Genomic DNA, 72,089 nt, shown 5'->3' with positions numbered 1-72,089 from the left:
CTTTTCTTTACTGTTTTTGATTACTTTTATTAAAACCAATGATGATGTCGACCTCAGCCATGTATGAGTAGATCCCGAGTTGGGCTTAGGGTTCCCGAAAGGGGCTCTCATAATCGATTAAGACATCTAGGTTTATAGATCTGGGATTTCAACTATGTTCTCTGTTTATTCTCGTTCTTATTGCATGTATGCTTGATTGATCACATAGTATCTGATCTAGATAGTTAGTGTTACGAAAGTTTTCATTAAGTATCAGCCCTAGAATGAAATAGGCGATTTTTCCGTAGGAGTGGAAACCTACCTGCAGCGAGATCGTGAGTATTGACGATTCCTGTGCAGCTCTTGCGTTCTCTCCCTTCCAGGGTCAGAGTGGAAACCTACTGGTCAGGGTTGCGAGAAACAGTTGGTTATGATCACGACAATGACGTAGTCATACCGCCGTACTCTAGCTCTAGAACCCTATATATCGATATCCGTCAATCCCAATCTATCTACCCTAGTGTCAAAACCGATTATGATCCCTGTAGAGTTCCCGAAAGCTCAGCGTTTTTAGCCATAGTTTACAAACCAATCGATTTTCACTTGCTTATTTAAATCTGCATTTAAATTGCTTTAGTTCGATATTTTTCTTGCTTTACTTGCTTCCCATTCGATTTTTCTACTTGTTTTCTAGGGTAGATTTATTTGCTTTCTTTTGTTTTAGTTTAATCCATGAAAAACAACCAACCTCTAAAACCAATCTAGTCTAGACATAAAGTTAGAAACCGTAGAAGAATACCAGGCACACAAATCTCTGTGGATTCGATACCTAAATACAACAACTGATTAGCTGTGCACTTGCGGCTTTCATTTGTTTTTGTTAAGGGTAAAACTTGTTCCCTCACGCAGTTGACTTGCATCAAGTTTTTGGCGCCGTTGCCGGGGATTTGTTTCGCTGCCTTTTGTTATTTTTCTTGTTTTAACTTCTGTTCTAGACACCTGATCTCTAGTTCTCTCTTATAGTTTTGCTGAATTATCTTTCCCTTCTTTTGTTTTTCTCTGAATTGCAGGAATACCAGGCGCAGACCTATAGAAAACATTCCGATTCTAGACGAGATAGATAGCCACGAAAGAGAACTTCGAAGACTTAGACGAACGCAAGGAATGGCCAACGACGACCAGCCTGGGGATCCTATTAACCGAGCTTTAAATATGGACCAAGACGGGTCCGAACATAGAGAAAATGAAGAGAATGATCACAGAGGAGGTGATCATGCTCGACAAGATGGAGAGGAGGATGAGGTTCCTCCAAGAAACCACCAGAACCGCGAGAGATAAGAACGTGAAGACCTTGATGCACCCATCAATGCAGCCGATGGTGACCACCAAGGAATGCAGCCGAATGGGCGTGCTAACGCCCTGTGCAGCCAGCAAATCAACACCGAAGACAAGCTAGGAACCATCGCATAGCTGATTTTGATGCACCTACTCAAAATTTTCAGAACCGATCTGCAATTCAAGTTCCATTTCCGAACCAGAATGAGTTTGAAGTCAAGCCTCAAATCATCTCATTGGTGAAACAAAACCAATTCCATGGAGTTCCTTCTGAACACCCAATGGACCATATCGAGCTCTTTGAAGAAATCTGCAGCATGATGAGAACAAACCAAGTTCCAGTAGACTATTTAAAGTGTAAGTTGTTCCCTTTTTCATTAGCAGACAAAGCTCACCGTTGGTTGAAATCTTTGCCTGCAGGATCGATTACTAATTGGGAAGAGTGTAAAACTGCTTTCCTGAATCACTTCTATACTAAGTCAATGTCGAACTTGTTGAGAACAAAGATCTCAAGCTTTCAGCAAGGACTGACTGGTTCGTCATAACTTGAAGCTTTATCTTCGCACGTCAAAAAGCTAGACGTGCAAGTTGCCCAAACAGCCGACTCTATGAAGAGGCAAAGTGGAGTTCTTCCAGGAAGAGTTGAAGATAACCCTAAGAGGTTTTGCAACGCCATAACCACATTGCCCGAAGAAGAGGCCAGAACCGATGGAAAGAAAGAAGAAACCCCAATCTTTGTACCACTTTACAAGGATGTCGATGCCAAACAGCCACCATTTAAGGTACCTCAACGATCACCGTTTCAAAGGCTTACAAAAGCCGACGATCCGGGACGTTTTGTTTTCCAATGTTTCATTTCAGGAATCAAGTTCACAGACTGCCTGTGCGATTCCGGAGCCAATGTCAACATCATGTCAAAGACATTTGCCGAAAAATTGGGCATAAAAACCTTAAGGACATCGACGGTTAAGGTTATCTTTCGAGATTCATCTCAAAAAGATACTGAAGGGGCGATTCATGATCTACAAGTTCTAGTGGGAGACAAGATTTTTCCAGCAGATTCCAAGTCCTGGAGATGGATAAAGACAAGGAGAGGCCACTCATTTTTGGGAGACCATTCCTAGCTACCGTAGGAGCAGTAATCGATCACGCAAACCGGCATACTGTTTTCCTCAATGTAGATCGCAGAAGGTTTTATCCGACTATCCTAGATGATTTTCCAAGCAAAGGAAACAGGCCAAAAGAGAAATAAAAGGAGAAGCCGAAAGCTTTTGCAAAGATCAAGATCATCATTCCACCGGATGCAACAGAAACTAGTGAGGACCAAATCCAGGAGCTGATCGAAAACACAAAAAGGGTTTTAAACAATGTTAAAGTTCGAAAAAAGAGTAAAGGAAAGAAGACGGCTCCTCAAGGAGAAGAAGTAAAACCTCCAGCAACCGGAAGTGATAAGGGCACATCAAATGGAGTGTCATTCAAATCAGCCTGATTCTTCATGCCTACATCGAGCTAAACGACTTAAAACAAAAGCGCTTAATGGGAGGCAACCCATGTACTCTTTCTTTTAGTTTTCTTTTCCCTTTTACAATTTATGTTTTCTTTTTCTTTTAAGTTTCAAATATTTTATAAAACAAAAACAAAAAAAAATCAGAAAATTAGAAAAACCAAGAAGAAAAGGGTAAGTTTTTAGCTGCTCGGCCCGGCGAAGACCTGAAAGTTGGACGAAGGCCGCAGGAGAAAAGGCCGCGGTTGCGACCAACCGACCCGCGGCCAAGGGAGCATCGACCGCGGCACCGTGAATCTGACCGCAGCCGAGCCCATAATCGCTGCGGTCGCACGTCTCCTGACCGCGGCCGTTGGTCATTGAGATGAGAATGCGGATTTTCGCCGCTTTTCAAAGTTCTCGGTGATTTCCGGAGCATTCCCGTTAAAGCACGTTAAGATTTTCCGTAAGTTTTAAACCTCTGTTGCGTGTAAGACAAGAAAGGTAAGTTCTCGTAAACTTATGAATTCCCAGAAATTTCCCGTTTTTGCTACAAAAACGCCTTTTAAAGAAAGGAAATGCACTTTTTGGATCAAAACTCCTTTTTCTCTTCTCTTTCAAAAGACTTGGAGATTTAGGAGATATAACACCTTTTTCAATTCTTAAGCTTTTTAAGAGATTCTTGGCCCAAACCTCACTCTTTTTCAAAGCTGATTTCAATTCTGTCATCAAATCATCTTTCCAGCAAGGTATGAAGCTCAAACTCGCCATTTTTAATTGATATTAGAACTTAGGTTTTTCTTAAAAGGCCCAAATCTCGGTTTATTGATGGTGGAAATAGCCTAAGAACAATAGATTATCCTTCTAGGTTATCTAAAAATCGATTTTAACACCTAGCTTAAGAGGAATTGAGATTTTTGAAATTTAGATTTCAAATGCTTTATAAAAATGAAATTTGGAACAGCAAAATTGATGAATTTTATTAAGTCTTGTGTGATTAGTGATTAGTATTACGTAACCTATAGATTTGACATGGAAATTGCTCATTAAAACCGATTTTTAGAAGATTTCTATGTTGAGAACATCAAAAATCCGAATCTAGTCATGAATTACTCGATTTCTTCAATTCAATGTCAATTATGTTTGCTTAGTGTTAAATTTAGCATCCATATTCACTCTTTTTCCAAGAATCATCTCGTCTTGCAGAAAAATGGAACAAACCAGATCCCGAAGAAGCCGTCGCACTGGTGTCAGCTCTGAGGACATTCCCGATGATGTTACTCTTAGAGAGTACATGCTGAACCAAGCCAGACCGGGAAGAAGAAACCATGTGATGAGACTGTTCCAGCACTCAAGAGAAACACGAGCAACTCCTGAGCCACCACAGATCTGATACATTGGCAAGGAGATAAACCTGAGAATGGACTATGCAAGACGTTTCAAGAAGCTGAACATCAAACCCACGCCTTGCATTGATTATCATACACTTGAGATGCTTGGAATCAGAGAAGATGTAATCTGGTACATCGATGCACTTAAGCTGAGACCCTACATGGAGCTGAACCTTCCAACTTATCCTGAGCTAGTCCGCGAGTTCTTAGCAACTATTACACTCAACCACACGAAGAGGAGGAACCCCAGAGCATCAGATGGCATCTTGTCATTCTCTATCCGCGGACAGCCTTACTCGCTCACCATTTCTGCACTTTGTGAAGCTCTTAAGCTTCGATACACCGATGGCATTTACCTTGAAGATGAACCCGATTTTAACTTGTGGAGAGAGATGGGTCATGGAGTCTATGATAGCGTGAGATCCAAGTCAGCCCTTTTTACTCGTCCTGCAGTGAGAGTTGTGCACAAACTCTTAGCACACACGATTTTCTCTAGAGCCAACATGGGATGTGTTTTGAAGACCGAGCTCATTACACTTCAGATGCCATTTATGGACGACCCACGACTTGCCTGCTTTGCCTGGATCATAGCACAGAACATGGTAAAGGTGAAACATGATTTACATGGTTGCGAGGACGCTACTCCAGCTTACGGGAGTGCTATTACAGCGATACTACAGGCTGTAGGATTTGATTTCTCATCTGATGATCCACTTCCTGATGTCTGGTATGACCTACTTTATCTCTCTCGCGATCACACTATCTCTCATGCCGCTTTCGATCCAGACAGGTTTGGTTACAAGTATTGCACTGGCACCGAGGGGCACCGAGTCTGCTTGCCTTCAGCATCAGTCCTGAGATTGTGTAACGGAGGACATCCGCGATGGAATCCGGAACCCGATGAGTTTCTGCCATCTGTACCTCGTCTACCATTCACCATTGGCCAATACATAGTGGCCAAGGCAAAGCGTGATGCAGCTGTGGCCCGTGCTCATTTTCAGCCATCTATTTCGACTGGCCACACCTCATCATCGACATCATCGCGCACACATTCTGATCTGGAGCGCAGAGTTGAGAGACAGGGACGACGCTTTGGGCGCGTTGTCACTTTCCTACAGGAGCAGCACCAGTTCGAAGCAGACACATCGGAGGATGAGTGATTGATCAGCACTTCACTGCCATCACGGTTCTATCATCATTTTTTTTTCTTTTATCTTATGTTATTTCGCTTTTATTCACCATTTTCTCACCAACTTTTTCACACTGGGAACAGTGTGATTTAAGTCTGGGGAGGATGTCTATCCGTACTAATCATTTTCTTGCTTTTGCTTTCAAATTTCAAGCACTTTTTAAATTTTAATATGTAACCTATTTGACATTAAGTATTTTTCAAGATTGTTTGACACAAAACTATGATGATTTAGACCTGCACGCTTCTAGACTATGCATGATAGCTCATTTGTGGTTAGCACTAGACTAGGCGGTAGCTAGAGTATTTGCACTACGAACTCCCACCAGAGGACTTCTATTCATGGAGATTATTTCTGACATGATATACTAGCTCATTTTATTTTACCTTAATATTGATATCTAATTTTCTCATCATCGATTTTAGGCAGGCATCGACATACACATCTAGGACGTCTTTTACCACTCTTTGTCGTCCTAGATGACCAGTTTATCTTTATCTGGTACCATACCCTAAACCCAAAACCCTTGTTTTCAATCTTCATGCATTCTCTCTTTAGTTTATATCAGCAGATATGTGCAAAAACGCCAGAGAGAAGAGGAGCGACGCAGTTTTCAGTCACTCACAAAGGAGACTGAATGGAATTGAGAAGGAAGAGTATCAGAAACCTCATAAAGATTTACAAGACAGATCTTAACTGGTAATTTCGTGCTCTCTATGACTCTATATCTAAAGGTGTTCCCTCTCTTTCAAAAAAAAAAAAAAAAAAAAACAAACGAATGAAAAGAGAGAGGGAAACAAAAAGCCTAATGAGTCCTCGATTGTCGAAATTGTGGAGCAAGAAGCAACTACTAAGCCTTTATAGAGCTATGTTTTTGAAGGATTTACAAAAATCTAAGTCTGGGGGAGTTAGGAGAGAACCTGAGGAAGAAGACCAGGAATCTATGGCAAGAAGAAAGTGACTGAAAACTGTGGATACCAACAGCTTCACTCTCTCTTGCGGTTTTACACAATATCTTGCATCCTCCAGATATTCAGATAACCCGTAAACACTTTAAGCCTTACCCCTAGAATAACCCTTTTTGACACCTAACCTAGATCGCCTTGCCTAGACTTTCTTTGATGAGAACCACCGAGATTTTTAATGAATGTTAAGAGCTAGTTGACTGGAAGTTAGATCTTAGTGCATAGATTTCCGCATGACGGATTACGGACTAGTTATGCCTGTATTGCTAGTGAGAATTTTCTAGGCTATTCCCGATTGATGCATACTGATTGATATTGGTCTAGAAGTTTGGTCTCTGAGATTTTGTTATAGTTCCTGCTTTTTCAAACCTCTCGCCGAGATTTAGCCTTTATTTTGTTTGAGGGCAAACAAAAGACTAAGTCTAGGGGAGTTGATAACACCGGATTTTGACCATTTTTATGGATCACTTTAATGTATTTTACAGGTGTTTTTACTCCATTTTCAAAGGTTTTCAAAGGGTTTCTATGTTTTCGGATTTTAAAAGACTTTTCAGGTAATTTGGGATAAAGAGGCACAAATTGGAACAAAAAGACTCTTTTGGATAAATGCAGACCGTCAGAACTCTCATGGAGAGACTAAAACCTTCTCACCGTCTGATCACCCTCAAAATTGGATAACTTATAGAAGAATCAACCAGCTTTTAAATGCACTTGGTTTGGAGACATTCCAACGGTTAGATCTTAAGATATTCCATTAGCCCCGGAGCCACTCGAAGACGACCAGCAAGTCACGCGACCGCAGCCACCAGCCCATTCCCCGCGGTCACAAGCCTCCCAACCGCGGCCAGCCACCTATTTCTCGCGGTCACGTCATTCTCGACTGCAGCCGGCCAACTCCGAACTAAAGCCCATATTTCTGAAGCCCAAAGTCATTCTCAGCCTCAATTCCGGAACCCTAGAGACCATGGAGTATTGAAGACTATATATACTTGTCATTTTGGTCGTTTTTAGACACCACCCTTCATACTTTACAGAAACCCTTTTCCTTTAGCCGTTTTTATGCGATTTTTGTAGAAGATTGTTCAAGTTCGAGTTCTTCAATAGAGAAGCTTTCTTTCATCTCTTTTCTTTACTGTTTTTGATTACTTTTATTAAAACCAATGATGATGTCGACCTCAGCCATGTCTGAGTAGATCCTGAGTTGGGCTTAGGGTTCCCGAAAGGGGCTCTCATAATCGATTAAGACATCTAGGTTTATAGATCTGGGATTTCAAATTTGTTCTCTGTTTATTCTCGTTCTTATTGCATGTATGCTTGATTGATCACCTAGTATATGATCTAGATAGTTAGTGTTGCGAAAGTTTTCATTAAGTTAACAGGCAATTTTTCCGTAGGAGTGGAAACCTACCTGCGGCGAGATCGTGAGTATTGACGAGTCTTGTGCAGTTCTTGCGTTCTCTCCCTTCCAGGGCCAGAGTGGAAACCTACTGGTCAGGGTTGCGAGAAACAGTTGGTTATGATCACGACAGTGACGTAGTCATACCGCTGTACCCTAGCTCTAGAACCCTATATATCGATATCCGTCAATCCCAATCTATCTACCCTAGTGTCAAAATCGATTATGATCCCTGTAGAGTTCCCGAAAGCTCAGCGTTTTTAGCCATAGTTTACAAACCAATCGATTTTCACTTGCTTATTTAGATCTGCATTTAATTGCTTTAGTTTGATATTTTGCTTGCTTTACTTGCTTCTCATTCGATTTTTCTACTTATTTTCTAGGGTAGATTTGCTTTCTTTTGTTTTAGTTTAATCCGTGAAAAAAAACCAACCTCTAAAACCAATCTATTCTAGACATAAAGTTAGAAACCGTAGAAGAATACCAGACACACAACTCTATGTGGATTCGATCCCTAAATACTACAACTGATTAGCTGTGCACTTGCGGCTTTTATTTGTTTTTGTTAAAGGTAAAACTTGTTTCCTCATGCAGTTGACTCGCATCACATCCACTGAAAGATTGCAAACACCAGCCCCAATTACAAAACAAACTAAAAAATTATGGGTGTACAAGTACATGATTAACTAACTAACCGTGGTTGTTGTTGTCTTCCACATCGCCTAATTACCCCTTCAATTTCAACATCTTCTAGATTTGAGAAATTAGGGTTTCCGATTTGAATTATTTGTTTCTTATTTTCTGTAAATTTATCTCCATTATCTCTAATTAACATTTTTTCGCGCCAAAATAGAGGAACTATTGGGTTGGGTAGTTTTGGTAGTATTCACTTGGGTACTTTATGGGTCTCTGCAAATACCATTGTTCTTAGGTAGTTTTAACGAAAATTCAGACCCATATTGCTCATTCGGCCCACATTATTTCACAATCCAAGTGTGTGTGATTTACTGTTTTCTGGTGTAACACACGCGTAGCGGCATTTTTTCTGGATCCTACATTATAATCTGTGTCTATATCTCTCTAAGAGATATATCTTTATCTCTGTCTCTTTCAAATACACGAGAATAAGTTTGGGGTTATGAAAGAATGGTCCCACACAAACTACTCTTCCACAAATAAAAACTTAAAATTACAAATTCCTCATATTAAAAACTTAGAACTACATTATTCTCAAACAAACCCAATCTTGAATAATCTAAACCAAACAGAAGAAAATTTTCATACCTAAAAATTATGCAATATGAAAAAATGTATAAATTACACGATGAGAAGATCAATATTGTTTTAAGTTTATTTTATATATAATAAAATTAAAATCATGAGTGGAACGGAGAGTTCACTGAGTCAGTACAAAACCATGCTCCCTTTATAATTTTTATGATCGGTTGACTATAAAAGCTTAGAGGGGGTTTTTCACTCAATTAATGAAGCATTACTTTACGGGGTCAATAACTACACATAACTACATAATTTTAAATCATGGTTTTAGTTTAAATCATCACACCTTATTCATTTATAGATTCTTCTTTTTAACGTTTGTTTTGATATTAAAACGAATATCAAAGGTAAAAAAAAATTAATTAGTAATATACCATTTTAAGTATTAAAATTATTATACTACGTATATTCCTTATGCATATAAATTTCAAATCCAAAAATTATAAAATTTATTCATCATCAGTATTTAGGATAACGTTATTCAATACTTTAAATTACTTAAAATAAAAGTATAAACACCCGCATTGACGAGTTAACCAGTAAGTATAAGTGTAACTTACCAAATTTTAAACTTTTCATATTTCAATTAATCCATTAAATTATGACATTTTCATTAAACTAATAATAGATAAATATTTTAAACCAATACATTAAATTAGGTAATCCGAAATTAGCTTTTCAAATTTTTGTGTTAGATTTGTCATCTAGAATGAATTTCTCATACACAGTTTTCCTTATGCATCATGATAGTCCTTGTTGCAACATGATAGTTTTTCCTGAGAAAAATGGCATGTTCTTCTATACACTTTACAAATCTTGATTATTCATATATGAAGTTTTTATCGATATAAAAACTATACGAACTACATAATAATTTGAATTTCCTACATAAAATATTGGAATACAGCATATTCCACCAAAACCGTAAAAAGTGTAAACTTTTCGTCAACAAGTAATATCGTGGCTGAAACGTGGCACATCGATTATGTACAGTATTGATTTGTGGAATTAGTTTTTAAGTCAACAGTCCAAAACAACGTTATTTTGATGGTATTATTAAAAAAAACTAATCTATCTAGAATTCAAACCCACAACACTCTACCAACTAGCATAGGTTAAAACTTCATGTATGAATAACAAGGAACCATAAAGTTTGTAGGAGAATAAGCATTTTCCCTATTTCTCCGTCAATATATTTCGATATGTTCTACTGTTTTCATTATTTCAACTTTCAAAAGAAACGTGGTATAAATAATGTATTGGTTCCATCTAATATAATGCAACAGTAGTTATATCTTCAAGTAGGTGCCTAATTAATAGAGAGAGAAAGGATAGATATCTCAAGTACTGCTTTATAAAAACTGTTACGACAAATCAAAATTAAAGAACGTTGTGTTGATTGTAATGAAGCAGAGAAAGTGGGAACTACTGTTAATGCATATTGTCGTTGCTACCAAGTATGTTGACTTTTAAGGCTTTCATGATTCTAGTCATTCCAACACGTGCATTATTTGTTTTCGAAAACATAATCATTATTTACATATTTTGCATTTTCCACTAGGATTTTTTCTCTTTTTTAAAAAACAAACGAATTTGCAAAAGACATACTGTATTTTGTTGATTACTTGTGTAACATCCCTATCCCAGGCTCTTAAGAGAGCGGGGAACCGGGTATGTTAGATCGGCCATCGAACCGCGTCCGGTAGGATATCCGATTTGGTGAGCACACAGGATCGCCAGGAAAACGCCCAGGTAACAATCAACAACACAGACTTAAACTGATCTCTCTACTAAACCTGAAAGACAAGGGGAGAGGAGGGGTGAGTAATTGGGATTACTCAGTGGGGGTGGACCTTAAGGAGGCCCACAACATCATCAAACTAGCATAAATTGGTTTTAAGAGATCTAATCCTAAAGCAAGCCCAAACAACACATATATAGATATATTGACTTATATATATAAACAATTCATTCCTAGCAATCAATCACACAGCATTCAAGGGTAACCCTACAAACAACTACACAAGCAACGGGTCCCTGGACGCGGCAGTAGTGGGCTGCCACATGGGCCCCCATGCCTCACCCGGAAAGGCAACCAGAATAATCCCATCCAATGGCTGGCGTATTACCATACCCATTAGTCAGGTTCACTCTGCCAGTCACACAGACTGATCCACAGCAATCACCAAGACAGGCTATGACACTAACGGTCACTTAGACGGCTGCTCATAGCGGTCTCACCAGAAAGCTGTACCCAGCGATCCCTTTGGACGGCTCAATAAACAGTGGATCGCTAATCCACTCCAGCGATGGCTCTAGCCGTGCCTCACACGACAGCGATAGCCAACAAACAACACTGACTCCTGCCTCCAGGAGCCAGGGGTCCTATCAGAGATCTATATGCACAATCATCCATTTCAAAGAATCATCCATTTCTTAAAGGTCCTTCCATTATTAAGATGCACTTTCGGTGATACCATTTGTAACAAAAAGGAACAATAATCAGGTTAACATCACACAATCAATATTTTAAAGTCCAATAAATTTAGATCCAAGTTCAGGTTAATTATCTCATTCCACCAGCAACCAGCAATCATCAACAAACAGGCAACACAGATCCAGGTCCTAACAATTCTAACAACCCTAACAAGCAGATCTAAGCCTGATCTAAGAAAAGACCACTTAAAAGACAACCATGCATATGTAAGAGAGGATGAAGCCACAAAGCCCTCACCTTGGCTTAGAAGGCTGAGAGACTGGAGGAGGAGGCAAAGGAGAAGGAGATCTAAGAGGAGATCCATAGATGAATAATGGTATCCTTCGTTCCAAATAATTTCGACAAACTAAGACTCATTAGGTTTTTGTTTCCTTTCCTTTCATTTTTTTTTTATTTTTATTTTATTTTTTGAAAGAGGAAACACCTTTACATATAGAGTCATAGAGAGCACGAAGTTACCAAGAAGAATGAGTTATCTGAGGCAATATAAAGCTTTATAAAGTTTCTCATACTTTTCCTTCCTAATTCTATTCTGTCTTTCTAGTGACTGAAAACTGCGTTGTTCCTCTTCTCTCTGACGTTTTTGCACAAATCTACTGATACAAACTAAAGAGAGAATGCATGAGGTTCGAGAATAAATGTTTGGGTTTATGGTATGGTACCAGCTAAAGATGAACTAGCCATCTGGGACAACAAACAATGGTAAAAATGAGGAAAAGAATGTCCTAGATGTATATCTTGATCCTGTCAGAAAGAATCTCCATGAATAGATGTCCTCTGTGGGAGTTCGTAGTGCAAGTATTTTTAGATACCGCCTGGTCTAGTGCTAACCAAAAATGAGATGTCATGCGTAGTATAGAAGCGTCGAGGTCTAAATTATCATAGTTTTGTGTCAAACTTTCCTGAAAAATACTAAAAGTCGCATAGGTTACCTCTAAAGATTTAAAAAGTGCTTGAAAATGAAAAACGAAGCAGGAAAATGATTAGTATGGATAGACATCCTCCCCCAGACTTAAATCACACTGTCCTCAGTGTGAACAAAGTTGGTGAGAAGATGGTAAATAAAAGCAAGATAGTCTAAAAATAAAAGAAAAGAAAATGATGATAGAACCGTAGTGGTGGTGAAATGACGATGAAGTGCTGATTGATCAATCTTCCTCTTATGTGTCTGCCTCGAACTAGTGCTGCTCCTGCAGGAAGGTGACGACGCGCTCAAACCGTCGTCCCTGTCTCTCAATTCTGCGCTCCAGGTCAAGCTGTGTGTGTGATGATGTTGATAATGTAGTATGGTCGGTGGAAACTAATGGCTGATAGCGAGAACATGCTGCAGCTGATATATATTGCCTGATAGCGAGTGTCAAGCCAGGTACAGATGGTAGAAGCTCATTAGTTCCTGGAGTCCACTGTGGGCGTGCTCCATCACACAGTCTCGGGACTGATGCTGAAGGTAAACATCTCGGTGCTGCTCGGTGCCAGTGCAATACTTGTAACCGAACCTGTCTGGATCAAAAATGGCACGAGAGATAGTGTGATCGCGAGAGAGATAGAGTAGGTCATACCAGATGTGGGGAAGTGGAACGTCAGATGAGAAATCAAATCCTACAGCCTGTAGTATGGCTGTAATGGCACTCCCAAAAGCAGTAGATGCATCCACACATCCATGTAAATCATGCATCACCTTCAATATGTTCTGTGCGATGATCCAGACAAAGCAGGCAAGTCGAGGGTTGTCCATAAATGGTGTCTGAAGTGTAAGAAGCTTGGTCTTCAGGACACATCCCGTGTTGGCTCTAGAGAAAATCGTGTGTGCCAAGAGTTTGTGCACAACTCTCACTGCAGGATAAGTAAAAAGGACTGACTTGGATCTCCCGCTATCATAGACGCCCTGACACATCTCTCTTCATAAATCGAAATCAGGCTCTTCTTCGAGATTAATGCCATCAATGTATGGAAGCTTAAGAGCTTCAAAATGTGTAGAAATGGTGAGTGAGTAGGACTGTCCACGAATAAAAATGGATAGAATACCGTCAGATTCTCTAGGGCTCCTCCTCTTCATGTGATGAAGGGTGACGGTTTCTAAGAACTCGCGAATTAGCTCAGCATTAGTTGGAATATTCAGCTCCATGTATGATCTCAGTCCAAGTGCATCGATAACATCCTCTCTAATCCCAAGCATATCGAGTGTATGATAGTCGATGCAAGGTGTCCGTTTGATGTTCAGCTTCTTGAACCGCCTTGCATAATCGACTCTTGGGTTCATCTCCTTCCCAATGTATCTGATTTTTGGTGGCTTGGAATTGCATGGGCTTCTCGTGAGTGTTTGAGCAGCCTCATCACTCGACCTCTTGTTCACGGTCTAGCTCGGCTCAGCATGTACTCTCCAAGAGTACTATTCGGATACTGTCTTGGAGTTGTCGCCAATGCGACGGCAGCTTGAGACTCGATTCGTTCCATGTCTCTACAAGACAAGGTGATTCTCGGAAAAAAGTGAATAAGGATGCTGATTTTAACACATTAACGATCAGGGATACAAATCAGAGTATCAAGAGATTAGTTAAAATAACAAGCAAGCTTAATTAATATCAATTCGAAAAATCGAGTAGTTCATGACCAAATTCGGATTTGTGATGTTCTTGACATGGAATATTTCTAAAAATCGGTTTAATTGAGCAATTTCCATGTAAAATCTATAGGTTATCTAATGCTAATCACTGACCACACAAGATTTGATCAAATTTATCAACTTTACTAGTCCAAATTCGATTTTCACAAAGCATGTAGATTCTAAATTTCAAAACTTTCAAATTCTCTTGAATCAAGTGTTAAAATCGATTTCTAGACAACCTAGAAGGCTAATATATTATTGTTAAGCTATCACCACTGCTAATAAACCTAGATTTGAGCCTCTTAAGAAAACCCTAAATTCTAAAATCAATTAAAAATGGCGAGTTTGAGCTTCATACCTTGTTGGAAAAAGAGTGAGGTTTGGTCCAAGAATCTCTTAAAAAGCTCAAGAATTGGAAAAGATGTTCTATATCCTAAATCTCCAAGTTTCTTGGAAGAGAAAAAGGAGTTTTGATACAAAAAAGGTGTTTTTGTGGCAAAACGGAAACTTTTATGGAATCCAAAAGCTTACGGGGACTTACCTTACTTGTGTGCTACGTAACCGGGAATTTAAAAAAAAAAATACTTACGGGAAATCAGAATGAGCTGTCCCATGAATATTCCGGGAATAGCCTAGAATTACCGAGAATCTCTGAAAAGCACCGGGAATCGGAGGCCGATTTTCATGTGGCCTTCATTCAGGTTTCTGCCGGGCCGAGCAGCTAAAACCCTATACTTCTTTTTGGGTTTTTCTATGTTTCTGAATTTTTTTTTGTATTTTTGTTTTATAAGAGTTTCTGAAACTCAAAAGAAAAAAAAACATAAATTGCAAAAAGGAAAAGAAAACTAAACAAAAGTGTACCTAAATTGGTTACCTCACATTAAGCGCTTTTGTTTTAAGTCGTTTAGCTCGACTTAGGCTTAAAGGGATCAGGTGGGAGGACATGGCATTTCTCTTGATGTGCCTTTATCATTCCCGAGTGTCGGAGATTTGGCTTCTTCCCCTTGTAGTACCAACTTCTTTCCCTTACTCTTCTTGCAGACTTTAACGTTGCTTAGAACCTTTTTGGTGCTCTCAATAAGCTCTTGGATCTGCTCCTCATTAGACTCTGTTAAATCTGGTGGGACAACGATCTTGATTTTTGCAAAGGGCTTTAACTTCTCCTTGTCTTTCTCCTTTGGCCGCTTTCCTTTTTTGGGACTTCGTCCAGGACAGTAGGATAAAACTTCTTGCGGTCCACGTTCAGGAAGACAGCTAACGATTTGCATGATTGATTACTGCTCCTACTGTTGTTGTTGTTAGAAATGGTCGGCTGAAATAAGTGGTCTTTCTTTGTCTTGATCCATTTCCAGAACTTGGAAGTCAATCTTGTTCCCAACTAGAATCTGCATGTCTTGAATCGCCCCTTTGGTATCCGTTTGAAAAAAATCTCCAAAAATCACCTTAACTGTTAGTTTCTTTAATGCTTTTATCCCTAGTTTCTCGGCGAATGTCTTAGATATGATGTTGACATTGGCTCCGGAATCGCATAGCCATTCTGTGAACTTGATTCCTGAATGAAACATTGGAAAGAGAAACGTCCCGTATTATCGGCTTTGGTAAGCCTCTTAAACAGGGAACGTTGGAGTACCTTAAAGGGTGGTTGTTTTGCATCAACATTCTTGTAGAGAGATATAAAATCTGAGGTTTATTTGTCCTCTGCATCTGCTGCAGCTCCTTCTTGGGCAATGTAGTGATGGCAGTGCAAATCTCTTGGGGTTATCTTCAACTCTCCCGGAAAGAGCTCCATTATTTCTCTTCATAGAATCGGCTGTTAAGGCAACTTGGACGTCTAGCTTTTTGACGTGAGAAGATAAAGCTCAAACTTCCGGTTCAGGTCATTGTACATGCAATCAACCTCTACGTTCATGTCTTTAGATGCTTTCTCGTTTGTCATAACAAGCTGTTGAATAGACTGTTCAAGTCTTCCAATTTACAAAGCTAGCTGATTTGTTCTAACTCCCTGTTGTTGTCCATATTGATTATTGAATCCCGTACCTTGATAGTTATATGGTTGCCGCGACTGGAAAGCTCTGTTTCCTCCGAAATTCCCACCTTGGAACTTGTTTTGGAAAGGTCTTTGCAGCGGTGGGTAATGCTGGTCTTGAGGGTTCTCCACATTTGGATTTCGGTTAGAGAGATTGTTGTAGTTGGCATTCCGGTAGTTGTTGTTGAAACTATTATTGAAGCGGTTTAGATATGGTGCTTGTGCTCCTACATAGTTCACTTCTTCTTCTTGAAAGGTTGGATTATTGTGATCGGTGTCACAAGGTCCTTTATCTTCTGCGCCATTGTTGGTTTCACAGGCATGGATTGGGCAATTGTGGCTTTTCAGAAGTTGGCTCATCATGTTCTTCAGTTCGGTTATCTCTTTATTGTCTGTTCTAGTCGGTTTCGCAGATCGATCATATTCCGGAAAATCATTGGTATTGGCTTGGGCCAAATTTTTGATGAGGGCTCTTCCTTGTGCTATCGTCTTTTGTCCAAAATCTCTGTTGCTGGCTGTATCGAGTGAAAGTTTGTACTTTGGTTGTAAACCTCTGTAGAACTTGCTAAGCAGGCTTGATCCGGGAAATTTATGGTAGGGGCAGTCACGTTCATACTCTTTAAAACGCTCCCAAAGTTCATAGAAAGGTTCGGCCGATCCTTGCTGGAAACTTGAGATCTTGGTTCTCAGTAATTTCGACCTTGACTTAGTGTAGAGGTGGTTCAGGAAAGCGGTTTTACATTCTTCCCAATTAGTGATCGATCCTGCAGGCAAAGAATTCAACCAACAGTGAGCTTTATCTGCTAATGAAAAAGGGAACAACTTACACTTAAGATAATCTGCTGGAACTTGGTTTGTTCTCATCATGCTGAAGATTTCTTCAAAGATCTCAATGTGATCCATTGGGTGTTCGGAAGGAACTCCATGGAACTGGTTTTGTTTCACTAAAGAGATTATTTGAGGTTTCACTTCAAACTCGTTCTGGTTCAGGAATGGTACTTGAATTGCAGATCGATTTTGAAAATTCTGAGTGGGTGCATCAAAATCAGCTATGCGATGGTTCCTAGCTTGTCTTCGGTGTTGATTTGCTTGCTGAACAGGGCAGTTATTGCGTCCATTCGGCTGCATCTCCTGGTTGTTACCATCGGCTACATTGATAGGTGCATCAAGATCTTCGCGTTCTTCTCTCTCTCGGTTTTGAGGATTTCTTGGAGGGATCTCATTTTTCTCTCCATCTTTTCGAGGATCATCACCTTCTCTGTGATCATTTTCTGCATTTTCACCATGCTCGGGCCCATCTTGGTCCATGTTTAGGTTGCGGTTAACAGGATCTCTAGGCTGGTCGTCGTTGGCCATTCCTTGCGTTTGTCTAAGTCTTCGAAGTTCTCTTTCGTGTCTATCTATCTCATCTAGAATTGGAATGTTTTCTATAGGTCTGCGCTTGGTATTCATGCAATTCAGAGAAAAACAAAAGAAGAGAAAGATAATTCAGCAACTTAAGAAGGAAATAGAGATCAGATGTCTAGAACAGAAATTATAACAAGAAAAAAGGACAGCAAATTCCCGCCAACGGTGCCAAAAACTTGATACCTTCGAACTGGTCGAGCTTCGTCTCATAGTGCATCTTCATCTGGTTCTGCTCCCGCCGCAGAACCACTGGATCCTCCGCACTGATGTGCTGCGAGGTGAGAGAACAAGTTTTACCCTTAATAAAAACAAATGAAAGCCGCAAGTGCACAGCTAAATCAATTGTAATACTTAGGGATCGAATCCACAAGGATTTGTGTGCCTACTATTTTGCTACAGTTTCTAAGTTTATGTCTAGACTAAATCGATTTTTGAGGGGTTGGCGTTTATCACGAATTAAACTGAAACTAAAGAAAGCAAATGAATCTATCCTAAAAAGCAAGTAGAAAATAAAATGAAACAAGTAGGAAATCGAATTAAAGCAAGTAAAAATTAAGATCTATGAAAGCAAGTAAATATCGATTGGTTTGTAAACAGTGATAAAAAATGCTGGGCTTTCAGGAACTCTACAGGGATCATAATCGGTTTCAACACTAGGGATCTTAGATTGGGATTGATGGATATCGAAATATTAGTGTTCTAGAGCTAGAGTACGGTGGTATGACTAACTGTCTCTCGCAACCCTGACCAGTAGGTTTCCACTCTGGCCCTGGAAGGGAGAAGACGCAGGAACTTGTACAGGACTCGTCAGTACTCACGACTTCGCTGCAGGTAGGTTTCCACTTATACGGAAAAATCGCCTGTTTCATTTTAGGTCGGATACTTAATGAAAACTTTCACAACACTAACTATCTAGATCAGATACGAGGTAATCAATCAAGTATACATGCATTAAGAATAAGAATAAACAGAGAACATAGTTAAAATCCTGTATCAAAAAACCTAGATGTCTTATTCGATTATGAGAGCCCCTTTCGGGAACCCTATGCCCAACTAGGGGATCTACTCACCCATGGCTGAGGTTGACATCATCATTGGTTTTAATGAAAGCAATCAAAAAAGTAAAGAAAAGAGATGAAATAAAGCTTCTCTATTGATGAACTCAGAGTTGGAGAATCCTCTCTAAAAATCGCATAAAACGGCTGGAAAAAAGATTTCTGTAAAATATGAAAGGTGATATCTAAAAACGACATAAATGACAAGTATTTATAGTCTTCAATACTCCAAGGTCTCTAGGGTTCCGGAATTGAGGCTGGAAAATGACTTGGGCTTCAGAAATTGAGGCTGGCCGTGGTCGCGTGAAGCGTGACCATGGAGAATAAGGGCTTGGTCGTGGTCGCGTGGCTCTGGCCGTGGTGGATGGACTGTTGGCCGCAGTCACATGGCTTACCGGCCATCTTCAAATTTCTCCAGGGCAAATAGAATATCATGAGATCCAATCGTTGGAATGTTTCCAAACCAAGTGCATTTCAAAGCTGGTTGAGTCTTCTGTTAAGTGTCCAATTTTGAGGGTGATCTGGCGGTGAGAAGGTCTTTGTCTGTCCATGAGAGTTCTGTCGGCCTGAATTTATCCAAAAGAGTCATTTTGTTCCAATTTACACATATTTCTCCCAAATTACTTGAAAAGTCTTTTAAAATCCAAAAACATAGAAATCCTTTGAAAACCTTTGAAAATGGAGTAAAAACATCTGCAAAAGATATTAAAGCGATCCATAAAAATGGTCAAAATCCGATGTTATCACTCACATACATTAGAACTCGCAGAAGCGACATGGTTATCTCAGATGGATCCCATCCCTAAAACCCTGCCATTCTTCCAAGGGGCAACCTGTAAAAAAAAAAAAACATATTTATAGACACGAAATTGTATGAAAAAATTAAAGTATACAATTTTTTTAAAAACTTACCTCCTCGTAGATCTTTTCCATCTCGGCCACTGTCAGTGTCAGTGTGGACTGGACCGAACTACCTCCCGGAGACGACGGAGGCGCCTGCAGAGAGAGCTGCGTCTGCCGCTCCTCGATCCTTGCACAGACGGCGTTGTAGATCTCCTCCGCCCGAGGATCCGTGAATTCACCGTTCTTCTTCTTGTGTGTCTCGGCGAACACCTTCGTCATCGGAGGAAGTTCTCCCCCGTTTTCTTCGGCCTACCAAATCAATTTCGAAAATGTCAATAAGAAAAATTATTTAATTAAAAATAAATTGTAAAAAAAACTACCATCATAAGACGTCTTCCGGAAAAAGAGGCAAAAGGATTTTGACCGGAAGTGTGTGGGACGTTCTTTGGCTGCCTCTATTCATCTACAGCGTTCCTGAAACTGAAACAAAAATGGTAGTTATTTTAGTACAAATGTAATAACTTAATTATATATATTAACTAAAAATTAAAACGAAGTTGGAACCGGAACACTTGGCGATAATGGTCTGCGCATGTGGATCCAACCAATGCCGCACTATACCCTCATAGACCGTATCAGCCATTGGCCCCGACTTTGCCTTGTTCCCCTCAACCTCCCACTTCCTCTTCCACTCAGAAATGGTGTTGTTGAGGAGGTACTTGACCTTCTCTCTTAATCACATAATCGAATAAGATATTTAGGTTTTTAGATTTGGATTTTATTTTATGTTCTTCGTTTATTCTTGTTCTTAATGCTTAATTGATCACCTTGTGTCTGATCAACATAGTTATTGTTGCAAAAGTTTTTGTTAAGTATCTGTCCTAGAATGAAACTGGCAATTCTGCCATAAGAGTAAAAACCTACCTATGGGTGAGTCGTGAGTATTGACGAGTCCTATGCAAGTTCCTGCATTTTCTCCCTTCCAGGGCTAGAGTGGAAATCTACTGGTCATGGTTGCGAGAGACAGTTGGTTATGATCATGACAATGACGTAGTCATACTGCCGTATTCTAGCTCTAGAACCCTAAAATTCAATATCCAATCTATACCCCTAGTTGTTAAAACCGATTATGATCCTCGTAGAGTTCCAGAAAACCCAGAGTTTTTAGTTATTGTTCACAACCCCATCGATTATTTACCTCCTTACTTAGATCTTCATTTTGCTTGCTGTCATTCGACATTCTATTTGTTTTTTAGGATAGATTTTTTTTGCTTTCTTTTATTTTAGTTTATACTGTGACACACACCAACCTCTTAAAACCCGATTTAGTCTAGACATAAACTTTGAAACCGTAGAAAAGTACTTGACAAACAAATCCCTGTGGATTTGATTCCTAAGTACTACAATTGATTAGCTGTGCACTTGCGGCTTTCATTTGTTTCATTTTGTATAAAACTTGACACCTTTACCGCACTCACATCATTCTCATTATCCATGACGATCTCATAAAGGATTTCATGCCGACAGATTATAAATTTAAAAATAAATTTCTTTATGTCGGCATCGTGGATCTTGATGAGGGAGTCGGCCTCCATCCACTTTGTGAAATAGTCGGTCATGACCATGACCCAACACATGCATAAGTAAGGAGCGGTGGACGTAACGAGTCGCTTGGTGGGAAGGTGGATCATAGATGCATGGAGTTGACAGTTATCACACTCGCAGTCCTGAAGCATAGTGGGCAAGTAATATCTGGCATTCTTAATTTTGAAAGCAAGGAACTGACCTCCAGAAAGATTACCACCTGCTCCTTTATGGACTTTGCTCATGACATTCTCCATTCTCGCCCAGCTCTTACTGCGGTCCAACAAAAATAGTCTATCTTTGACTAGAATGTACTGAGCCACTCGGTTGCAAAGTCATCGGGTTGCCTTTCTATTGGCTTGCAGTTCGCCGTCAGCTATGTAAAATCTTTTCTATATCGTCCAATGCTCAGGCTCGGGCTCTTCTTCTGCTCAATATCAATGGGCATGTGCTGGCTCATGGTTTCTCCGTGATCGTCTTCCACACCATCAAAGGGTTCGGATTCAAACTCGGTGCTAGTGCAATACTTGTAACCGAACCTGTCTGGATCAAAAATGACATGAGAGATAGTGTGATCGAGAGAGAGATAGAGTAGGTCATACCAGACATTGGGAAGTTGATCATCATATGAGAAATTGAATCCTACAGCATGTAGTATGGCTGTAATAGCGCTCCCATATGCAGTAGTAGCATCCTCACATCCATGTAAATCAAGCTTCACCTTCACCATGTTCTGTGCTATGATCCAGGCAAAGCAGGCAAGTCGAGGGTTGTCCATAAATGGTGTCTGAAGTGTAATGAGCTCGGTCTTTATAACACATCCCGTGTTGGCTCTAGAAAAAATATTGTGTGCTAAGAGTTTGTGCACAACTCTCACTACGGGATGAGTAAGAAGGGCTGACTTAGATCTCCCGCTATCATAGACGCCATGACCCATCTCTCTCCATAAGTCAAAATCAGGTTGTTATTCAAGGTGAAGTGTATGGAAGCTTAAGAGGTTCACAAAGTTCAGAAATGGTGAGTAAGTAGGACTGTCCGCGGATAAAGAATGATAAAACACCGTCAGATGCTCTGGGGCTCCTCCTCTTCGTGTGGTGAAGGGTGACGGTTGCTAAGAACTCGCGTACTAGCTCAGCATAAGTTGGAAGATTCATCTCCATGTAGGGTATTAGCCTAAGTGCATCGATGTACCAGATGGCATCTTCTCTAATCCCAAGCATCTCGAGTGTATGATAATCAATGCAGAGCGTTGGTTTGATATTCAGCTTCTTGAAACGCCTTGCAAAATTGACTCCTGTGTTAATCTCCTTCCCGATGTATTTGATATTTGGTGGCTCGGGAATCGCATGGGCTTCTCGTGAGTGTTGGAGCAGCCTCATCACTCGACCTCTTATTCTCGGTCTAGCTTGGCTCAGCATGTATTCTCAAAGAGTACTATCATCGGGTATCGCCTCGGAGCTGTCACCAGTGCGACGGCTTCTTCGAGACTCAGTTCGTTCCATTTCCTACAAGACAAAGCAATTCTCGGAAAAGGAGTGAATATGGATGCTGAGTTTAACATATTAACGATCAGGGATACTAATCAGAGTATCAAGAGATTAGTTAAAACAACAAGCAAGCATAGTTGATATCAAATCGAAAAATCGAGTAGTTCACGACCAGATTCGGATTTGTGATGTTGTTGACATAGAAATTTTCTAAAACTCGGTTAAAATGAGAAATTTCCATGTCAAATCTATGGGTTACCTAATACTAATCACTAATCACAAAAGATTTGATCAAATTCATCAACTTTACTAGTCCAAATTTGATTTTCAAAAAGCATGTAGAATCCAAATTTCAAAATTCTCAATTCCTCTTAAACCAGGTGTTAAAATCGATTTCCTGACAACTTAAAAGGCTAATATATTGTTCTTAAGATATCTCTACCAATAATAAACTTAAATTCCAAAATCAATTAAAACTGGCGAGTTTGAGCTTCATACCTTGCTAGAAAGAGATATTTAATGATCGATTCAAAATCAGCTTTAAAAAACAGTGAGGTTTGGTCAAGAATTACTTAAAAAGCTTAAGAATTGAAAAAGATGTTTTATCTCCTAAATCTCCAAGTCTTTTGGAAGAGAAGAGAAAAAGAAGTTTTTATCCAAAAAGTGTGTTTCCTTTCTTTAAAAAGCGTTTTTGTGTTTCGGGAGTTCAAAAGCTTACGGAAACTTACCTTGCTTTTTTGTTACGTAAACGGGAATTAAAAACTTACGGAAACTCGGAATGAGCTGTCTAGGGTTCTGAGAATTGTCGGGAATCACCAGAAATCTCTGAAAAGTAACGGGAATTGGAGGTTTCGTCTCATCGACCAACGGCCGCGGTCAGGAGATGCGCGACCGCAGTGAACAAGGGTCTGGCCGCGGTCACATTCACGGTGCCGCGGTCGATCATGTGTTGGCTGCGGGTTGGTTGGGGTCGCGACCACGGCCCATTTTCCTGCGGCCTGCGTCCATCATTCAGGTTTTTGCCGAGCTGAGCAGCTAAAAACCTCTCCTTCTTTATGGGTTTTTCTATTTTTCTGATTTTTTGTGTTTTTGTTTTATAAGAGTACCTGAAGCTAAAAAAAAAGAAAAGAAAACATAAATTGTGAAAAAGAAAGAAAACTAAAAGAAAGTGTACCTAAATGGGTTGCCTCGCATTAAGCGTTTTTATTTTAAGTCGTTTAGCTCGACATAGGCTTAAAAGATCAGGCTGGATGAAGTGGCACTCCACTTGATGTGCCTTTATCATTTCCGGGTGCTGGAGATTTGGCTTCTTCTTCTTGTAGCACCATCTTCTTTCATTTACTCTTCTTTTGGACTTTAACGTTGTTTAAGACCCTTTTTGTTTTCTCAATCAGTTCTTGTATCTGTTCCTCACTAGACTCTGTTGAATCTGATGGAATGATGATCTTGATTTTCGCAAAAAAATCTTGGCTTCTCCTTGTCTTTCTCCTTTGGCCGCTTTCCTTTGTTTAGAGTATTCTCTGGGAAAGTGGGATAAAACTTCTTGCGGTCCACTTTCCGAAAGACAGCATGCCGGTTTGCATGATCGATTACTGCTCCTACTGTAGCTAGAAACGGTCACCCAAATATAAGTGGCCTCTCTTTGTCTTGATCCATTTACAGAACTTGGAAATATGCTGGAACAATCTTGTTCCCAACTAGAATTTGCAGGTCATGAATCACCCCTTTGGTATCTTATTGAGATGAATCTCCAAAAATCACCTTAACTGTCGATTGCCTGAAGGTCTTTATCCCCAATTTTTCGGCAAATGTCTTAGACATGATGTTGACATTTGCTCCGGAATCGCATAGACAGTTTGTGAACTTGATTCCTGAAATGAAACATTGGAAAACAAAAACGTCCTGGCTCATCGGCTTTTGTGAGCCATGAAGCGGGGAACGTTGAGATACCTTAAATGGTAGTTGCTTTGCATCGACATTCTTGTAGAGAGGTATAAAGAATGAGGTTTCTTTGTCCTCATTCGGTTTTGGCTCCTTCTTCAGGCAATGTAGTGATGGCATTGCAAAATCTCTTGGAGTTGTCTTCAACCCTCCCAGGAAAAGCTCCAATTTGTCTATTCATAGAATCAGCTGTTTGGGCAACTTGGACGTCTAGCATTTTGACGTGAGAAGATAAAGCTTCAAACTTCCTGTTCAGGTCATTGTACATGCAAGCTACTTTCACGTTCATGTCTTTAGCTGCCTTCTCATTTGTCATAACAAGCTGTTGGATGGACTGTTCAAGTTTTCCTATTGCAAAGCTAGCTGGTTTGTTGTAACTCCCTGCTGTTTTCCAAATTGATTATTGAGTCCCGTACCTTGATAGTTATATGGTTGTCGCGACTGAAAAACTCGAGTCCCTCCTAAATTTCCACCTTGGAAATTGTTTTGGAAGGGTTTCTGCTGCGGTGGGTAATGCTGGTCTTGAGGATTCTCCACATTTGGATTACGGTAAGAGAGATTGTTGTAGTTTTCATTCCGGAAGTTGCCGTTGAAACCATTGTTGAAGCAATATGGATATGGTGCGCTTGCTCCTACATAGTTTACTTCTTCTTCCTGAAAGGTTGGATTAGTGTGATCGGTATCACAAGGTCCTTCGTCTTCAATGCCATTGTTGGTCTCACAAGCATGGATCGGGAAATTGTGGCTTTTTAAAAGCTGGCTCATCATGTTCTTCAACTCGGTTATCTTTTTGTTATCCGTTCTAGTTGGCTTCATCGATCAATCATATTCCGGACAGTCATTGCTATTGGCTTGATCCAAATTTTCGATAAGGGATCTTCATTGTGCTAACATCTTTTGTCCAAAATATCCATTGCTGGCTGTATTAAGTGAAAGTTTTTTATTTTGGTTGCAAACCTCTGTAAAATGTGCTCAGCAGGCTTGATCCAGGAAATCCATGGTGAGGGCAGTCAGGTTTATACTCTTTAAAACGCTCTCAGGCTTCATAGAAAGGCTCAGCCGGTCCTTGCTGAAAACTTGAGATCTTGGTTCTCAGTAAGTTCGACCTTGACTTAGTATAGAAGTGGTTCAGAAAAGCGGTTTTACATTCTTCCCAATAGTGATCGATCCATGGTGAGCTTTATCTGCTAATGAAAATGGGAACAACTTACACTTTAGATAGTATGCTGGAACTTGGTTTATCCTTATCATGCTGCAGATTTGTTCAAAGACTTCAATGTGATCCATTGGATGTTCGGAAGGAACTCCATGGAACTGGTTTTGTTTCACCAAAGAGATGATTTGAGGTATGACTTCAAACTCATTCCGGTTCGGGAATGGTACTTGGATTGCAGATCGATTTTGAAAAATCTAAGTAGGTGCTTCAAAATAAGCTATGCGATGGTTCCTAGCTTGTTATTGCGCCCCATTCAACTGCATTTCCTTGTTGTTACCATCGGCTGCATTGATAGGTGCATCGAGGTCTTCACGTTCTTCTCTCTTTCAGTTTTGAGGATTTCTTGGAGGGATCTCATTCTCCTCTCCATCTTGTCGAGCATGATCACCTTCTCTGCGATCATCTTTTCCATTTTCACCATGTTCGGACCCATCTTGGTCCATGTTTAAATTTCGGTTAACAAGATCACCAGGCTGGTCATCGGCCGCTGTGTAAGCCAAAACTCGCACAACCAAAAATTTGTAAGGAAAAACTAAGGGATCCGAAATTTCTAGGGTAATCGCCAGAACAATAAGATCGAAAGAGGGTTTTTATTGCTGTGAAAGTGTTTTGTCTTTATTGCTTAGGGTTGCAAAAGTTACATAATGAATCGTGTAAATCTCCTATTTATACTAACTCCTTAAACCGCCTAGCCGAGAATCTCGGGAGAGATTTTAGGAATATTTCCTTATCACTTCATGCGGCCACTGCCTTCATATTTCGCCTAAGGTTTTTATGGGCTTCGTCTCTCAAGGCCTTGGCTTGGCCCAATTGTGGAAGGGAGTGGCTCGACCCGTTTGTAATATCGAGCACGGCTCGGCCCGTTAGCTCTTTTGCACAGCTCGGCCCATCGAACATCCTTCACGCGGCTCGGTTCACTTACTTCCTCCTTACGGCTCGGCCCGTTCACAGCTCGGCCCGTTCACAGCTCGACCCATTCCTCTCGTGCGCGGCTCGGTCCACTCGTCTTGGTGAGCATGGCTCGGCCCACTTGTTTTGTGGGACAGCTCGGCCCATGTTTGGTGGGCAGCTCGGCCAAATTGGTTTTCTTCCATACTTAGTCATTTTGAGATAGTTTTATCCGCTTGGGGTGAAACCGACCCCAACAGTTAGCCCCCCAGCTCGTCAGTTCTGGAGACGAGAGTGACGAGGTTCCTTGCTCCTGGACATGGGATAAACCGTCGAATTAGGCCATTGTGAAACGATCCCAGGTGAGGCGTTTTGGGAATAAAAGTGCTGAGCCGTTCTTCGACGAGGCATAATAACAAGTTGTTTTTTGGCGAGGCTGTTTGAGGGAAAATGTCGAGCTATGTTTATCGACGAGGCGTTTCAAGATATAGATAATGCCGAGCCGTTTTGTTAACGACGAGGCATTTCGAGATATAGATAACGCCGAGCCGTTTTGTTAACGACGAGGCGTTTCAAGATATAGATAACGCCGAGCCGTTTTGTTAACGACGAGGCGTTTCAAGATATAGATAATGCCGAGCCGGTTTGTTAACGACGAGGCGTTTTAAGATATAGATAATGCCGAGCCGTTTTGTTAACGACGAGGCGTTTACGTCAATAAAGTTGCCGAGCCGTTTCGTGTTAACGACGAGGCGTTCTTACGGAATTGTCGAGCCATATCGACAGAACATGGTTCGGTTCACACAGCTCGATGAGATATTCTTGGACAACTAGCTGCGGTCGTCCTATAAATGGATGAGCTCATTCGTCTCTTCTCATAATCTTCAGATCTCTCATTTTCACTAAAAGGTAGCTCTCCCTTCTCTCTTCTTTCTCTCTTTAGTTTATTTATTTTTCGGCTAGGGTTCCGAGGTCTCCGCCGTCTCAGATCTTTTTCCGGCGAACCTTGTTGTAAAGCGTTGTAAATTTGGTACGAGCCGTAAAATATGTCGAACCGTTCTGATGATTCGCTAGATTCGCTCTTTAATTACGAGCCGAGCCGTGCAGACGCCGAGGCGAGGGGTGTAACCGGATCCTCCGAGGCGTCTGTCTCGCCGAGCTCTTCCGAAAATTACGCCGAGGCATCTGCTTCGCCGAGCCCTTCAAAAAATCACGCCAAGGCTCGCGACGTGTTGGATTCTCTGAGCCCTCTGGGCACTTGTTCTGTTAATAACGAGGCTTCTGCTTCGAGGAGCTGTCACCGAGGTCCTGTTAACCAAGAAGAGGTTGATTACGCCGCGGTTAAGGCCGAGGAAGAGGCGTTTCCTTTCGATCCGGTTGAGGCGAGGCTCAAATTGGAGCGGCTTATGGCATCCCGAAGCGCCTCTTCTTCTGGGAAGGGGAAACCTAAACGGGTGAAAAGGCAAAAACCCGATCCTCCCGGTTCTACACTCTCGTCCCCTGAGTCTCTCGAGGCGTTACGCCATCGTTTTAGGATATCCGAAGCGGTTGAATTTGTCGTTCCAGAAAAGAGTGACCGAGCCGATAAGCCTCCCGAAAACCATTTCACCTTATACGAGGCGTTTTTTGAGCTCTGCTTCCTATGGTTCCCGATTCCTGGAGTTATCCTCGAATACTTGTGGGAACATGAGATTTCGATCGGGCAGATTATGCCGAGGGGTTTGCGACATATGATTGGCATCCTGGTCCGGAGCTTCGAATGCGGTGTCGACATCGAGCTCGGTCATCTGCTCAATCTGTTGGAAATCCGGAGAGCCCCGGTAGGAAGCAGATTTTATATTTCCAACAAGTCCAACCGTCGGATCATAGGTGGTTTCCCGAGCAAAGATCAGTTTTGGACTGAACGTTTCTTCTACGTTTTGGTGAACGAGGCGTCAGTGGGCGAGGATTTTGTAAATAAGACGAAGACCGTTTGGGGACCACTTGGTAGTCGATCCGAAGCCTTGTTTTGGCTCGGAGCTTGTTGTGGTGCGATTTTAATCTTCTAACTTAGTCGTTCTGATGTTGTTTTGCATTTCGGAGTTTTTTTCCCCCTGTTCCCGACGACCTTTTCTCTGTTTGAGATACTCTTGCGGCTCGGAAGGTTAACTAGAGAAATCATTTTTCTTTCGAGAGAGTAGAGAGAGCCCGAGCTATCTTCGCCGGGGTATCCATCAGTTCTTCTTCATCAAATTCATCAGGAGACACGCGAGAGAAGATGGTGATCATTACGCTCAGGGATAAGAAGCAACGTGAAGCCGAGGAGATTGCCAGGAGAGCTGAACGAGCAGCTCTTGCGAAGACCGAGGTGGTACCTTGTGATGATCCGCCAAGGCGTGAGGGGGACGAAGTCGCCCGAGCTACTGATGAGGTTGCTCCCGAGGCGACATCGCAGGAGGTGGCGCCCGAGGTGGAGCCGGGTGAGATTGTTCCCGACGCGTCTAGAGTAAATTTCGCGGCTCGGGACAAAACGCCGCCTTCCTCGGCGATTCCGGCTCTTCCAAAACAATCGAGGCCTCCGGCTTCGGATCTGCTGAAGCATGATTCCAGCAGGAAGAGATCGGCTGCGGAAAAGGGCAAGGGCGCGGCCGTCCAAAAGGACGAGCCATCCAAAAAGAAACATAAATCGGCGCCCGGCGAGCCCGCATCTCGTAAGCTGGTAGTTGACGACCCGGCTCCCTCCGCGGTAATGTTCGCCCGCGTCAACAATGCCAACACTCGTCTTCCGCCCCCCAAGCAGTTGAGGCGGTCGAAGTCCTACGCTGCCATGGCCCAGCGTGGTACCAAGGTACTTTTCTAATTTGCTTCTTCCTTGATATCATGTAATCTTTGAATCTAAGGAATCACCACTTTTGCAGTTTGTCGCGGCTATCAACGAGATGATGGCCGGTTATGAATCGGACTTGGTTAAGGACGAGCGCCGCTTGGAGGAGGCTCAGAAGGAAGCTGCGATGGCTAAGGGAAAGTTAAACGAGGCGAGGGCTAGAATTAAGAAGCTTAAGGAGGAGAAAATAATTTTCGAGCCAACGTTGACAAGGTTTCCTCCATGGTGACTCGCCTTGAAGAATCCAGGAGAGCCAAGAGTGCCGATGTGGCTTTATTGAAGAGGCGCATCGAAGCTAAAGATGCTTTATTCGACGCTAAAGTGAAGCGGGCCACGAAGGAGGTGAGGTGCGAGTTGACGGCTAAGTTTCAGGAGCGTCTCACCAAAGTGGAGGACGGTCTGGCCAAGCTGGAGAAAGCCAAGAGCGACGAAAACAAGCTTGGACAGATCAAAGGGAACCTTGCTATGATCGAGGAGCTTCGGAAGCCCGATGGATCTTTGGACTCTAAAGAGGCAAAGCTGAAGGCTTGGGAGACCGAGTACGTTGACGATGACGCGTACGACCGCATTGCGTCTGAGATCCGAGGTGGCTTGGTGTTCTCACCATTATCGCCGGATTCCGTCAATACCTTTTTAGGTAACAAGCCGATCGAGGAGACGGCGGCTAACCTCGGTGTCCAGGATCTGAACGGGTCTAACGCGGGTACTCCTATTCCTTCGAGCCTCCTTGCTGAACGAGAGACTCGTTCTGCTGCTTGACCTCTCTCTTCCTTCCTTTATCTTTTATATTCGCCCTTTTGTACTCAGCATCTGGATAGCTTTATCCTTCTTTCGAACTCGTATGTTACTGTGATTGGTGCCTGGACGGCTTTATCCATTTGACTGTTGATTTGGCTATAGTTGTATTCGTATTTTTCCTTAGTCATTTTTTGTTGGATTTGATGTGTTCGTCCTTGATGACATGAATTTTTGACTGAAAATGTTTGTTTGAAGCGAGCTGGATCGCGAATTATTTCGATTGCTTCCCAAGCCGAGTTTTTGAAAACGATAGAAATATGGGCAGTTTGAGTTCTAAATCCCGAGCTGGGAGTTGATTCGTGGAGCGTCTCCATTTTAGGCGACGCTGAGGTGTTTTAAGCGATAATGTTGAGGCAACTTTCATTGGAAACGCCGAGCCGTGTTTAACGACGAGGCATTTTCGTTATATGATGCCGACCCGCGTAAACGACGAGGCGTTTTGTTTTTATTAACCAAAGATGATTTCGGGACTCTTATTGGGGTTTATCCATTCTAGCACTGAGAGAGGTCCTCATTGAGGTGAGCTGTTTTAGATTGTTTTGAGAAAGAAATTTCCGACTAACGCGGAAGTATTTTTCGAGTAAGTTATGTGTTTTCTTGTTGACGAGGCAAAAGTTCGAGAGGACATAGTAGTCTCTTTAGAATATGACTATAGACCGGCGTTCCTGAGAGGGTGAGTATGTTTTGCCGGGTTTTAAGAGTTTACTTCGGTTTTAGAGAAAGCGATGTAGTCTCGACTTATAATCTCGTGTGCGATAGCAAACTGTGGCGACCGATACGTTTTTGGTCTGAAGTTTGTATAGCGCGCTTAATTTTTATCCATAGAGGATGTAGCTTGCACCTTCGTCCTAGGAAAGGTGGTAAAAATCCGTTTAGAGAACTTTGTATTTGTGGTCCCGTTGTGGCCAGCAACGAGACGAGGCGTTTGGAGACTTAGTTTGCCGAACTGAAAATGAGGACAAGTAAAGGTCCGAGGCAATCAAGTCGTGATAAATTGTCGACGTGATATGATATCTCGCCGAAGTGATGAGTGAACGAATTAAAAATCCGAGGCGAACATGAAATAAGTTGCTAATTTAGTTAGAATGAGAAACTAGCCGAAGCAACAATGAACGAACTAGAATTCCGATATTAACATAAAATAAGTAGATGATTTAAAACGAACTGAAAATTGGCCGAAGTGGCAATGTTCCTAGAGACAGTATACGAGCTAAAATCGTAGAGTTAAATGAAGGTATGTGTATACGTACCCACTCCCCCCCCCCCCTTTTTAGGAGGGGGGACAGCTGAACCCGTCTGAGGACGGGCTGCCTACGTACCCTTTGCAGGGATCAAGCCGTCCCGTAGTTCATGTTGACAGTGCTGTAGCCTTAGTGATAGTACTTCTTCAGGTGCATTGCATTCCATGATCTTGGAATCGCTTCGTCAGCTACCGTCGCGAGTTCGTAGACTCCTGGGCGAACTACTTTTGTAATCTTGTAAGGACCTTCCCAGTTTGCTCCGAGCTTTCCTGCATTCTTCTCGGCAGTGTTTTGGAAAACCTTTCGAAGGACGAGCTCTCCTTCTTTGAATCTTCGACTACGAGCATTTTTGTTGTAGTATCTCGCGGTTGCTTGTTGATAGTTCTGGATTCGGATTAGAGCCTGGTCGCGCCTTTAGTTTACTAGATCGAACTCATCCAACATCATCAAGTGATTCAAGCCCTCCTGTCCTGATAGAAGTCTTCGTCGAATACCCGGGAAATCCACCTTGGGGGGAATTACGCATTACGTTTCGTAGACTAAAGCGAATGGAGTTTCTCCAGTGGCTCGGCGCGGAGTTGTTCGATGCGACCAAAGGACTCCTTCGAGTTCGTCTGCCCATCGTCCTTTCTTTGCGTCGAGCCTCTTTTTCAGACCATCTAGGATCGTCTTGTTGGCTGCTTCGGCTTGTCCGTTCCCTTGAGGGTATCTTGGCGTCGATTTACTCAGATGGATTTTCCATTTCTCGCTGAAAGCTTCAAAGCGCGTCGAGATGAACAGGGATCGGTTATCGGTGACTATCTCGTAGGGGACCCCGTGTCTGCAGATGATATTTTTCCAGGCGAAGTGTTTGACTTGGACATCCTTTATGCTTGCGTAGGAATCGGCCTCGACCCAGTTGGAAAAATAATCCGTGAGGACGAGCAGAAAGCGCTTTTGCTTCGATCGATGTAGAGGTCCGACTATGTCCATCGACCATCTCATGAAAGGATAAGGTGACGAAATTGATGACAGCAGCTCGGTAGGTTGATGAATTGTTGGAGCGTGCCGTTGAAACTTCTCGCACTTTGCCGTAAATTTCTCGCAGTCCTTGACCATCGTAGGCCAGAAGTAACCATGCCGTTTTATCTTGATCACGAGAGACCTTCCGCTAAAATGGTTTCCGCACGCGCCGCTATGCACTTCGTGCATGATCTTTCTTGCCTCCGGTCCTTCGACGCATGTCATGAGAGGTCCTGAAAATCTCCATTTAAACACCTTGCCGTCTACGAGGACATACCGCGCGGCCTGAGCTTTTAATTTGCGGGCTTCCCACTTGTCGGTTGGCACTTCTCCATCGGTGATATATACTCGGATGGCTCCGAGCCATTCTTTGTCGCAGCCGTACTCCAGCTCGGCTGATGAGGCGTCTTCGTCCATAGCGATGGCTTCGTCGTTCTCTGGTTCTTGTTCGGAAGGATTTATCAGTCGAACTCCTTCTACCTCTTCGATGCTAGGACGTTCGATGAATTTAACTGGAATCGTCCGTCAGAGATCCGGGTCTGAGGTCGAAGCAAGTGCTGCCAAGGCGTCAGCCGAGGTGTTTTCTCCTCGGGGTATTCGTGTGAGCTCGAACTCGTCGAACTTCTGTACCAACTCTCGGACCACCATGAGGTAAGCTCCCATTCGTCCATCCTTTGCCTCGTATTCTCCGTTGAATTGACATGCTACGAGCTGTGAATCGTAAAAGGTTCTTATCTTTTGAACTCCGATTCTCTGCACTAGTCGCATGCCAGCTATCAGTGCTTCGTATTCTGCTTCGTTGTTCGAAGCGTGGAAGTTTAGGCGAAAAGACTGCTCCAATATCTCTCCTGTGGGAGAGGTGAGGCAGATTCCTATTCCTTAGACGTGTTTAGATGACGAGCCGTCGACGTGCAGCATCCATACCTCGTCTGGGGTCGGTTCGTTCGTTGCTTCGGCTGGGACTTCGATGAGAAAATCTGCGAGCACCTGTGACTTTGCAGACGACCTGTTCCGATACTCGATGTCGTACTCGCTCAGCTCTATGGCCCACCTGGCGAGCCGACCAGATTGGCTCGGGCTGTGTAGGATCGAGCGCAGCGGGAGTGTAGCGAGCACAACAATCGAATGTGATTGGAAATATGGACGCAGTTTGCGAGCCAAAACTACGATGGCTAGGGCGACTTTCTCGATCCAGGGGTAGCGGGTCTCGGCATCGGTCAGTGTCTGGCTGACGTAGAAAATGGCTTTTTGCTCGGACCGTTCTTCTCTGATAAGCACCCCACTCACAGCTGTAGCCGAGACGGCGATGTAGAGGAAAATAGGCTCTCGTTCAACTGGTTTTGCCAAGATCGGTGGGCTCGCCAGATAACTCTTCAAATCTTGGAAAGCTGCTTCGCATCGCTCGTCGCACTCGAATTTCTTGTTTCCCTGAAGGGTGTCGTAGAAAGGTAGGCACTTGTTGGTAGAACGGGAAATAAACTTGTTTAGCGCAGCGACCCTTCCTGTGAGCCTTTACACTTCTCGCTTCGTCCTTGGAGAGGGCATCTCGGTTAATGCCTTGATCTGTTTGGGATTCGTTTCAATGCCTCGGTGAGTTACCAGATAGCCGAGAAACTCTCCCGAGGTGAGTTTAGCTTCATGTTGTGTTTTTTCAACTGCTCGAAGCATTCTCGTAGATGCGCGACATGGTCCTTCTCTTCGAGTGATTTGACTAACATATCATCGATGTATACCTCCATGATTTTTCCGAGCTGAGCCGCGAACATTTTATTGACGAGCCGTTGATATGTTGCTCCTGCGTTCTTGAGCCCGAACGGCATGACTTTGTAGCAGTATATCCCGCGATCAGTTATGAATGCCGTTTTTTCCCGATTATCAGGCTGCATCAGGATCTGATTGTAGCCGAAGAACGCGTCCATAAATGTTAACAGCCTATTTCCCGCGGTGGCTTCAACGAGCCGGTCGATGTGCGGCAGAGGGAAACTGTCTTTTGGGCACGCCTTGTTGAGGTCAGTGAAATCTACACAGACCCGCCACTTGCCGTTCTTTTTCTTCACAACCACTGGATTCACGAGCCAGTCTGGATACTTGGCCTCGGCGATCGATCCTACTTTGAGCAATCTCTCCACTTCGTCGTTAACTGCTTTAGCTCGTTCGGGTCCGAGCTTCCTTCTTTTTTGCTTGATTGGTTTGAAGGTTAGGTCCACGTTCAGCTCGTGACAGGTCACGTCGATGCTAATGCCCGGCATGTCTTCTGCTGTCCAGGCAAAAGTGTTGATGTTCTCTTTGACGAGAGAAAGAAGTTCCCTTCTCAGAGGTTCTTCTAGTTTTGCTCCGATTTCGACGCATCGCTCTAGACGCGCTTCGTCTGTGCACACCGAGTCTACTGCATCACATACCGGCTCGGCGCACGTTTCGCGGCTCTCCGCGATCTGTAATTGCTATAAGAAATTCGAGAGCTCGTTCGCAGGCTCTTGGTCCGTCTTCATCTTTTTGTGATCTATGTCTGCTCGTGTGTCGGTGACGGGATTCCTCAGCTTGTGCTCTGCTAAGCAGCACATTCGCGACTCCTTCCGATTTCCCCAGATCGTTTTGATGCCTGCTGGAGTCGAGAATTTGAGGCAGAGAGGATAGGTGGAAGGGACCGCCGTCATCCCGTTGATCCATGGAGTTCCCATAATCACATTGTAGATTGTTGGGTGATCGGTGACGCAGAATTCGACGATCTTAGTGACTCCGCCAGCTACCACAGGGAGCCTAATTGTTCCCATAGTCATCGTTGTTTCTCCTGAAAATCCGGTTAGAGGTTTGGGGATCGCTATCACCTCGGAGAGATCGATTCCCATCCTTCTGAGTGTCTCTTTGAAAATGACGTTCACCGAGCTCCCAGTATCGATGAGCACCCTCGCTACGTCGTGATCCTTGATTATTAACTCAATAACCAGCGGATCATTGTGAGGTCTATCGATTCTTGCCGTTTCCTCCTCGGCGAAGGATATCATTGTATTCGGGATATCGGTCGGTTCTGTCCAATTCTCCTTCGCTTCGGCTCGGCGCTGATAGGCTTTGATGGAGTGATATGTTCATAATTTGCATCATTTAGGTTGCATAAATCATTCCAAATCATGTTTTATTTCATGCATTTTAGGTCCTTAGGGTTTGTTTTAGAACTTAGGAGATGCATTAGGTCCCAATCAGTCTATTGCATGTTTTGAGTGTCTATCAGGTGAATGTGGAGCTGAAAAGATGAATCAAGGAGGTGGAATGGTGAGCAAAGCTTGAAAAAGTGGAAAAATTGGGTCCTGGGAGATTATCGGCCATTCTCGCTGGCCAGGAAGGTTTTACCGGCCATTTTCATGTACCGCGGGAAGCTTTACCGGCCATTTTCATGTACCGCGAATGAAGTGTATCGGCCAAAATCTCCGGGTATGAACGCGTCTCAGAAATCGCCTGTCCGGGGAGCCTTCCGGTCCGATTCAGACGGCGGGTGCTTCATAGAAGTTGGAGAGCATTGCATCACGGTCTCTTAGCAAGTGGAATCGTGGAATTCGGACGCGTGAGCAGAGAGATAAGCTTGTCGGAAGGAACCCCAGTCTCGCAGGTATTCCGGACCGAACAGATCAGTCCTAAAGGATGCGAAGGACGGTGCACTTCCAGGCCGATTTAGTTTCCGGGTCCTTCATGAGAACCAGAGACATTTGTTTCAGAACGTCCAAGAGCATTCAATTCGGATCTATGAGCAGAAAGATACACTCTCCGGAATGGACACATGTCTAGACGCCTCTCTCTGGTCGCGTACATGCACTGCAAAGATGTGCCCTCCAGGAAGCCTTACACTTCCCAAGCACCGAAGTTTCCTTCACCAAAGTTGGAGATAAATGAGTCCTCTGTCTTCAGCAACCGAAATCATTCAATTCGGACAAGTCTCATAGGAGTTACACTCTCCGGAATGCGAAGTGGTCTAAGCTGCTCTGGATGCTGCGAGATGGTCTTGCGACTTGGTTAACCCGCAGGCCTGAAGATGAACGCCTGAATGCTGATGCTGCGAGTTGATATGTGCGGGTAAACTATCACTGGAAGAGGTCTGAAGCTCAAGAGCAAGAGAAATGCTAAGTCCACAATCGTGCGACTTAGGCATGCGAGTTAGCCGCGCCTGGAACTATGCCGCACGATCACTCGCAAATCACTCCGACTTGAGCCTGCGACCTGGGTGCAATAGAGACCAACCCGCACAGTTTGTACATTCCCCAGAAACCGCCTTAGCCCTGCGAGTCGGAGAGGAAGGAGTCCAAGCCGCAGCAACACTCGCAAAACACTCCTACTTAGGCGTGCGGCTAAGACAGGGCGATTCAGGTTTCACAAGACAAGTCTTCATCTACTGCGACTTAGGTGTGCGACCTGGGACATACTGGACCGACCCGCAGTAACTCCCACTTTATCCATTAAAGCCGGGTCAGGACCCGGTTTGTTCCGGGCTGACCTGGTTCGTTTTTAAGGAAGTATAAATACTTTTTAGGGTTTTTTTTTTTGGGGGAAGAACTATGTTTTATTCCCTTTGTCTCTTGCCTCTTTGGTGAAAAGACTCCATTAAGAAGAGAAATATCTTTATTTGAGTGTTTAATCAAGAGAGTTTAAAGAGATCTGGGTGTTTAAAGCTGTTTTCTTTTGAATCTATCATCTCCATCTCCATTTCTCATCATTAATCATGCTAATCTACTCAACTTGCAAAGGTTTAAGAGAGATTAGTATGATTAGTGAGTAGTCACCTTAATGAGGTTCTAGATGTGTAGGTTAGGGTGCTAAAGTGTTAGATTAGGAGTGCTTAGGGCTAGATTCATTGATTCATCTCTCTAAACAGCTGTTCTCTATGCTAGATCCTTGATAATCACTTGAGATCTAGATTCTGGGAATTTCATGCACCAAAAGTGTTTGATGAAATTCCTGAAAGAGTTGTGTTAGAGGTTTAAGTAATTTTTCATCATGGGAATGATTTGTTAAATGCTTGAATGATCATTAAGAGCTGTTTGTTAATGCATATTGATTCATGTTTCACAAATGGGAATTTGGTTTGAAAGTGGATTAGTATAGGGGTTAATACCTTCATGAGAGGATTAACCTAGATTAGAGTTCTTAATCATTTGAATCATGTCTCATCATTGTCATTAGCATTTCTAGTTTAACACCAAGGCACCCTAACCAACTATCATGTCTAGAATCTCATGCCTCCATCATACCATATTCACATCATTTGTCATTGTCATTTGTCTTTAAACCTGTTTATGTTTATAGTTGTCTCTAGATTAATCAAAACCTATTCTTGTTTGCTTGAATTAAGAACTTGAACATATAGCTTAGTGTCTAACACCACATTTGGATTGATAAACCTCTTTGTGCTACATTGACAAGGGGATTGATAGCCCTGAGACCATAAAAAGTCTTGTCTATCAATTGGCGCCGTTGCCAAGTTGTGGTTTGATTAGCATTAAGCTCTGATCTGTTCTTGAGATCAAGTGCTTACTTTCTTGTTTTTACTGATTCCTTTCAAGTTCTGTTTGTGATTTCAGGTGTATGAACACCAGGTCTAGATCAAGAAGCTGTGGTCCTCCTTTTCCTCTAAACGACAACATCAACCTTTTGGTACCAAGGAGGAGAAGAGACAGACGTGGTAGACACATTGATCAGACTGAGATGGCAGAACAAGGAGATCACGTGGTAGATATGGAACAACCAGTTCAGGAGCAACAGGCTCAAGGTCAGGGAGCTGGTATTGGAGTTGGTCAAGGGCTTCACCAGGGTAATGTTCAGCAGGAACAGGTGCACCACCAACAAGCTTATGTCCACCGAGGACAAGCTCAAGCTCATCAACAAAGGCATCAGGCCAATGTTCAGCAAGGACACCAGGTGCACCACCAACCCCACCCTTTCCAACCACAGCAAAGAAGATATGAGCAACCCCAAGTCTATGTTGGAGAGAATGACAGGGCCAACGCTCATCAGTATGGAGCTGGTATTCAGGCACCACCTGTGCAAAACAACAACTTTGAAGTGAAAGCATCATTGCTGAATATGGTCCAGAACTCAAAGTTCCATGGGTTAGCAATGGAAGATCCCTTGGAACACTTGGACCAGTTTGATAAGGTGTGTGATCTGACCAAGATAAATGGAGTTTCAGAAGACAGCTTTAAGCTAAGACTATTCCCATTCAGTCTTGGTGATAAAGCTCATCAATGGGAGAAGAATCTTCCAAGAGGCTCCATTCAAACCTGGGAGCAATGCAAGCAAGCCTTCTTATCTAAGTTCTTCTCTACCTCAAGAACTGCAAAACTAAGGAACCAAATCTCTAGCTTCACTCAGCAAAGCAATGAAAGTTTTGGTGAAGCATATGAGAGATTCAGGAGCTACACAAACCAATGCCCACACCATGGGTTTAGTGAGGCTTCTCTTCTCAGCACACTGTATAGGGGAGCTCTTCCCAAGATTAGAAACCAGCTGGATACTGCTTCCAATGGGAACTTTCTGGGTAAAGAGATTCATGCTGCTTTAGAGCTAGTGGAGAACTTAGCATTGAGCAATGATACTTATGGTGAAGACTATGACAGATCAAATAGGTCTGAAGGTTCAAGCTCAGAACAGAGGCTCACCAGAGAAGTTAAGGAGTTGAGGAGTGAATTGGACAAGCTGAAATTCACCACTCAGAAGCCAATGCATTTTGTTGGAGAGTATGAGGAACCTTCTCAAATTTTTGAGAACATAAGTGAAGAAGGTCTTACCCAAGAGGAGCTCAACTACATTGGGAATCAGAGGTTCCAAAGATATCAGTATGGTAATGCCAATCCAAACCTCTCTTACAGGAACACCAATGTAGCTAACCCACAAGACCAGGTCTATCCCAATTCTCAAGCTCCAAAGAACTTTGTTCCCAAGCACAACTTTCAAGGGTCATTCCAACCCAAGAATCAATTTGGTCAGAATCAGAGTTTTGGTCAGCAACAGCAACCATTTCAGGGCACTGGTTACACTTCACAGCAGCCAAAGGCACCACCAGGGTTTGGTCCACCACAGTTCCAACAGCAGGCGCCGGTTCAACAACAGTTTCAGCCACCAATGGTTCAACAGCAGCCACAGATGGGTACAGATATGGTTGGTATTCTGCAAAAACTACTTCAGGGTCAACAGACTATGCAGCAGGAAATCAAGGAACTGAAGCAAAACCAGGCATCAAGCTCAAGGAACCAAGGTCACCTACCTGGAAAACCAGAACCCAACCCCAAGGAATATGCCAAAGCCATTACACTGAGGAGTGGCAAGGAGTTACCTGGTATTGAGAACAACAAAGTGATCATTGAGGACAATGATCAACCTGAGGGGGAGGCAGCCTTAAAGGATGATCAAGTTGCTGAGAAACCAAGGACAGAAAAGGGTAAAGAGGTAGCAAAGGAACCAGAACCAGAGAAGAAGTATGTGCCACCACCTCCATACCAACCCAAGCTCCCATTTCCAGGGAGATTTAAGAAGCAACTAGTGGACAAGGCAAGAGCTGTATTTGAGAAGGCACTCAAAGAGACACCACTCACAATGCCTCTCATTGATGCATTCCTAATGATGCCAAAGATGGGGAAGTTCTTGAAGGATGCAATTCTAAACAAGACAAAAGAGCTTCAAGGCATGGTAGTACTAAGTCATGAATGCAGTGCTATCATTCAGAAGAAGTCCATTCCAAGGAAGTTAACTGATCCAGGGAGCTTCACACTCCCTTGTGCCATTGGACCTCTTCTATTCTCTGGATGTCTTTGTGATTTAGGAGCATCAGTCAGCTTGATGCCATTCTCCATAGCACAGAAGCTGGGCTTTAGAGTTTTCAAACCTTCAAAGATTTCTCTTATCCTTGCAGATAGATCAGTTAGATTGCCTGTTGGTATGTTGGAAGATCTACCTGTCAAGATAGGTGGTTTTGAGGTTCCAACAGATTTTGTTGTGCTGGAGATGGATGAAGAGCCAGTAGATCCTCTTATCTTGGGCAGACCATTCTTAGCCACTGCAGGAGCTATTATTGATGTGAGAGGTGGGATAATAGAGCTTCAACTTGGGTCTGAAAAGCTCAAGTTTGATGTGAATGAGATGATGAAGAAGCCCACCATTGAAGGTCAATGTTTCTATGTAGAGACAATGGATCAGTTGGCTGATGAGTTGCTTGAGGAGCTGAACACTGAGGATCCTCTTCAAGCTACTCTAACTCAAGAACAAGGAGACAATGGGCTCTTGGCTGAAGCAAGTGAAGGGTATAAGCTGTATCTGGACAATGCAAGAGAGCTGGGTCCTGAGACAAGGTTTGTGGAGCTGGAACAGAATGGCACTGAGGTTTTGGCAATCCAAGAATCAGTCACCAGCCAAAGCAGCTTGGACCAGGATTGGAATGAGGCTGATGCACCCTCTGTTGAGCTCAAACCTCTACCAACAGGGCTCAGGTATGCTTTCTTAGGACTAAACTCCACATATCCTGTCATCATCAATGATAGCCTATTAGAGGACCAAGAGAGTGCATTGCTGAATGAAATAAGAAAGTTCAGGAGAGCCATAGGGTATTCTTTGACTGATATTAGAGGGATCTCTCCTGACATCTGCACCCATAGGATCCACCTAGAGGACCAATCTATGTCCTCTATTGAGCACCAACGTAGACTTAACCCCAACCTTAGGGAAGTGGTTAAGAAGGAGATACTAAAGCTTCTTGAGGCAGGGATAATTTACCCAATCTCTGACTCAAGATGGGTGTCTCCTGTTCATGTTGTACCCAAGAAAGGTGGGATCACAGTGGTGAAAAACGATAAGGATGAACTCATAGCTCAAAGAACAATAACTGGCCATCGCATGTGCATTGACTATAGGAAATTGAATTCTGCTTCTAGAAAAGATCATTTTCCTTTACCATTCATTGATCAAATGCTTGAAAGGTTAGCTAATCATCCTTATTTTTGTTTTCTCGATGGGTACTCTGGATTTTTCCAAATTCCCATAGATCCAAGAGATCAAGAGAAAACAACATTCACATGCCCTTATGGCACTTACGCTTATAGGAGAATGCCTTTCGGTTTATGTAATGCACCGGCCACTTTTCAAAGATGTATGATGCACATTTTCTCTGACATTATTGAAGAGAAAGTCGAGGTGTTCATGGATGACTTTAGTGTCTATGGCTCCTCCTTCTCGGATTGTCTCTCTAATTTGACACAGGTGTTGGAGAGATGTGAGCAACACAACTTGGTGCTGAACTGGGAGAAGTGTCATTTCATGGTGCAAGAAGGGATAGTTCTTGGGCACAAGATCTCTGAAAAGGGCATTGAGGTTGATAAGGCAAAGGTGGAAGTGATGGTAAATCTGCAAACCCCCACTTCTGTTAAAGGGATAAGGAGCTTCCTGGGTCATGCAGGGTTTTATAGAAGATTCATAAAGAACTTCTCAAGGATTGCCAGGCCCTTAACAAGACTGTTGTGTAAGGAAGTGGATTTCACCTTTGATGCTGAATGTGAAGAAGCCTTTAAGTTGATCAAGGAGGCATTGGTTAGTGCACCAATAGTTCAGGCACCAGACTGGTCTCTACCTTTTGAGGTCATGACAGATGCTTCTGACTTTGCTGTTGGAGCAGTACTTGGACAAAAGAAAGACAAGAAGTTGCATGTGATCTACTATGCCAGTAGAACACTTGACTCTGCCCAAGAGAAGTATGCTACAACTGAAAAGGAAATGCTGGCAATAGTTTTTGCCTTTGATAAGTTCAGAAGCTACCTGGTGGGATCAAAGGTCATTGTGTATACTGATCATGCAGCCCTCAGGTACTTGATGACCAAGAAAGATGCCAAACCAAGGCTGTTGAGATGGGTTCTATTGCTCCAAGAGTTTGATATGGAGGTGCTTGATAAAAAGGGGATTGAGAATGGTGCTGCAGACCATCTCTCAAGGCTGAGGATTGAAGAAAAAGTCCCCATAGATGATGCTTTGCCTGAAGAGTCTCTGATGGTGCTCCATTCATACTTGGAGTTTGAGGAAGTAGAGAGCATTCAAGAAAGGAGGATGCCTTGGTTTGCAGATATAGTGAACTATCTTGCATGTGGGGTGGAGCCCCCTGAATTGGATGCTTACAAGAGGAAAAAATTCTTCAGAGATGTCCAGAGATACTATTGGGATGAGCCCTACCTCTATGTTCTGAACAAGGATCAGTTATACAGAAGGTGTCTTGCTGAAGAGGAGATGCAACCTGTGTTGCAGGAATGTCATGGTTCTGCTTTTGGAGGTCACATGGGGGCATTCAAAACTGTGGCAAAGGTTCTTCAAAGTGGGTTCTGGTGGCCTACAATGTTCAAAGATGCCCAGTTGGTGGTTGCAGCATGTGATGCCTGTCAGAGGCATGGGAACATATCTAAAAGAAGTGAGATGCCTCAAAACCCCATTCTAGAAGTGGAGATCTTTGATTGTTGGGGGATTGACTTTATGGGACCTTTCATTTCATCCTTTGGAAATCAATACATACTTGTTGCTGTGGACTATGTGTCCAAATGGGTTGAGGCCATTGCTTCCCCTACCAATGATTCCAAGGTTGTAGTAAAGCTGTTTAAGAGCATCATCTTCCCAAGGTTTGGAGTTCCAAGGGTTGTCATTTCTGATGGAGGATCCCACTTTTTGAACAAGACTCTGGAAGGGTTATTGAGAAAGCATGGAGTTAAACACAAGATAGCTACTCCATATCATCCTCAAACTAGTGGCCAGGTTGAAGTATCCAATAGACAGATCAAGGCCATTCTGGAGAGGACTGTTAGCTCAAGCAGAAGAGATTGGAGCAAAAGGCTAGATGATGCATTATGGGCTTACAGGACTGCCTTTAAAACTCCAATTGGAACATCACCATTCAGTCTGCTATATGGGAAGAGCTGCCACCTTCCTGTTGAGTTGGAGTACAAAGCTATGTGGGCTGTGAAGTTTCTAAACTTTGATATCAAAACAGCTCAAGAGAAAAGGATCATGCAACTTCATGAACTTGAGGAGATCAGGCTTGAAGCTTTTGAAAGCTCAAAGATCTATAAGGAGAAGACCAAGGTCCTGCATGATCAAAAGATTCTGAAGAGAGAGTTCAAGTATGGTGATTTGGTCTTGCTTTTCAACTCCAGGCTTAAGTTGTTTCCAGGAAAGCTTAAGTCTAGGTGGTCTGGACCTTTCAAAGTTCTTGAAGTGAGGCCTTATGGTGCCATTGTCTTAAAAGGAAAGAATGGTCAGGAATTTGTGGTGAATGGACAGAGAGTCAAGCATTACTTAGTTTCACAAGGGAAAGAGGAGGCTACAACAGTTCCTCTTCTTGATCCACCAGCCTGTTAAACAGGTTCTCAAAGTCAAACTTAGAGACTTTAAACAAAGTGCTCTTGGGAGACACCCCAAGCTTATCTTTGTACATAGTTCTTTTGGTTTCTTCTCTTTTCCTTTATGTTTTAGAACTTTTTGATGGGTTTTGTGAGTTGGTCTCAGGTACTAGGTGACCCTTGGAGGACATAACTTGTGATGAATGGAATGGAGCATGTGAGAGAGCTGAGAGGACTGTTTAAAGCCAGAAAAACTCGAAGAACGCCTCAGTGCTACCTAGGTGTGCGGGTTAGTGCATGAAGAACCCAGGCCGCAGCAAGACTCGCGATTTACTCCGGCCTGGGCGTGCTACCTGGTGTGAAAGAACCCTGGCCGCACAATACCTTGAGAAGCCCGAAATGTTTAAGTCCCATTTACTGCGGGATGGGCGTGCGACCTGGAAAGAGGGGAGCCAGGCCGCAGCAAGGTTCGGAATTTACTCCGGCTTGGGCGTGCGACCTAGAAGCGTAGACGCTGAGCCGCACCAGAAAGAAGAAGGCCGAAGGTTCTAAGTCCAAACCTGTGCGACCTGGTGCTGCGGCCTAGAACCCTGGGAGACTAAGTCGCACGATCATTCGCAATCTACTCCGAGATGGTCGTGCGACCTGGAAAGAGGGAGGCCAGGCCGCACTAAACAGGAGGAGTCCAAAAACGCCTAAGTCGTAACCTGTGCGACCTGGTGCTGCGGCTTGAAACCCAAGGAGGCTAAGTCGCACGATCACTCGCAATTCACTCCGAGATGGTCGTGCGACCTGGAAAGAGGAGGGTTAGGTCGCAGCATGAAGAGAACAACTAAGGAGCCTAAGTGACAAAACCCTGCGGCGTGGGCGTGCGACCTAGAAGCATAGGAAACTAAGTCGCAGCAAAAAGAGGAACGGCTAGAATGCCTAAGTACCGAGTGCTGCGGGATGGTTGTGCGGATTAGACAGAAGATGACCAGGTCGCACAAAATTATTTCCGGTTTTACACCGAGACGGTCACACGGCTCGATCCCAACAGTTCCCGGACGCACAAAAGAGAGAAAGGAGGCCGGTCAATGAGAAAAGGATGGGTCAAAGCCTTGACTGGTCAAAATAGATCTATTGACCACCAGTCCAAAGGCTTGACTCTACCCCACACTCTCTCTTCCTTACTACAAACCCGAGTTTGCAACTCTCTCTCTCTCTTTTCTCTCCATTGTTTTCACCATATCTCTCTCATTTCTCCACCAAAATTGTTGATTCAAAGTGCTCTGAGCTCGTTTTTGAGTTGTTAACATCATCCTGATTGCATTTCGAACTCGTTGCATCTTAATCCCAAGGTATTTCATCCTGTTAAAATTCACCTCTTTCCATGTTCTTCAATGGTGATTTTTGAACTTTAAGGTGTGGAATCGATTTTGATAGGTTGTTTTAGACCTTGGGATTATTTTTATAAATGCTAGGGTGCTAGATAGTCTTGGAAAACAGAGCACTTTGTTTGTAATTACCTGTTCTTGGATTGGTATTCTCCAACAATGGTGCAAGTACCAAGACAAAACCATCCACAAGATGGCCAAATGCATCAAGGAGATGAAGAAGAGGATCAAGAAGCTTGAAAACCCTTGCAAGGGTGGAGCTCCAGCACCGGTTTCACCAAGGAACAGAGAAGAAGTTGGGGAGAGTTCCATGAACTGCACAGCCTTGGTCACATATGGAACCACTTGGGTAGATCTTGACGACGGAAGTGATGAAGCCAGCCACCATTCTTGGGAAACACCGTCAGGCCACACATCGAACCCCTCCTACTCATTGGGGTCCGATTTCAACAGCCACTAGGTACCACTAAAAACCTTGTAAATAGCATGTAGATTTTCTTTCTCTTTTGCATTTTGCCTGTTTGCTTTGGTTTCACTTCTTTCTCATACTTTTATAACACAAGGGACTGTGTTATCTAAGTGTGGGGGAGGAGTTTTATCCTTAACTAATCATGTTTTCTATTTTCTTATTTTACACTTTGAGTCTTGAGTCACATTCTAGTTGCATATTCATCTAAGTACATATAAAAACCAAAAAAAAATGGAAAAATCTGAAAATTTTACACAAAAAAAAAATGATCATGTAGTTGCATTCTCATTTTTAGGATTGAGTCTAGATTGCATTTGCATGTAGATTGCATCTTGCAAGGAGTAATGATAGGTTTTCTAGAGAGTACATCACTTTGAGAACTTGAATTGAATATGCTTGTGAATCTTTTTCTGTGCTTGCAAAGTCTGAAATGATTTGAATCTGAGAAGCAAGTTTGAATTGAACTCAACTCTAATTAAGTGGGAACTTTGAACCTGACTTGAAAATATCTTGTGATGCATTGTTTGAAAAAAGCTTGTGGATACCAATATACATACTTGAGCTAGAACCACTGTTTTCACCACTCTTTTCCTTAGCTCAAGTAGCTGAATCCACATCAAGGATCAGTTCCCATACCTTGAACCCATCCTTCTTTTAAGCCAATGTTTGTGTGTGAATTGAAAGGCCACCTTGGATCAAACTTAGCAGAAAGTGTTAGGTTTAGAGCGACAAGGGCAAGTCTCATTGAGTGCTGTGTTCCAACATCAAGGAACTGAGAGTTTTGGCGAGGATTAAGTGTGGGGGAAAAGACTCTTTGGTGAGTGGAAAAAGGTGAGATGAGTGGGAAAGAGAGAGTGAAAATAACTAGGGGAATGAAAGAAAAAGAAGTCAGTCTTGGTGTTTTGAGAAAGTAAGCTCTGGTTTGTTGAAAAGAAAGAGTCTAGTCTCTAAGTGAAAAAGGAAGAAAAGAAGCCAAAGGCTCAAATGTTTTGTTAAGAAAGAAAGAAGAGGCTAGAAGTTGTAAAAGAAAAAGAGCTGTGTAAAGTTTGAGTTCCAAGACTTGAGAGGAAAAGTGAAAAGTGAATCCCCTAGTGAGAGGAAAATGAGAGTGAAAAGTGAGGATTTTTGAGCAAGTGAGGAAGCTTTGAGTAGAGGGTGGGGTGTGATGAGTCTTTGCCCTTGTATGCATAGGTTGCTTTTTACCTTTAGCATTCTGCCAAAGTTTGATCATTCATAGAGAGATCCCTTTGCTGCATTTAACCCACTTGAACACTGATGAGATCATTTTAATCTCATAGCCTCTCCCTAGCCAAGCCAGCTTGTTTAAACCTTGCATCATGAGATCCACCTGATAAAAGCTTAATGAATGTGAAAGAGTTGAGAGAGAGATGAACTTGTGGAGATTCCTTGCTGAGTTGATATATATCTGAGTATGACTTTGCATTGCATAATTGAGCATGAACTTGAGTTCTCATTGTGATCACTTCTCTCAAAAAGAAAATGTGAACTCCCATTGCATACAACCTCTTTCTCTCATTTGCTCTTTTTGCTTGAGGACAAGCAAAGGACAAGTGTGGGGGAGTTGATATGTTCATAATTTGCATCATTTAGGTTGCATAAATCATTCCAAATCATGTTTTATTTCATGCATTTTAGGTCCTTAGGGTTTGTTTTAGAACTTAGGAGATGCATTAGGTCCCAATCAGTCTATTGCATGTTTTGAGTGTCTATCAGGTGAATGTGGAGCTGAAAAGATGAATCAAGGAGGTGGAATGGTGAGCAAAGCTTGAAAAAGTGGAAAAATTGGGTCCTGGGAGATTATCGGCCATTCTCGCTGGCCAGGAAGGTTTTACCGGCCATTTCCATGTACCGCGGGAAGCTTTACCGGCCATTTTCATGTACCGCGAATGAAGTGTATCGGCCAAAATCTCCGGGTATGAACGCGTCTCAGAAATCGCCTGTCCGGGGAGCCTTCCGGTCCGATTCAGACGGCGGGTGCTTCATAGAAGTTGGAGAGCATTGCATCACGGTCTCTTAGCAAGTGGAATCGTGGAATTCGGACGCGTGAGCAGAGAGATAAGCTTGTCGGAAGGAACCCCAGTCTCGCAGGTATTCCGGACCGAACAGATCAGTCCTAAAGGATGCGAAGGACGGTGCACTTCCAGGCCGATTTAGTTTCCGGGTCCTTCATTAGAACCAGAGACATTTGAGTCTTCTTTCCAGAACGTCCAAGAGCATTCAATTCGGATCTATGAGCAGAAAGATACACTCTCCGGAATGGACACATGTCTAGACGCCTCTCTCTGGTCGCGTACATGCACTGCAAAGATGTGCCCTCCAGGAAGCCTTACACTTCCCAAGCACCGAAGTTTCCTTCACCAAAGTTGGAGATAAATGAGTCCTCTGTCTTCAGCAACCGAAATCATTCAATTCGGACAAGTCTCATAGGAGTTACACTCTCCGGAATGCGAAGTGGTCTAAGCTGCTCTGGATGCTGCGAGATGGTCTTGCGACTTGGTTAACCCGCAGGCCTGAAGATGAACGCCTGAATGCTGATGCTGCGAGTTGATATGTGCGGGTAAACTATCACTGGAAGAGGTCTGAAGCTCAAGAGCAAGAGAAATGCTAAGTCCACAATCGTGCGACTTAGGCATGCGAGTTAGCCGCGCCTGGAACTATGCCGCACGATCACTCGCAAATCACTCCGACTTGAGCCTGCGACCTGGGTGCAATAGAGACCAACCCGCACAGTTTGTACATTCCCCAGAAACCGCCTTAGCCCTGCGAGTCGGAGAGGAAGGAGTCCAAGCCGCAGCAACACTCGCAAAACACTCCTACTTAGGCGTGCGGCTAAGACAGGGCGATTCAGGTTTCACAAGACAAGTCTTCATCTACTGCGACTTAGGTGTGCGACCTGGGACATACTGGACCGACCCGCAGTAACTCCCACTTTATCCATTAAAGCCGGGTCAGGACCCGGTTTGTTCCGGGCTGACCCGGTTCGTTTTTAAGGAAGTATAAATACTTTTTAGGGTTTTTTTTTTTGGGGGAAGAACTATGTTTTATTCCCTTTGTCTCTTGCCTCTTTGGTGAAAAGACTCCATTAAGAAGAGAAATATCTTTATTTGAGTGTTTAATCAAGAGAGTTTAAAGAGATCTGGGTGTTTAAAGCTGTTTTCTTTTGAATCTATCATCTCCATCTCCATTTCTCATCATTAATCATGCTAATCTACTCAACTTGCAAAGGTTTAAGAGAGATTAGTATGATTAGTGAGTAGTCACCTTAATGAGGTTCTAGATGTGTAGGTTAGGGTGCTAAAGTGTTAGATTAGGAGTGCTTAGGGCTAGATTCATTGATTCATCTCTCTAAACAGCTGTTCTCTATGCTAGATCCTTGATAATCACTTGAGATCTAGATTCTGGGAATTTCATGCACCAAAAGTGTTTGATGAAATTCCTGAAAGAGTTGTGTTAGAGGTTTAAGTAATTTTTCATCATGGGAATGATTTGTTAAATGCTTGAATGATCATTAAGAGCTGTTTGTTAATGCATATTGATTCATGTTTCACAAATGGGAATTTGGTTTGAAAGTGGATTAGTATAGGGGTTAATACCTTCATGAGAGGATTAACCTAGATTAGAGTTCTTAATCATTTGAATCATGTCTCATCATTGTCATTAGCATTTCTAGTTTAACACCAAGGCACCCTAACCAACTATCATGTCTAGAATCTCATGCCTCCATCATACCATATTCACATCATTTGTCATTGTCATTTGTCTTTAAACCTGTTTATGTTTATAGTTGTCTCTAGATTAATCAAAACCTATTCTTGTTTGCTTGAATTAAGAACTTGAACATATAGCTTAGTGTCTAACACCACATTTGGATTGATAAACCTCTTTGTGCTACATTGACAAGGGGATTGATAGCCCTGAGACCATAAAAAGTCTTGTCTATCATTATATTGATGGCTCTTGGAAAGAAACAGACTTAGTTGCTCATGTTGATCCTTTGCCTCGGCTCGGGTCGCTCTTCGGGTTCGCCTCTCCTGTCGCGCTTGGAGTTATCGCCTCGTCGGGGAGGATTTGCGAGTTCTGCCGTGCCGCTCGGCTCGGCTCCTTCTTTTGGTTCATTAGGGACGAGGTCTTTGAGGTTGACCGCGTTCTGGAGCTCTCCCACCGCCATCTTAGCTGCGAGCTTTGCTCCTAGGGTTCGGCATTGTGCCGTTGAATGCCCGTAGGTCTGGTGATACTCGCAGAATGCTTTTTCGTCGTAATTGGTGGGCTTTCTTACCCAAGTGTTGTTGCGCGGCTCTCCTCTTCCGCGTCCAGTGCCTACTTGGTAGTTGTGGGCACCTCCGCTTCTAGGTTCGTCCGAGCTCTGCGTTGTTGCGTTGTATGATGGGTTGCCTTTCTTCGAGGGGCGCGTCAAAATTGAACTTCGGATCGCTGCTTTCGTTGCTTCGTACTGCTCGTCCAGGTTCTTCATCTCCTCCTTGTTTACGACGAAGTCTGATGACCGATGCAGAGCGTCCTGAATTGTTTGCGGCGTGTTCAGCGCCATCTCCCTTCGAAACTCTGATTTGTACCATAGGGATCGTTTCAGAGCTTCGAGTGCAGCCTTGTCGCTTATCCCTTCTACTTTAGATACGACTGCCTTGAATCTTGCCATGTAATCTCGAAGTGGTTCGTTCGGTCCTTGGGATAACGTCCACAGGTCGGCATCAGAAGTTCCTCTATCCATAAACATCGAGTATTGTTTTAGGAACAGGGCGGAGAGCTGTTGAAAACTACCGATTGAGTTGCGCTCCTGCCTCGAAAACCACTCGAGCGCGGCTCCCTTAAGATGCTCCACGAAGAGCAGGCAGTATCCGGCATCTACTTCCCGGTCAGTTTGGCAGCGTTTTTTGTGAAGGTTCATCCCATTGCTATCTGAAACGCTGTGATGTGTGCCTTTGGATCGGTTGTTCCTTCGTAGAACGGGATTCTCACCTTCTCGGGCTCGGGAATCCTAGCCTCCGTGATTCTTGCCGTGAATGGTGTTCTCTGGGTTTCTTCAAGCATCTGATCGATCTCGGGCGCAGCACTCGTCGCGTTGTGCACTTGAGACTTCATGGCGCGTATCTCAGCTACTGTCTGAGCCATTGAGGCTCGCAGCTCTTTGATTTTGAGAGTTTGCGCGTGAGTCATTCCCTTTGACTGGGGAAGTCGCTCCCGCTCTTCTCTCCTCGGCTCGTCTTCGCGCTCCGCCTGCTCGATCCATTGGAGGTTTTCTTCTTCTTCAGTCGGGTTGTCGCCGCGAGCCGGATCGGTGATTTTGTCAGTCCGAATGCCGTTTAGTGCTGAGGCGAGCTCTTCTTGGCTTATTCGCCGAGCCGAGCCGTTCTGTTGCGAGTTCGTAGTTCCATCGTTCTGCTGGGCGTCCACGTCGATCGCATCATTCTCCTCTTTGCCGGCTCATTGCCTTGGGTTCCGACGGAGTGGAGGCGGCTCGGTCATGTTGACTCGGGGTGCCGCAGGAGTCTGTTCGCCGAGGGGACGAAACATTGGTGGAGCCAAGGGGTTTCTTGCACCATTCCCCGAGGCCTTGATAACACCGTATTTTGACCACTTTTGTGGATCGTTTTTAAATGCTTTTCAAATGTTTTTTATTTCTTTTAAGTGTTTTAAGTATGTTTTTCTAGTATTTGTAGTTCCAAGACTCTTTTCAGGTAATTAAGGCAAAAGATGTGCATTTTGAAGCAGAAGACCATTTTGGCTAAATTCGGATCCTCAGAAGTTTCACATCCGATGAAGACCTTCCCACCGTCAGATCATCCCCAAAATCGGGCATAAAATAGAAGAGAAAACTAGCTTTCAAATGCAATTGGTTTGAAGACAATCCAATGGTTAGATCTCCAGATATCCTTGATGCACTGAAGACATGTTTTGCAGTCTCGCGAAGGAAGCAAGCACATAATGAAGATTCAGCCTCAAAGACCAATCCCCGCGGGTCCAGAACACACTCTCGAACGCGGTTACGAGTCTCTGGCCGTGGCCGAACCCCAATTCACCGCGGTCAAAAGCCTCGCGACCGGTGCCGACTAAAAGGCTGGCCCATGACCCTGTTTCAAGCCCAATTCGTCTTTTCTTCATTGGAAACCCTAAGGACGACTGGAGAGAGTTCAAGACCTATAAATATGTGTCTAAGGAGACCTATTTTCGTGTGCCTCAGAAGAATCCCTTTTGGGAGCCACCAAGTTTAGTTTTCTAGGGTTTTTATGTTTTTATGTTCTTAGTTTTTAGTTTAGGGAGATAGAGATTTCTCTTGGACCCTCTTTATGTTCTACATTTATCTTAATTCGGTTTTTTACTCTTATGCATCTTTCAATTTCGTTTTTATCTTCTTCATATTAGATTAGTTGTTTAAAGGATTTGAAGAGAAGTTCTTCTCCGAGCCCAGCTCTTAAAATCGAGATGCTTCTTCTTCTTCTCCTTGTCTGTTTTTCTCTACTTCTTTTCTTCTTTATTTTCCTATGCACGTCTATTCTATTTACTTTATGCACGTTTTGGAATGATGAGGTATGAGTTTAAAGGCTCGATCGAAGGGAATCGACTATGTTCGATAAGGATCTTCGCGAGATAAACCAAAGCCGAATTCTAGAAATCTTTCTTATAAACTTATACTTAAAGCATGGATCTAGCGTCGCGAACTAGAGACTGATCTAGGTCCTTGGTGTTGCGAAAGTATTCATCCGGGGCTGGATCTAGTTTGAGAAAAGCAGATCAACCATAGGAGTGGAAACCTACCTATGGGCGAGCTGTGAATGTTGACGAGTCTTAAACATAATGCATCTTTTCCTCTCCAGGGCCAGAGTGGAAACCTACTGGTCAGGATTGCGAGAGATAGTTGTTTAGGATCACGACAGTGGCGTATTCATACGTCCGTGACTCGAGTTCTAAGAATTTACTAGGATCAATATTAAAAGCTTTGTTCATCCTTTAGATTTATTATCGAATTATTCACTTCTAGTTTTTAAATCCCTTTTTAAAATACATATATAGAAATCGCACAACCTATCCAGAACACGTATTTCGTCTTAGAATTCGTTTACTAATTCTGGTTCTAATGTTCTGTAGGTAAAGCGTGGATTCTCTGTGGATCGACACCCTAAGTACTACAATGCACTGCTGTGCACTTGCAGATATCTAGGGTTATAAATTTAAAACATGAAGCCGCGAAGTCAACCATAGCAGCATCAGGCCTCTGTAGGCGTTGAGAAGTCGAAGCGTCTCCGGATTCCATCCATCGGGTCAGGAATTCCGGCTCTCCAAGTTTGGTGTTGTCGCTCAGCCGTCATCGCGTCGAGCCTCTCTGTAATCGCCTCGTTTCTTTTGTCCTGCTCGTCGATTTTCTTCATCAGCGCAGCCATCATGTTTCGCATCTCCTCTTGGGTTTCGGTCGTTGCCGTCGTTGTGCCTGATGCTGGAGCGTCCTTCTCTGCGCCGTTATCCTTGTTGTTATTGTTGTTTTTGTTATCGTCGGGGGTGTTGCTCGCCATGTTCTTCGGATCTTAAAGTCTTGTCGATTTAGAGTAAGAAAGTTTCGAGTCTTCACAGACGGTGCCAAATTGTGTGAGTAAAAACTCGCACAACCAAAAATTTGTAAGGAAAAACTAAGGGATCCGAAATTTCTAGGGTAATCGCCAGAACAATAAGATCGAAAGAGGGTTTTTATTGCTGTGAAAGTGTTTTGTCTTTATTGCTTAGGGTTGCAAAAGTTACATAATGAATCGTGTAAATCTCCTATTTATACTAACTCCTTAAACCACCTAGCCGAGACTCTCGGGAGAGATTTTAGAAATATTTCCTTATCACTTCGTGCGGCCACCGCCTTCATATTTCGCCTAGGGTTTTTATGGGTTTCGTCTCTCAAAGCCTTGGCTCGGCCCAATTGTGGAAGGGAGTGGCTCGGCCCGTTTGTAATATCGAGCACGGCTCGGCCCGTTAGCTCTTTTGCACAGCTCGGCCCATCGAACATCCTTCACGCGGCTCGGTTCACTTACTTCCTCCTTACGGCTCGGCCCGTTCACAGCTCGGCCCATTCCACTCGTGTGCAGCTCGGCCCACTTGTTTTGTGGGATAGCTCGGCCCATGTTTGGTGGGCAGCTTGGCCAAATTGGTTTTCTTCCATACTTAGTCATTTTGAGATAGTTTTATCTGCTTGGGGTGAAACCGACCCCAACAGCCGCCATTCCTTACTTTTTTCTGTCTTCGAAGTTCTCTTTCGTGTCTATCTATCTCGTCTAGAATTGGAATTTTTTCTACAGGTCTGCGCCTGGTATTCATGTAATTCAGAGAAAAACAAAAGAAGCTGATGAGGACATCTACCTTGAAGAGGAAGCCGAACAAGACATTACAAAACTCGTCATGAGAGAGGCTCCTCAAACACGTTCAAGGACTAGAGCAGCTCAGGAAGCATTTGGTAAGGCAGTTCAGAGCTTATTACAACAAATGGAGCCCTACAGCCATACATAAAAAATATCAAGGATATTTGAAGAGCAACAAGTCAAGGAGAGGACCGAGCCAATACTTGTGCAAGAAAGTGATCATAGCTTCGTGTTTCACCCACCAACTTTATCACTCAAGGAGATGGAATCCGAGCCAGCACTAAAGGGCCTTGAAGTGAACATGACCGAGCCTCAAGAATCAACTAACACAAGCCCTACAATAAGCCAAGCCTTAGTCTGTGTGGAGCCCAACCGAGACAAATCCAAGAACCCATCAAGAGCCCACAACGGCCTCAAGACCTCTCACACTCCGCATTGGCCCTATTTCAATTTGAGTTTCTAACGAGTTTCCTTCGTTTGTTTTGCAGGTTTCTAACGAGTTTCCTTGTTTGTACGGCTAGAACCCATCCGCAATGTTCCTCCTAATGGACAACAAGATGGAGGACATGAGCTCGGAGAGAACCAAAACGCACCTCCACCGAGGGTGAGGGATCCTGTGCACCGAGGCCGTGTTCAAGAAGACGAAGCACCGAGGGTTAGCAGCATTGACCCCAAATTAACAGCTTCCACCTTTGCCGGCCGAATCAATCCAGAGGCCTACTTAGATTGGGAAGCACGGCTCAAGCTTATCTTCGAATGCTACGAGTACAATGACCAAAAGAAGGTCACCTTTGCAGCAGCTCAATTCACGGAGAACGCCCTCTCGTGGTGGGACCAAGAAGTGGCCGATAGGAGACGACATCGACATGGCCATATCACTAGTTGGGACGAATTGAAATACCAACTCCGCAAGAGGTATGTGCCACCATATCTTTACCGTGAGATGCTAAAAAGGTTTAGGAAGCTTGTGCAGGGAAACAAGACACTGGAAGAATACTTTGAGGAGTTCGAGCAACTAAAGAACCGGCTAGAGACCGAGATACCTGAAGAGGATCTCACGGCTCAGTTTCTAGATGGCCTTCAAAACTGTATCTCTCGCAAGATTGATATGCACTCGTATCATGACCTCCAAGAGCTTTTGCATTTAGCAATACACGCTAAACAAGATGTCAAGAGCAAACCAGCCGCCAATAGACATAGACCGCAATGGAACTCCAACGCACCAAAGCCATATGACAAAGGCAAAGCGATTGAAGTGGAGTCTCGGTTTAAGAAACAAGCACCTGAGCCGTCTAAGACTAATCGGCCCGATCAAGGTAAGTTCCCTAATAACCATTCTAGAACCCGTGACATTACTTTTTTTTAAATGTCATGGCAGGGGTCACTACGCAATGGAGTGTCCAAACCAGCGAATCATGATCCTCAATGCTGATGGAGGGTACGAATCACAAGAGGAGCAAGAAGAAGAGCATATTAAGACAGAAGAGGAAATCAACTATCCAGAGACCGGAGAGCTCTTAGTGACACGCCGTATTCTTAGCACCATGATCGAGCCAGACGACACCATGCAACGCGAGAACATATTTCACACAAGATGTACCGTGGGAGGCAAGGTATGTAGTTTGGTTATAGATGGAGGATCTTGTACTAATGTTGCGAGCAAATATATGGTTGAGAAACTAGGTTTGCCTATGAAGAATCGTCCGAGGCCATATAAATTAAGGTGGCTAGACGATAGCACCGAGCTCAAGGTGGCTGAATAAGTCACCGTTGATATGTTCATAATTTGCATCATTTAGGTTGTATATTTCATTCGAAATCATATCTTATTTCATGAATTTTAGGTCCTTAGGGTTTGTTTTAGGATTTAGGAGTTGCATTAGGTCCCAATGAGTCTTTGCATGTTTTGAGTGTTTATCAGGTGTATTTGGAGCTATTTGGAGTTGAGGAGATGGATCCAGGAAGAGAAATGGCATCCAGGGTTTGAAAGATGGTGAAAATGGGTTTTTGGAGGTTCTCGGCCATTCTCACGTACCGCAGGAAGGTTTTCTCGGCCATTCTCACGTACCGCGGGTGGATTCCTCGGCCAAAACGCGTACTGGCTAATGAATTTCTCGGCCAAAATCTCCGGGTGCAGACACGTTTCCGAAATCGCTTGTCCGGGGAACCTTCCGGTCCGATTCAGCTGTCGGGTGCTTCATCAAAGTTGGAGAAGATTGGATCTCGGTTCCATATCAAGTAGAATCATATAATTCGGACGCGTGAGCAGAGAGTTAAGCTCGTCGGAAGGAACTCCTGTCTCGCTGTGTTTCAGACCGACCCGATGAGCTCCGAAGAATGCGAAGGACGGTGCACTTCCAGACCGATTCAGTTTACGGGGCCTTCATCAGAATCCGAGATATTTGAGTCCTCTTTCCATAACGTTTGAGATCATTCAATTCGGAGCTGTGAGCAAGAAGATAACACTTCCGGAATGGACACACGTCTAGAAGCCTCTTTCTGATCGTGTCAATGCACTGCGGAGACGACCCCTCCAGGAAGCCTTCCACATCCCAAGTGCCAAAGATTCCTTCACAAAAGTTGAAGATATATGAGTCTTCCGTCCTCTGAAACCGGAATCACACAATTCGAACCAATATCCTGGAAGTTAGGCCTCCCGGAATGCGAAGTGGTGCAAGCTGCTCTGAATGCTGCGAGATAGTCTTGCGACTTGGTTAACTCGCAGGCCTGAAGATGAATGCCTGGAAGTGGATGCTGCGAGTTGAGAAGTGCGGGTAAACTATAACTGGATAAGCTCTGAGGCTCTCGAGCAAGAAAAATGCTAAGTCCACAATCGTGCGACTTAGGCATGCGAGTTGGCTGCGCTAGGAATTAAGCCGCACGATCACTCGCAATCTACACCGACTTAAGCCTGCGACCTGGGACTAAGGGATGACCAAGTCGCACATGTACATTCCCCAGAAACCGCCTTGATGCTGCGAGTTGAAGAAGAAGAAGATTTAGCCGCACAAAGACTCGCAAAACACATCTACTTGGGCGTGCGGCTACAACCAAGCGATTTAAGTCTCACAAGACAAGTTCCTCACCTGTGCGACTTGAGCATGCGACCTGGGAGACACTGGACTAACCCGCACATTCTCCACTTTACCCACTAAAGCCGGGTCAGGACTCGGTTTGTCCGGGCTGACCCGCTTCGTTTTTAAAGAGATATAAATAGTTTTTAGGGTTTTTTCCCAAGAACTAAGCTTTATTCCCTTTGTCTCTTGCCTCTTTTGTGAAAAAGACTCCACTAAGAAGAGAAATATCGATATTTGAGTGTTTAATCAAGAGAGTTTTAAGAGATCTTGGTGTTTAAAGCTGTTTTCTTTTGAATATATCATCTCCATCTCCATTTCTCATCATTAATCATGCCAATCTTCTCAACTTGCAAAGGTTTAAGAGAGATTAGTATGATTAGTGAGTAGTCACCTTAATGAGGTTCTAGATGTGTAGGCTAGGGTGCTAAAGTGTTAGATTAGGAGTGCTTAGGGCTAGATTCATTGATTCATCTCTCTAAACAGCTGTTCTCTATGCTAGATCCTTGCATATCACTTGAGATCTAGATTCTGGGAATTTCATGCACCAAAAGTGTTTGATGAAATTCTTGAAAGAGCTGTATTAGAGGTTTAAGCATTTGCTGCATGATGATGTATTGTTATTTGCTTGAATGATCATTAGAACTGTTTATTAATGCATACTAATTCATATTTCACAAATGATGATTTGGTTTGAAAATGGATTAGTGTAGGGGTTAATACCTTCATGAGAGGATTAACCTAGATTAGAGTTCTTAATCATTTGAATCATGTCTCATCATTGTCATTAGCATTCCTAGTTTAGCACCAAAGCACCCTAACCAACTATCATGTCTAGAATCTCATGCCTCCATCATATCATATTCATATCACTTGTCATTGTTTAGTTCTTGTTTAGTCTTTAATCCTGTTTTTAAGTTTGTAGTTGTAATTAGTTAATCAAAACCACTCTTGTTTGCTTGAATTAAGAATCTGATCACATAGTTTAGTGTCTAACACCACATATGGATTGATAAACCCCTTGTACTACAAGACAGGGGATTGATAACCTCTACCAAGAGCCTTGAAAACTCTTAGTTATCAATTGGCGCCGTTGCCAAATTGTGGATTGTTTAGCATTAAGCTCTGATCTGTTCTTGAGATCAAGTGCTTATTTTCTTGTTTTTACTGATTACTTTCAAGTTCTGTTTGTGATTTTAGGTGCCTGAACACCATGTCTAGATCAAGAAGCTGTGGTCCACCTTTCCCCTTAAACGACAACATTAACCTTTTGGTGTCAAGGAGGAGAAGGGACAGACGTGGAAGACAGATTGGTCAGGCTGATATGGAAGAACAAAGAGAGCACGTGGTGGATATAGAACAACCGGTTCAGGAGCAACAGGCTCAGGGTAATGGAGCTGGTAATGGAGTTGGTCAAGGGTTAAATCAGGGTAATGTTCATCAGGAACAGGTGCATCACCAACAAGCTTATGTCCACCAGGGACAAGCTCCAGCTCATCAGCAGAGGCATCAGGCCAATGCACAGCAAAGACAACAGGTGCACCACCAACATCAGCCCTTCCAACACCAGCAAAGAAGATATGAGCAACCACAAGTCTATGTTGGAGAGAATGACAGGGCAAATGCTCATCAGAATGGAGCTGGAATTCAGGCACCACCTGTGCAAAACAACAACTTTGAAGTGAAGGCATCCTTGTTGAATATGGTCCAGAACTCAAAGTTCCATGGATTAGCAATGGAAGATCCCTTGGAACACTTGGATCAATTTGATAAAGTGTGTGACCTGACAAAGATAAATGGAGTTTCTGAGGACAGCTTCAAGCTAAGATTATTTCCCTTCAGTCTTGGTGACAAAGCTCACCAATGGGAGAAGAATCTTCAAAGAGGCTCCATTCAAACCTGGGAGCAATGCAAGCAAGCTTTCCTGTCTAAGTTCTTCTCCACCTCCAGAACTGCAAAACTGAGAAACCAAATCTCTAGCTTCACTCAGCACAGCAATGAGAGTTTTGGTGAAGCATATGAGAGATTCAGGAGCTACACCAACCAATGCCCACACCATGGGTTTAGTGAGGCTTCTCTTCTCAGCACCCTATATAGAGGAGCTCTTCCCAAGATTAGAAACCAGCTGGATACTGCTTCCAATAGGAACTTTCTGGGAAAGGAGATACATGCTGCTTTAGAGCTAGTGGAGAACTTAGCAATGAGCAATGATACTTATGGTGAAGACTATGACAGATCAAATAGATCTGAAGGTTCAAGCTCAGAACAGAGGCTCACTAGGGAATTTAAGGAGTTGAGAAGTGAATTGGACAAGTTGAAATTCACCACTCAGAAGCCAATGCATTTTGTTGGAGAGTATGAGGAACCTTTTCAAATCTTTGAGAACATAAGTGAAGAAGGTCTTACCCAGGAGGAGCTTAACTACATTGGGAACCAGAGGTTCCAGAGATATCAGTATGGCAATGCAAATCAGAACCTCTCTTACAGGAACTCCAATGTAGCTAACCCACAAGACCAGGTCTATCCCAATTCTCAAGCTCCACAGAACTTTGTTCCCAAGAACAACTTTCAAGGGTCTTTTCAACCTAAGAATCAGTTTTCTCAGAATCAAGGTTTTGGTCAGCAACAGAAACCATTTCAAGGTCCTAGTTTCAGTTCACAGCAGCAAAAGGCACCACCAGGGTTTGGTCCACCACAGTTCCAGCAGCAAGCGCCGGTTCAACAACAGTTTCAGCCACCACTGGTTCAGCAGCCACAGATGGGGTCAGATATGGTTGGTATTCTGCAACAACTACTTCAAGGTCAACAGATATTTGCAAGCCAGAACGCAGCCATGCAACAGGAAATCAAGGAACTAAAGCAAAACCAAGCATCAAGCTCAAGGAACCAAGGCCACCTACCTGGAAAACCAGAACCCAACCCCAAGGAATATGCTAAGGCCATTACACTGAGGAGTGGGAAGGAGTTACCTGGTATTGAGAACAACAATGTGATCATTGAGGACAATGATCAAACTGAGGGGGAGGCAGCCTTAAGAGATGATCAAGTTGCTGAGAAACCAAGGACAGAAAAGAGTAAAGAGGTAGCAAAGGAACCTGAACCAGAAAAGGATGTGCCACCACCTCCATACCAACCCGAGCTCCCATTTCCAGGGAGATTTAAGAAGCAACTTGTGGACAAGGCAAGAGCTGTATTTGAGAAGGCACTCAATGAGACACCACTCACTATGCCTCTCATTGATGCATTCCTAATGATGCCAAAGATGGGTAAGTTCTTGAAGGATGCCATTCTGAACAAGACTAAAGAACTTCAAGGCATGGTGGTACTAAGTCATGAATGCAGTGCTATCATTCAGAAGAAGTCCATTCCAAGAAAGTTGACTGATCCAGGGAGTTTCACACTCCCTTGTGCCATTGGACCTCTTCTATTCTCTGGATGTCTTTGTGATCTAGGAGCATCAGTCAGCTTGATGCCATTCTCCATAGCAAAGAAACTGGGCTTTAGAGTTTTCAAACCTGCCAGGATCTCTCTTATCCTTGCAGATAGATCAGTTAGATTGCCTGTTGGTATGTTGGAAGATCTACCTGTTAAGATAGGTGGTTTTGAGGTTCCAACAGATTTTGTTGTGCTGGAAATGGATGAGGAACCAGTTGATCCTCTTATCTTGGGCAGGCCATTCTTGGCCACTGCAGGAGCCATAATTGACGTGAGAGGTGGGATAATAGAGCTTCAACTTGGGTCTGAAAAGCTCAAGTTTGATGTGAATGAGATGATGAAGAAACCCACCATTGAAGGTCAATGTTTCTAGTTGGCTGATGAGTTTCTTGAGGAGCTGAACACTGAGGATCCTCTTCAAGCTGCTCTAACTCAAGAACAAGGGAACAATGAGCTCCTACCAGAAGCAAGTGAATGGTACAAGTTGTATTTGGACAATGCTAGAGAGCTGGGTCCTGAGACAAGGTTTTTGGAACTGGAACAAAGTGGCTCTGAGGTTTTTGCTATCAGAGGATCAGACACCAGCCAAAGCAGCTTGGACCAGGATTGGAATGAGGCTGATGCACCCCTGTTGAGCCCAAGTCTCTACCAACAGGGCTCAGGTATGCATTCTTGGGCTTAAACTCCACATATCCAGTAATCATCAATGATAGCTTATTAGAGCATCAAGAGAGTGCATTGCTTAGTGAGATAAGAAAGTTCAGGAGAGCCATAGGATATTCTTTGGCTGATATTAGAGGGATCCCTCCTGACATTTGCACCCACAGGATTCACCTAGAGGACCAATCTATGTCCTCTATTGAGCATCAACGACGTCTTAACCCCAACCTTAAGGAAGTGGTTAAGAAGGAGATACTAAATCTTCTTGAGACAGGGATAATTTACCCAATCTCTGACTCAAGATGGGTGTCTCCTGTTCATGTTGTGCCCAAGAAGGGTGATAGTAAGAATTTTTCAATCCTTGATCAATTCCTCAACTACTCATGTCATTGTAGCACTTGAGGTATCAATCCAAATGGAGAGATTATAGAGACTAGAACTATGAGGACCTATCTTAATTCAAGTCTAATGAGCAGATGAGTTGGTAACAAGGTGATCTAAAAACATAAAGCAAACAAGAACAAGCAGTAATTAAGAATTAAACAAGCAAGAGAAACTAAACAAACACTCAAATTCAAATAAAGAGAAAGCTAAACCTCTAGATGTGATAATTGATCAGGGTACTTTAAATGTGAATTCATGATGCTAAGCAAACAATGCAACACTTGCAATTCTTTAGTCTAGACTTCCAACATAGATTAATTCATTCCCATGACAGAAATCCCTTTGCAAATTACTTAATCAAGACTAATTCCCATTAGTGAATAAGCAATCAACAAGCATAAGGTTCCAAGTCAAATATGACCAGACAGCCTCTTTGTGCATCAAAATAAGAGCTAAGAAAGACTTAATCTTTTACAGAAAGATAAAGCAAGCAATCACATGATCTCAAAACATTTCAACTTAGAACTCTAATCTAGACTAATCCTCTCATGAAGGCATTAATCTCTGCACTAATCCACTTTCAAACCAAATCATCATTTGTGAAATATGAATCAGTGAGCATTAAGAAACAGTTCTAATATGTCATTTATGCATTTAACAAATCATTCCCATGATGAAAAAGGCATAAACCCTTAGCTTAGCTCATTCAGACATTTCATCAAACACCTTGTGGGTGGAGAAATGACTAAGATCTAGATCAGAGTGATGTGCAAAGATCTAGCATTAAGAGCAGCTAACTAACGAAAGGAAATGAGAATCTAGAACCTAAACATCATAAACCGGTCATCTAAGCACCCTAATCTAGACACCTAGAAGCTTAAAAGATGGCTACTCACTAATCATGATGAACACACCATTTCCTTTGCAAGAGGTGATGTTAATCATGATTAGAAGCAAAGATGAGATGATGCAATGACAAGAAACAGCCTTAAGATGATTAAATCAGCAAGATATCTCTTAATCAAAAACGTTTTTACATTAAAAAGGAAAGAAAATTAGAGAGAAACTAAGATAGATGATAAGATCCTTAGGGTTTTCTCCAAAAAGCTATATATACTAAGTGCTAATGGACCGGGTCAGCCCAAGACAAACTGGATCCTGACCCGGCCTTGATGAATAGTGGTGTGGTTTGCCACGGTCAGATGATGCTTGGCCAGACCGTGGCAACCTGATAGTGTCAAATTTCTTGGACAGATTCTTCATGATCAAGGTTGCCATGGCTTGATTTACACCATGTCTAGTGGTCGTGTCTCTTCTTTTCTGGGTTTGGGTGATGAACTTCTTGGATTGCCACGTTCTTGATCTGGACCGTGTCATGTTGGGCGTGGCAAGGTGTTGATGATTCGGTGATTGCCACGGTCAGGTTCAAGGCCGTGTCATGCTCTTTTGTCTCTTTTAGTAAACCTTGGAGGTTGCCACGGCTAAGTGCATGGCCGTGGCATGGAAACCGTGTCAAATCCCGAGAGTTGTCATATTATGCCACGGGAAAGCTCAGGCCGTGGCGTTATCACCGTGTCAAATCATGACATTTAGCACCTTATCCACTCTTAGACGTCTAGCTGATATGTCTGTCTCTCGCCTTCCGTAACTCACAGCTCACAACTCCAAATCCAACTCTATCATCTCCAACTTTGATGAAGAGTTTGGGTTCAGATGACGTCGGCAAGGGCTCCGTTTTACCGGTTCTTTAAGACGCATCGCGTAAGACCTGATCGGGCCGCGAGACATGTGTTCCTTCCGATGGCGATATCTCCCAGTTCACGGCTCCAAATCGTCTGATTCCAAGTGTTCCGGAAACTAGACTCATTCTTCTTGATTCTTGATGAAGACACCGGAGGTTGAGTCTCATTGCAAGTCCTTCTTCCCACACGATCAAAGTGAGGGCTTTGTCTGTACCAATCCATCTATCCGAGTTGCTGTACACAGGTGAGGGTTCCTCCATGATCCCAGCTCCAAGTTGCTCCCAAAAGTCTCCAAATGACCTGAGAACACTCCAAAAATGCAGGAGCCTCTAGGACCTAATGCAATTCCTAACTAAAGACAAAAGCAAAGACAAATATATGTAAAACTACCTAAATGTATGCATGAGACTCAATATTTGGACAAAAATGCAATCTTAAACATGACAAAATATGAGTATATCAACTCCCCCACACTTGTCCTTTGCTTGTCCTTAAGCAAACAAGAACAAATGAGAGAGAGAGGTTGAATGCATGGGAGTTCATATTTCTTTAAAGAGAGATCATCATTAAAAGAATTCAAAGCTCATTGTTCAAGTTACCAATTCTAGACTGCAATGCAAACTGGTTTACTCATAAAAATTAGCCATACTTGTCACCAAATGAACCAATCCATCTGTCCGAGTTGCTGTACACAGGTGAGGGTTCCTCCATGATCCCAGCTCCAAGTTGCTCCCAAAAGTCTCCAAATGACCTGAGAACACTCCAAAAATGCAGGAGCCTCTAGGACCTAATGCAATTCCTAACTAAAGACAAAAGCAAAGACAAATATATGTAAAACTACCTAAATGTATGCATGAGACTCAATATTTGGACAAAAATGCAATCTTAAACATGACAAAATATGAGTATATCAACTCCCCCACACTTGTCCTTTGCTTGTCCTTAAGCAAACAAGAACAAATGAGAGAGAGAGGTTGAATGCATGGGAGTTCATATTTCTTTAAAGAGAGATCATCATTAAAAGAATTCAAAGCTCATTGTTCAAGTTACCAATTCTAGACTGCAATGCAAACTGGTTCTTGGGCTTTCTCTTAATCAAAAACGTTTTTACATTAAAAAGGAAAGAAAATTAGAGAGAAACTAAGATAGAAGATAAGATCCTTAGGGTTTTCTCCAAAAAGCTATATATACTAAGTGCTAATGGACCGGGTAAGCCCAAGACAAACTGCAATCCTAAACATGACAAAATATGAGTATATCAAAGGGTGGGATCACAGTGGTTAAAAACGAGAAGGATGAGCTGATAGCTACTAGGACTGTCACAGGACACAGAATGTGTATAGACTATAGAAAGCTCAATGCAGCCTCTAGGGAGGATCATTTTCCTTTGCCTTTCATTGATCAGATGTTAGAGAGGCTTGCAAACCCTCCCTTCTTTTGTTTTCTCGATGGGTACTCGGGGTTCTTCCAAATTCCCATAGATCCCCGAGATCAAGAGAAAACAACATTCACCTGCCCTTATGGCACATTTTCATACAGGCGAATGCCTTTTGGTCTCTGTAATGCCCCTGCCACATTTCAACGTTGCATGATGCATATATTCTCTGACATCATTGAAGAGAAGGTTGAGGTGTTCATGGATGATTTTAGTGTCTATGGCTCCTCCTTCTCAGATTTTCTCTCTAATTTGTCACAGGTCTTGGAGAGATGTGAGCAGCATAACTTGGTATTGAACTGGGAGAAATGCCACTTCATGGTGCAGGAAGGAATAGTTCTTGGGCACAAGATATCTGAGAAGGGCATAGAGGTTGACAGAGCAAAGGTGGAAGTGATGGTAAATCTGCAAACTCCGACTTCAATCAAAGGGATAAGGAGTTTCCTTGGGCATGCAGGGTTTTACAGAAGATTTATCAAAGACTTCTCAAGAATAGCCAGGCCCTTGACAAGGCTGTTGTGTAAAGAAGTTGATTTCATCTTTGATGCTGAATGTGAAGAGGCCTTCAAGATGATCAAGGATGCATTAGTCAGTGCACCAATTGTCCAAGCACCAGACTGGTCCCTTCCTTTTGAGTTTATGACAGATGCATCTGATTTTGCAGTTGGAGCAGTACTTGGCCAAAGGAAGGACAAGAAGCTACATGTTATCTACTATGCTAGTAGAACACTTGACTCTACCCAAGAGAAGTATGCTACCACTGAAAAGGAAATGCTGGCAATAGTCTTTGCCTTTGATAAATTCAGAAGCTACCTGGTGGGATCAAAAGTCATTGTATATACTGATCATGCAGCCCTCAGGTATCTGATGACCAAGAAAGATGCTAAGCCAAGACTATTGAGATGGGTTCTTCTACTTCAGGAGTTTGATATGGAAGTACAGGACAAAAAGAGTATAGAGAATGGAGCTGCAGACCATCTCTCTAGGTTGAGAATAGACTCTGAAGTCCCTCTTAATGACAGTCTTCCTGAGGAATCACTGATGGTGCTCCATTCTTATTTGGAGTTTGAAGAAGTAGATAGCATTCAAGAGAAGAGGATGCCCTGGTTTGCTGATATAGTGAACTATCTTGCTTGTGGAGTGGAACCACCTGAATTAGATGCTTACCACAGGAAGAAGTTCTTCAGAGATGTCCAAAGATACCATTGGGATGAGCCTTACCTGTATGTCCTGAACAAAGATCAGCTGTATAGAAGGTGTCTTGCTGAGGAGGAGATGCAACCTGTGTTGCAAGAGTGTCATGGTTCAGCTTTTGGGGGTCACATGGGAGCATTCCAGACTGTGGCCAAGGTTCTTCAGAGTGGGTTTTGGTGGCCCACAATGTTCAAAGATGCTCAGTTGGTTGTTTCAGCATGTGATGCCTGTCAGAGGCATGGGAACATTTCAAAGAGGAGTGAGATGCCTCAAAACCCAATTCTAGAAGTTGAGATCTTTGATTGCTGGGGGATTGACTTTATGGGGCCCTTCATTTCATCCTATGGGAATCAGTATATACTTGTTGCTGTGGACTATGTGTCAAAATGGGTTGAGGCCATTGCTTCCCCTACCAATGATTCCAAGGTAGTAGTGAATCTGTTCAAGAGCATTATCTTCCCAAGATTTGGAGTACCCAGGGTTGTTATCTCTGATGGAGGATCTCATTTTGTGAACAAGACTTTGGAGGGATTGCTGAGAAAGCATGGAGTGAAACACAAGGTAGCTACTCCTTATCATCCTCAAACCAGTGGCCAGGTTGAAGTATCTAATAGACAGATCAAAGCCATTCTTGAGAGGACTGTTAGCTCAAGCAGAAAAGATTGGAGCAAAAGGCTAGATGATGCATTGTGGTCTTATAGGACTGCCTGTAAAACTCCTATTGGGACATCACCTTTCAATCTGCTATATGGGAAGAGCTGCCACCTTCCTGTTGAGTTGGAGTACAAGGCTTTGTGGGCTGTGAAGTTGCTGAATTTTGATATCAAGACATCTCAAGAGAAAAGGGTCATTCAACTCCATGAACTTGAAGAGATAAGGCTTGGGGCTTTTGAGAGCTCAAAGATCTATAAGGAGAAGACCAAAGCTCTGCATGATCAAAAGATTCTGAAAAGGGAGTTCACGAATGGTGATCTGGTGTTGCTGTTCAACTCTAGGCTTAAGTTGTTTCCTGGAAAACTTAAGTCTAGATGGTCTGGTCCCTTTAAAGTTCTTGAGGTGAGGCCATATGGAGCTGTTGTGTTAGAAGGAAAGAATGGTCAAGAGTTTGTGGTAAATGGCCAAAGGATCAAGCACTACCTGGTTTCACAAAAGAAGGAGGAAGCTACATCAGTTCCCCTTCTTGATCCACCACCAGCCTGTTAAACAGGTTTCCAAAGTCAAACTTAGAGACTTTAAACAAAGTGCTGTTGGGAGACACGCCGAGCTTATCATTTGTAAATATTTTTTTGATCTTTTCTTTGCTTCTTTTCTTTTATGTTTTAGAACTTTTTGATGGGTTTTGTGAGTTGGTCTCAGGTTCTAGGTGATTTTTGGAGGCCATGGCTCAGTGATAAATGGGATAGAGCATGTGAAAGGGCTGAGAGAGGTGTTTAAGGTTTGAAAAGTTTGGAGGACGCCTGAGTGCTACCTAGGTGTGCGGCTTGGATCAAGAAAAGACTAACTCGCAGCAGGACCCGCAATCCGCATTTCACACCTGGTTGGTCCTGCGACCTAGGTGCTTGTGAGCCAGGTCGCACAAAAAAGGAAGAATGGCCGAGGTGTTTAAGTCCAGAACTCTGCGAGATGGAGCTGCGGCCTGGGAACAAAGGATTTAGGCCGCACGGTGGTTCGCAATACACTCCGAGTTGGGCGTGCTGGCTGGGAGCAAGGAGACCAGGCCGCACCAAAAGAAGAAAGGCCGAGGTATCTATGTCCCAAAGTCTGCGAGTTGGTGCTGCGGCCTGAAACCCAAGGAAGCTAAGCCGCATGATGATCCGCAATACACTCCGAGTTGGTCGTGCTGGCTGGGAGCAAAGAGACCAATCCGCACAAAACGAAGAAGAGGTTGAGACGCCTAAGTGTTGAAAGTGTGCGACCTGGTCATGCAACCTGGGAACTGGCAAGACCAAGTCGCACAAACGATCGCAAAGCACACCTGCTTAGTCGTGCAAGCTGGTCACAATGAAACCAGGTCGCAGCATGGAGAAGAGATCAAACTGAGCTAAAGCATATTTACTGCGGGTTGGTCATGCGGGGTGGACACAGAAGATTCCAGGTCGCACAAAAACAATTCCGGTTCTACACCGAGATGGTCGTGCGGCTCGGTCCCAGCATTTCCAGGTCGCACAAGGAGAGAAAAGAGGCCGGTCAACGAGAAAAGGACGGGTCAAAACCTTGACTGGTCAAAATAGATCTATTGACCACCAGTCCAAAGGCTTGACCCTGTCCCACACTCTCTCTCCCTCACCATAAACACGAGTTTGCAACTCTTTCTCTCATTTCTCTCCATTGTTTTCATCATAACTCTCTCATTTCTCCACCAAATTTGTTGATTCAAAGTGCTCTGAGCTCGTTTTTGAGTTGTTAACATCATCCTGATTGCATTTCGAACTCGTTTCATCTTAATCCCAAGGTATTTCACTCCGTTAAAATTAATCTTTTTCCATGTTCTTCAATGGTGATTTTTGAACTTCAAGGTGTGGAATCGATTTTGATAGGTTGTTTTAGACCTTGGGATTATTTTTATAAATGCTAGGGTGCTAGATAGTCCTGGAAAACAGAGCACTTTGTTGGTGATTCCTTGTTCTTGAGTTTTGAAAATTGTTGCAAGTAATTCATGAAAAAAAAAAAAATCGATTTTTTTTTTCTTGAAAAAAAGAAATGAATTAGTTTCTTGCTGAGTCCTTGCTTTGCACTCTTCGCTTGAGGACAAGCAAAGGACAAGTGTGGGGGAGTTGATATGTCTATATTTTACATCATTTAGAGTGCATTTTAGAGTCCTCATCTTGTGTTTTCCCATGTAAATTGAGTCTCTAGGCATGAAAATAGGATTTAGGGCTTGCATTAGGTCCCAAAGAGTTTTGCATGTTTTGAAGTCTTTATCAGGTGCTTTGGGAGTCATTTGGAGCTTAAGAAGAGGAGCAGAGAAGAAGACGGTGAAGAAAAGGGTCAAAAATGGTGAAAACCGCTTGGAGGAATTTCTCGGCCAAATCGCGTACCGGACGGACAGAAACCTTGGTCAAAATCCTTACCGATCGCTCATTACCGGCCAAAATCCTTACCGATCGTTCAACCTCGACCAAAAAGCTTACCGATCGCTCAGCACCGACCAAAATCCGTACCGATCGACCAAAGTCAGCCTGGGTCGAAGATCAGGCATAAATACCGCGGGATGAGTTTTGTCCGAGGCGAAGGAAATTTTACGACCAAAAAGCTTACCGCGGTACACAGCCCTCGGTCATTTTCCTTACCGCGGGAAGCTTTTCTCGACCAAAATCTGTCCTTGTCCGCGCGTCTCAAAGATCTGCAATCCGGGGAACCTTCCGGTCCGAACCAGTTGGCGGGGTCTTCAGCAAAGTTGGAGATAATCAAACAAAGATCCCAGAACAGTTGGAATCATCCAATTAGGACCCGTGGGGAGAAAGATACAGCTTCCGGAAGGTGCACCAACATTACGCGCATCCGAGAACCGAACGGCGGAGCACAAAGATCACGGCGGACGGAACCTTTCCGGACCGAACCAGCTTGCCCGGTCTTCATCAAAGTTTGAGATCTGTGAAATACCTTTTTAGAACAGTTGGGGTCGCTCAATTCGGACGAGTGGTTTGAAAGATAAAGTCTCCAGAGTTCACATCGGTCCGAACAGCTTATTTTCCGGTGATTCCAATGCGGTTCAAAGATGTGAAATCCAGGAAGCCTTCTACTTCCCAAGCTCCGACGCTTTCTTCATCAAAGTTCGAGCTTATTGAGTCATCTTGACTATGGGACTGGTCTCAGTACATTTGGAGTCGTGGGTTGAAAGTTACTGCTTCCGGAAGGCGACATGGTCAATACGAGCCCAAATATGTTGCGATACGCGCTAAGTGTTTTCTCAGGGCTCGGCATCATTACCTCGACATCGGCCAAGTCAAGGCTCATATTTTGGGAGTATTCTGAACTAGGCCTCGTGCTGACACGTCGGCACGTTGGAATCAAGGCATGCACACGTAAGAAATGAAGCTGGAAACAACTAAGTGTTGAACGTGCACCTCGGTGTAGCGACCTCGGCGTGCATGCCGGACCCTGTTCGCCCAAACCCCTCGACTACCAAGCGCCTCGGCATTTCATGCCGAGGTCCATTGTCGCGAAGACAGAATCAAGAACAAAGCTGCCCAAGAACACACACGTGAAGATGGATCAAAGACTAGGGTTCATGCATGTTCTTGACGAGTTCTTCACGAGATCTTCGTTTGGATCTGGACTCACGTGCACTCTTCGACATGAAGACCTCGGCTTCACTCTCCGACACACCGTGGCACTCACCCATCAACCCAAGAACGCGGTTCAGTACCCGGTTTGTTCCGGGCTGACCCGCGACACTTTACCTTTGCTATATATACATTTTGAGACTAAAAACCTGAGGATCTTATCTCTTATCTGTTTTTAGCTTTAAGAACTTGCCTCTTTGGTGAAACTTGATGATTCTAATCTGATATCTCGTTTTTGCATGAGAAATCTTGTTCTTTCTTTATTTCTTTTATCATCTAACATTAAACTCCTCATCATGACCAGCTACACGTCTTGCAAAGGACTCAGTGAGCTCGTTATGATTAGTGAGTAGTCGTTTAAGCGGCTTTAGATGAGTAGATTAGGGTGCTTTCAAGGTAGATTAGTGGGTTTAGGTGTCTAGTCTTGCATGTTTCATTCTTTAACCGACGAGATCTCTAGGCTGGATCCAAGCACATCACTTGAGGTTCAGATCTGAGACATATCTCGCATCAAAAGTGTTTGTAGAAATGTCTGAACCACTCGGTTAAGGGTTTAAGAGTCTTTCATCGCGAGAGTGATAGTTTGTTCTCTTAAATGACATTTTTGAACTGATTCTTATTGCTGATTGATTCGATGCTTCTCAAAAGACATTTTTGGTATGAAGGAGGATCAATTTAGATGCTTAATACTTTCATGAGAAGATTAACATGCCTTGAGTTCAAAGTTAAATGAAACCGCTTGATGTTTTGATTCATTAACCCACTAGTTGAACATTGGGAGCACCCGAGTCAAGTATCTCGTCTAAAGTCTCTTGCTTTATTACATATTATCATCATCTGAATCGCTTAGTTATCATTTGCATCTTTGTTTTGTTTGATTCTCATCATTTACTTTACTTACATGCTTAATCGTTGTTATTTAGCTTAGTAAAACCTTCACCTTTTTATCTTGACTTAAATAAACAAACAACATAGACTAGTGTCTCGTTGACAAGTCTGGATTGACACCTCTTAGTACTACTTTGACAAGGGGATTGATAGCCCTGAGATCTAAAAAGTCTTATCTATCATGCTTGGCTTGAGAAACCTGTTCATGTGATTTTAAAATCGATTCTTGCAACAAATTTTTTCAAAATTTTGGAGAATTTTGTGAAGTTTGTTCTTGTGCTAACATTGTTTTGAGAATCTCTTGGCTGATGACTGAAAGAACCAACTCTTTGGCCAAGAAGAAGGGTACTGCATCAAAGGGCAAGGGTTTGGTCTCAGGGTCTTCACAGCCAAGAGAAACAGGTCAAGGAGCAAGGAATACCACAAAGCAAGGAAAATGTGATCCAGCGCCGAAAAAGGACAAGGCATGAAGGGAAAGCTTTGGTGGTTGCTTCTGGTTCCAAGAAGAAAGGGAAACAGTTGGCTGTGGTATCTGAGAGTGAACAGACTGAAAGTGACTCAAGTAGCTCAGCTGGTGGTTCACAAGGCACCATTGAAGAGGGATCAAAGAGGATCAAGAAAACTGAACCAGAAACACCTGATTATCTGGCTAAGTTTCAACAGATAGAGATCCAGCAAGGGAGGTTCCCTGATGTGGATTTTCTGAAGAAGATTGGCATCTATGAAGATGTCAAAACTTTGCTTGGGAACATGGGTATTGAGTCACTTTTGGAGATGAGAGAACTCGCATAGGAAGAGGAGTCTCAAGAGTTCTTGGCTTCTTTTGAAGCTTTTATATACTACCCAAGGGATTCAAGAATTCTTCAAGGGGATGGACTTGGACACATAGAGTTCACTGTGAAAGGAAAAGGCTACACGGTCTCATTCAGGGAGTTGGCTGAGATATTTGGGTTTTCTGC

At 43.2% G+C, this 72,089-nt stretch overlaps 1 protein-coding gene and 4 non-coding genes across 5 annotated transcripts; 2 read left to right on the top strand and 3 right to left on the bottom strand.

The window, feature by feature from the left end:
* Positions 1–16,731: 16,731 nt before the first annotated feature.
* On the top strand, positions 16,732–16,840 carry LOC112083756. The gene has a single exon (XR_002897885.1). It is a non-coding gene; the product is annotated as a small nucleolar RNA R71 (small nucleolar RNA).
* An 8,614-nt stretch (positions 16,841–25,454) lies between these two features.
* Positions 25,455–25,561, top strand: LOC112083692. Its single transcript, XR_002897828.1, has one exon. It is a non-coding gene; the product is annotated as a small nucleolar RNA R71 (small nucleolar RNA).
* A 13,230-nt stretch (positions 25,562–38,791) lies between these two features.
* Positions 38,792–38,898, bottom strand: LOC112083816. The gene has a single exon (XR_002897943.1). It is a non-coding gene; the product is annotated as a small nucleolar RNA R71 (small nucleolar RNA).
* Positions 38,899–49,654: 10,756 nt separating this feature from the next.
* On the bottom strand, positions 49,655–50,584 carry LOC112083478. Its single transcript, XM_024151505.1, has one exon. It carries the CDS (start codon positions 50,582–50,584, stop codon positions 49,655–49,657), a length of 930 nt encoding a protein of 309 aa, XP_024007273.1.
* An 8,479-nt stretch (positions 50,585–59,063) lies between these two features.
* On the bottom strand, positions 59,064–59,170 carry LOC112083811. The gene has a single exon (XR_002897939.1). It is a non-coding gene; the product is annotated as a small nucleolar RNA R71 (small nucleolar RNA).
* Between the last annotated feature and the right edge of the window lie 12,919 nt (positions 59,171–72,089).

The sequence above is a fragment of the Eutrema salsugineum genome, unplaced genomic scaffold, assembly GCF_000478725.1.
Source record: "Eutrema salsugineum unplaced genomic scaffold, Eutsalg1_0 scaffold_6, whole genome shotgun sequence".
NCBI classification, from domain to species: Eukaryota; Viridiplantae; Streptophyta; class Magnoliopsida; order Brassicales; family Brassicaceae; genus Eutrema; species Eutrema salsugineum.
The sequence above is the reverse complement of the archived record's forward strand: the minus strand, read 5'-3'. Positions and strand labels throughout refer to the sequence as shown.

Bases quoted from the DNA above. Each gene is read 5' to 3' on its own strand.
- LOC112083478 (XM_024151505.1), bottom strand. From the start codon at position 50,584: ATGAACCTTCACAAAAAACGCTGCCAAACTGACCGGGAAGTAGATGCC.